Raw genomic sequence first — 72089 nt, forward strand, 5'->3', positions numbered from 1 at the left:
AGGATAAACTTAATTCGCATAGGATTATACAGTGATATCTTATTACTTTACTTTTTATAAGTGGCTTACTTTGAAAAACGGAATGAATTCTTATAAATTTGTGATCTTTGGTTCTAGAGTTGTGTAACGACTCGGTCGGTCGTTTTGAGCTCTAGCGCGTCGTTCAACAGTTGGAAGTCATGAATAGCTTCATTTCAGGTATATTGACTTGTACGTATGGTCAGAGTTGAATTTCGGGAAATTCGGAGTCAAATTGGAATGAAACTTTTCATTGCGGCAACCTTAAGTTGAAAAAAATGGCTAAGATTGGAATTTTGAGTAAACGACCTCGGAATTGGGATCTGAAAGTTCCAGCATGTTCGTATGATGATTTCGGACTTGGGCGTATGTCCGGATTTGGTTTTGGATAACCCGTGAGCATTTCGGCGTATATTGTGAAAGTTAGTATTTTAGAAGAATTGCATAAATTTGGGTTGGAAGGCATTTCAGTGTTATAGATGTCCGTTTGGGATTCCGAGTCTGGGAATAGCTCTGTATGGTGATTCTGGAGTTAAGAGCGCGATCGTAAGTGAATTCGGATGTCCGGAGGTCATTTTGAAGTCATTTGGCTAAATATAGAAATTTGAAGGCTTTTGAGAAAATTCGACCGGAAGTGGAAATTTTGATATCGGAGTCAGAATGCGGTTCCGAAAGATGGGGCAAGTCCGTAATGTCGAATGTGACTTGTGTGCAAAATTTGAAGTCATTCCGGAATGATTTTGGTAAGGTTTGAGACACTTAGTCTCTTTTAAGGAAGCTTAAGTTGGAAAAGTCAATCGGTTATTGACTTATGTGTTAGAGCACTAGAAATGCGAATTGTATGATTCAGATAGCTTCGTTAGGTGATTTGGGACTTAGGAGTGTGTCCGGAATATTTTTGTGATGACCGGTGTAGAATTAAGCTTGAATTGGCGAAGTTAGTATTTTGGCGATTTCCGGTTGATAGGTGAGATTTTGATCCGAGGGTCGGAATGGAATTCCGAGAGTTGCTGTAGCTTCGTTATGTCATTTTGGACTTGTCTGCAAAATTTGAGGTCATTCGGACTAGTTTTGACGTGTTTCGACATCGGATGTGAAAGTTAGAAGTTTCAAAGTTCATAAGCTTGAATCCGAGGTGAATTTAGTATTTTTGCGTTGTTTTTGGTGATTCGAAGGAACAACTAAATTTGTGTCATATTATGGGACTTGTTAGTATACTTTGTTGGGATCCCATGAGGCTCGGATAAGTTTTGGAAGTATTTTTGGAAGATTTTTACCGTTTTGAGCATAAGCATGTAATGATCTAAAGGTTCATTTTTAGTTCTAGATATCCAAATTTAATTTCGAGACTTCCAGAATTTAAATCATGAATTATAGGACTGATCTGAAAATTTTGGTTTAATTTCATCAAGTCACGATTGGGTTTTTGACGTGTAATGTGAGTTAATTGTTTAACGAGCGAAATGGGTATTGAACTAGGCAAACGAGCTCTGAATTGAGTTTAGATTGAAGGGTTGTGTTCGTATTATTATTTGTGACTCATAGGAACAAGAATCGTCTAATTCCGAGTTCGTATGATGGAGTTAGAGCCATTTTAGTAAAAAATGGCTGTGCTGCAAATTTCTTAAAAGCTGCTGTATTTTCTGCAGCAGTGAACAGTACCCCGCGCGTGAACAGTAACCGCGCGGGTGAACAGTGACCTCACGCGCATGAACAGTGCCCCCTGCGTGAACAGTACCGAAAATTTCTGGACAGATTTAATGTCCGACAGTCCGAGTTTGGTCATTTTTTTTGACTTCCAAGCTCGGATTTTGGGCGATTTTTAGCAAGAAATCTTGGGAAATCTTGAGGTAAGTCACTTGTGATTATTTCTACTCCATAATATTGAATTATCATCGAATAATCCGACTAGATTACATGTTTTTGAGGAGTAAATTGAAGATTTAGGCCTAGGGATTTGAAAATAAGATTTGAAGATTTGAGGGGTCATTTGAACTTCGATTTTGGTAAATTTTATATGTACGGACTCGTGGTGAAACGAGGAATCCGGTGATGTGAATTTCGTAATTTTTCGAGAATTAGGCCCGGGGCTCGGGTTTTGCGAATTTCGTGAATTTCGATATTTTTCGAGTCTTTTCGATTGGGTTATATTCCCTTAGCCTATTGTAATGTATTCGTTGTGGTTTTGACCAGATTCGACGCGCGAAGAGGTAAATTCGAGAGGCAAGGGCATAGCGGAGTAGACATTGGACCGTCTTGAAGTGAGTAATGATTTTAAATGATGCATTGAGGGTTTGAAACCCCGGATTGCACAACATACTGCTATGTTGAGATGAGACACGCGTTGTATGACGAGCGCGGGGTCATTTACTATTGGGGATTGTGACTTGGTCCATCCCAGTTGATATTTTTACCGCGTAATTGATAAAGATTTATTGTTTTTCACTATGATTGGGCTTATTGCCATATTTGGGCTTCGTGCCAATTATCTGAAATCTTTTGTGAATTTACATCACTATTTTCCTCACGAATTGAAATATTATTTGAACTCAGTCCAATTGAATTATATTATTTTGTGAACTCAGCTACATTTATACTCAACTCGAGATTTAATGATATTTATAATGCTGTTGAGCTGAGCACTATTGTTTTACTGATGCCCAAGAGGCTTATGATTATTTTCTGGACTGATTGAGGCCGAGGGCCATACGTGAGGATATGTTGAGTGATGTGAGGAGGCTTTCAGGCCTCGAGTGTTATATGAGGAGGCTTTCAGGCCTCGTGTGTGATGTGTGAAGGCTTTCAGGCCTATTGATATTGCGCTTGGGCTGTAGGAGCCCCTCCGGAGTCTGTACACACCCCCAGTGAGCGCAGGGTACCCAGGTGAGTTGGGAGTGGGCCCGAGAGGCCGTTGCTTGTGTGTGGTGAGTTGGGAGTGAGCCCGAGGGGCTGATGTTGTGTGCTGGTGAGTTGGGAGTGAGCCCGAGGGGCTGATACTATACTGAGATTTACATATTGAGCCCGAGGGGCAAGCTTTTGATTTATCCTTACTGTGGAAATTATTTGTCTTTACTGTTTTAAAAGAAGAATTATCTGATACTCACTATTTTACTGTATAACTGATTTTACTGCTTGGGATAGCGCTATATTGTGCCGTTATGAGATTTCATGTTTTCAGTCGTTATTTATTTTTATTACTCACTGGGTCGGAGTACTCACATTACTCCCTGCACCATGTGTGCAGATACAGGCAGAGCTGAGTTCGCTCCTGAGCGCTGATTCTTTCCAGACCAGGCGGTGACTAGGAGTAACGAGGTAGCTGTTGACGTCCGCAGCCCCGTTTTCTCCCTTATCTTTGTTATTTATGATAATTCAAGACTTTGTAAAATATTAGTAAACTCTGTAGTAGCTCATGACTTGTGACACCCCGATTTCGGGCTGAGTTGGGAGAGTTTTCCTTGTTGTATCACATTTATTTCGCATTTAAGATTATATTGCCTATGATTTAGACTTATTCCTGCTAAGTAATTATAAAGAGATGTACTGTTTTGTTGATTGACTGGCCTTGTCCTCATGAGAGGCGCCATCACGACCAGTTTGGGATTTTGGGTCATGACAAGTTGGTATTAGAGCCTAGGTTACTAGGTCTTGCGAGTCATGAGATGGTTTAGTAAAGTCTCGCGGATCGGTACGGAGACGTCTGTATTTATCCTCGAGAGGCTGCAGAACCTTTAGGAAAACTTCACATTCTTGAATTCTTATCGTGCGTCCTTGATTCATCTTGAAAGGAAACTTTTGAAATTCCTTCCACGCATTCGTACGCGCGCATGAGCGCTCAGTATCAGATGTACCTTGATGGCTTGTGATTCCCTGATTGAGGGGCGAGACGTGATCTCTATGAGTTGATGTTGGGCCAGTCTGAAGGACTTGAGGCCAGATCTTTTCCTACGGCTTGAGCACCGAGGTGCTGATTGTGTGAGCAAGTATTTTGAACTTATATGTCCGGTATTGCCCCTATTAGTGGGAATGACGGCTGGGTAGCAATGTGATGGGTATGTTAGTACTGCGAGATGTTTCTATATGACTTGGAAGTGTCGAGGAACATCTACTGGATGATAAGTGAACTATTAAGTGTATGATTTCCATTGTGATTAGAGGTGTAGCTCCGAGTTATGGGCGTGAAGAATCTTTTCAAGTCTCCTGTTTAGAGTGAAGTAAATTTCATGTTACAATATGAGTTTAGACCCAGGAAGACTAAGTGATTGTGTAATGTGTATGACAGTGGAAGGTATACAAAAATGTTAATTGGAAGCAAAGTAGGTGTGTTCCTTATACTGTTGAGTAGAGAGTTTCTTTTCTACTAACAGGGTGTATGTGTTGAGATTTAAATTTGACTCTAATTAAGAAATTTGAGTTGATTGTCACGAGAATGAAGGTGATCTTAGTAGTGGAATTGAGGTATTTTACGGTCTGTGTTACCTAAGCTTGTGAAGAATTTTTGTTGAACTAGCTGTAGTAATATGGCAATATTTCTGAGTTTGATGACCTGCGTGGCCTGGTTGAATTAGAGGAATTTAGTTCTGATAGCTTGATTAGGAGAAAATGGATTTCCAAGTGTTCTTGATGGTTTCTACCATGGTTTAAAATAGATACTTTCTACAGGTACGGGGAACGTGTTGTATATTGTGAGTTCCTGTATATTTCTTCATTATTGATGGGGTACTAAGGTTTTGGAGCGAGGTTCTGTTTAATGTGGGGTTTCCTACTGGTACTTGGTTGGTTTAAGTGGTTATGGTGATCGAGAATGGTGTTGCGAGTATACGCGTTGTGTAGTATGTTATGCGATTATATCTAGGGTTATTGTTATGGCTTGACACAGTTTGTTCGGACTTATACAGTGTGTGTATGTGAGATTCGGGTCTTGAAAAGAATTCTGGATGTTAGAAATTGGGCTCCAAGGATTTGGGGTAAGGTTAAAGTAATGTTTATTATTCACTACAATGGGTTTAATGTGTTTCAGAATAATTGGTTCCAACTTTTTTATGAATTATATGCCCTATCGGTATGAGGGTTCGTTATGTGCTATGAAAAAAAAATGTTTACGAAATTTATTGAGAAGAAGAAAGAAAGGAAATTGAAAACTGCAGTTGGCACAATGTGAAATATTTAAACCGGGCTGCAAGCCGCGGTGGAGGTTATGTAAGGACGAGGTCCTTGTGGTAAATAATTATGAGTTTAAAGTTTTCCTTTGTAAAGTTTAATTCGTACGATAATATTAAAAGGGAGTCATGCCAGTTAGGTTGAATTGATAATTCTTGTATATTTTATGTTCATATTCAGCCATTTTCGTACTGTAAACATTGAGTTTTAGCTTATGAGATGAGTTCCCAGGTGGCGTTAAATGTGACTCATTAATCCGAGTAAGTAATAATGAGGTCTTCATGCCTCACATTCTGTTGTCAGTATTGTGAAAATTTGAAATGAGGTGGTGGTTAATATGAGATTTATTGATAATGATGGAATTATTTATGAACAACTATTAAGACCAGAAATGTGGTTATGATCATACAAATGATGCGTTTCATGTCAAAATATCATTGTGATAATGTCGGGCTTGTAATGCAGAGATTAGTATTATTGATATACTTGTGGTACTTGTTGGGTTGTGGACATGCTGTTAGGAGTTGTTTTGGTGTTACTTTGACAGGTGGATAGGCCCAATTACAAGGGAGACTCTGCCGAAATATTTGAAAAATCTGGGAGTTAGTCAAATTTTGGGGACTTAATAAAGTTGAAATGTTGGAAGAATATCTAAGATCTATATGAAGTCGTTCGGTTCATTTGGTTTTGGATTGTGGGGTGTTGCCCCGGCTATGGTGGTAGTTCTTTCATGTTATGAGAAGAAATGACTTATTACGGGTCTAGGAAAGGCTATCAGCCTAGTTCAGTGCGAGCAGAATCGACCTGAAGTGGGTGAATGGATTTAAATAGGATTATGGGCTTCATGTGAGTCAGATGTGTTCATTTTAGTATAGCGCTCCTCAAGGAGGGGTGTTGGAATATCATATGTTGTTCCGTGTTTGTCAACTCATGTAATATTGTGATTGTGCCATGTGTGCTGTAAAATGGCTTGATAAATTCCTATTATTTGGGGAAAAGTCCATATTAGTTGTGTGAGTTGAGCAGTCCATTCCTGAATCATTTCCTTATGTATCTTGTTCGCATTATGGCCTATTGGCGCATTTTTGGATCATGTGAGACCGTTGGTCATTGTCTGTGGTGATTGGTTGTCTGAGCAGCTCGTACTAGGTGAGGCGAGACTATTGGTATCGGGGACCATTGCAGTGGGATTATGTGAGGTATATTACAAGGCAGTTACCAGTATTTGGGTAGTAAGGTGATGATTTTAGTCAAAAATGAGAGAATTAATATTTGGTTAACTCTGCAATTGGTTAGAAATTTCTGCACATCTCCTCCGTTGTGGTTGTATCGTCAGCATTATAACAGAATGTATAGGTATATCATCATCTGCATTGGGAGCATCAGTGTCGTGGAATTTTGGCTATTAAGGTTCATGAAGTGTCATTGTGGTTAGATGGTGAATTATGCAATGCATGGTGCTAATTCAACAAAGGTACGCAGTCGTGTTCTGGTATCTCGTGTGGTAGTTGATACAGTGTTTATATACAGGGAATAGGTCTGGCAGAGAATTTCAGGTGTTGGAATTGGGTTCTGAGCTTATTGTATGGATAAAAGAGGATATCTGCAGATTTGATCAAACTAATGTGTTTATATGAGTTGTGGTAGCACGGGAAGGTGCACGAGGTGTTAAATAGTGATTTCAGATAACTTAAGAGCAGTTCTTGGAACGTTCGAGGACGAACGTCTATTTAAGTGGGGGAGAATGTAACGACCCGGCCGGTCGTTTTGAGCTCTAGCGCGTCGTTCAGCAGTTGGAAGTCATGAATAGCTTCATTTCAGGTATATTGACTTGTACGTATGGTCAGAGTTGAATTTCAGGAAATTCGGAGTCAAATTGGAAAGAAACTTTTCATTGCGGCAACCTTAAGTTGAAGGAGATGGCTAAGATTGGAATTTTGAGTAAATGACCTCGGAATTGGGATCTGAAAGTTCCAGCATGTTCGTATGATGATTTCGGACTTGGACGTATATACGGATTTGGTTTTGGATAACCTGTGAGCATTTTAGCGTATATTGTGAAAGTTAGTATTTTAGAAGAATTGCATAAATTTGGGTTGGAAGGCATTTCAGTGTTATAGATGTCCGTTTGGGATTCCGAGTCTGGGAATAGCTCTGTATGGTGATTCTGGAGTTAAGAGCGCGATCGTAAGTGAATTCGGATGTCCGGAGGTCATTTTGAAGTCATTTGGCTAAATATAGAAATTTGAAGGCTTTTGAGAAAATTCGACCGGAAGTGGAAATTTTGATATCGGAGTTAGAATGCGGTTCCGAAAGATGGGTCAAGTCCGTAATGTCGAATGTGACTTGTGTGCAAAATTTGAAGTCATTCCGGAATGATTTTGGTAAGGTTTGAGACACTTAGTCTCTTTTAAGGAAGCTTAAGTTGGAAAAGTCAATCGGTTATTGACTTATGTGTTAGAGCACTAGAAATGCGAATTGTATGATTCAGATAGCTTCGTTAGGTGATTTGGGACTTAGGAGTGTGTCCGGAATATTTTTGTGATGACCGGTGTAGAATTAAGCTTGAATTGGCGAAGTTAGTATTTTGGCGATTTCCAGTTGATAGGTGAGATTTTGATCCGACGGTCGGAATGGAATTCCGAGAGTTGCTGTAGATTTATTATGTCATTTTGGACTTGTCTGCAAAATTTGAGGTCATTCGGACTAGTTTTGACGTGTTTCGGCATCGTATGTGAAAGTTAGAAGTTTCAAAGTTCATAGGCTTGAATCCGAGGTGAATTTAGTATTTTTGCGTTGTTTTTGGTGATTCGAAGGAACAACTAAATTTGTGTCATATTATGGGACTTGTTAGTATACTTTGTTGGGATCCCATGAGGCTCGGAAGAGTTTTTGGAAGATTTTTACCGTTTTGAGCATAAGCATGTAATGATCTAAAGGTTCATTTTTAGTTCTAGAGATCTAAATTTAATTTCGAGACTTCCAGAATTTAAATCATGAATTATATGACTGATCTGGAAATTTTGGTTTAATTTCATCAAGTCGCGATTGGGTTTTTGACGTGAAATGTGAGTTAATTGTTTAACGAGCGAAATAAGTATTGAACTAGGCAAACGAGCTTTGAATTGAGTTTCGATTGAAGGGTTGTGTTCGTATTATTATTTGTGACTCATAGGAATAAGAATCGTCTAATTCCGAGTTCGTATGATGGAGTTAGAGCCATTTTAGTGAAAAATGGCTGTGCTGCAAATTTCTTAAAAGCTGCTGTATTTTCTGCAGCAGTGAACAGTACCCCGTGCGTGAACAGTAACCGCGCGGGTGAACAGTGACCTCACGCGCATGAACAGTGCCCCCGCGTGAACAGTACCGAAAATTTCTGGACAGATTTAATGTCCGGCAGTCCGAGTTTGGTCATTTTTTTTGACTTCCAAGCTCGGATTTTGGGCGATTTTTAGCAAGAAATCTTGGGAAATCTTGAGGTAAGTCACTTTTGATTATTTCTACTCCATAATATTGAATTATCATCGAATAATCCGACTATATTACATGTTTTTGAGGAGTAAATTGAAGATTTAGGCCTATGGATTTGAAAATAAGATTTGAAGATTTGAGGGGTCATTTGAACTTTGATTTTGGTAAATTTTATATGTACGGACTCATGGTGAGACGAGAAATTCGATGATGTGAATTTAGTAATTTTTTGAGAAATGGGCCCGGGGCTCGGGTTTTGCGAATTTCGTGAATTTCGATATTTTTCGAGTCTTTTCGATTGGGTTATATTCCCTTAGCCTATTGTAATGTATTCGTTGTGGTTTTGACCAGATTCGACGTGCGAAGAGGTAAATTCGATAGGCAAGGGCATGGCGGAGTAGACATTGGACCGTCTTGAATTGAGTAATGATTTTAAATGATGCATTGAGGGTTTGAAACCCCGGATTGCACAACATACTGCTATGTTGAGATGAGACACGCGTTGTATGACGAGCGCGGAGTCATTCACTATTGGGGATTGTGACTTGGTCCATTCCAGTTGATATTTTTACCGCGTAATTGATAAAGATTTATTGTTTTTCACTATGATTGGGCTTATTGCCATATTTGGGCTTCGTGCCAATTATCTGAAATCTTTTGTGAATTTACATCACTATTTTCCTCACGAATTGAAATATTATTTGAACTCAGTCCAATTGAATTATATTATTTTGTGAACTCAGCTACATTTATACTCAACTCGAGATTTAATGATATTTATAATGCTGTTGAGCTGAGCACTATTGTTTTACTGATGCCCAAGAGGCTTATGATTATTTTCTGGACTGATTGAGGCCGAGGGCCATACGTGAGGATATGTTGAGTGATGTGAGGAGGCTTTCAGGCCTCGAGTGTTATATGAGGAGGCTTTCAGGCCTCGTGTGTGATGTGTGAAGGCTTTCAGGCCTATTGATATTGCGCTTGGGCTGTAGGAGCCCCTCCGGAGTCTGTACACACCCCCAGTGAGCGCAGGGTACCCAGGTGAGTTGGGAGTGGGCCCGAGAGGCCGTTGCTTGTGTGTGGTGAGTTGGGAGTGAGCCCGAGGGGCTGATGTTGTGTGCTGGTGAGTTGGGAGTGAGCCCGAGGGGCTGATACTATACTGAGATTTACATATTGAGCCCGAGGGGCAAGCTTTTGATTTATCCTTACTGTGGAAATTATTTGTCTTTACTGTTTTAAAAGAAGAATTATCTGATACTCACTATTTTACTGTATAACTGATTTTACTGCTTGGGATAGCGCTATATTGTGCCGTTATGAGATTTCATGTTTTCAGTCGTTATTTATTTTTATTACTCACTGGGTCGGAGTACTCACATTACTCCCTGCACCATGTGTGCAGATACAGGCAGAGCTGAGTTCGCTCCTGAGCGCTGATTCTTTCCAGACCAGGCGGTGACTAGGAGTAACGAGGTAGCTGTTGACGTCCGCAGCCCCGTTTTCTCCCTTATCTTTGTTATTTATGATAATTCCAGACTTTGTAAAATATTAGTAAACTCTGTAGTAGCTCATGACTTATGACACCCCGATTTCGGGCTGAGTTGTTTCCTTGTTCTATCACGTTTATTTCGCATTTAAGATTATATTGCCCATGATTTAGACTTATTCCTGCTAAGTAATTATAAAGAGATGTACTGTTTTGCTGATTGGCTGGCCTTGTCCTCACGAGAGGCGCCATCACGACCGGGTTGGGATTTTGGGTCGTGACAAGTTGCCGTATAAATACACATGTAGTCTCCTACTCTCATACACAACAACAAAGAAGGGTTTTGGCGTTAAATTAGTAAAGTATTCCCTTTTTCCTCGCAATTTTATTGACTTCATAGTTAATTACAATTTTATCCTAAATAAAGTTATTAAATTGCTCAGTATTTTAAGGTTATTTTGGTAAAGTGACATTGTAATTATGCTTTTATAATAATATAAATATAGATTAAACCAAGGCTGTATATGTATATTTCGGAACTCGGAAGTGTGGTGGTAAAAATGCAAATGACAGACTAAAACTATTGTGATATGCCCATGTGTCAGGCTGTGTACAGCTGGCTGCCAGCTAGATGGCAACTAAGGTGTCTTAAGTTAGTTGTAATTAGTTGTTATTAGGCGGTTAGGACATTTTGTATATAAATGTCTATTAGTGGCAATGAAACAGTAGACCTCCGCTTTCTTCTTCTTCCTCTACAGTTCATTTCCTTTCTCTTCTCCTTAGAACATTCTAGATCATTGATGCTCAAAATTCATGAAGTAATTGCAGTATTTTGGCACGATAGAGCATTGATCCACAAGTAGATGTTCGAGGTTCACGATTGAAGATTAGCAGTGAAGGAATTGAATCAAAATCTGTTCATATTGCTCAGCTATGGCGGAAAAACTTTCTGTTGATAAACTCACCTACACTCATCCTATGTTCATGAATCCAGGAGATACACCTGGTATGATATTGATTCCTGTGAAGCTCACTGGATCGCAGAATTATGGAATGTGGATCAGATCGATGCGGATTGCTCTCATGGCGAAGAGGAAATTAGGGTTAGCAACTGGTACCTGTAAGCGAGAATCCTTTGAGGCAGAGTTGCATGAGCATTGGGACACTTGCAACGTGATCATCCTCTCATGGATCATGAACACGATATCAGTTGTCCTCCTCAGTGGAATTGTGTTATGTTTCTGACTCACACGCTGTTTGGCAGGATTTACAAGAGCGATTTGACAAAGTAAATCGCATGAGGATTTTTCAAGTTCATCGGTAAATTGCGATACTATCACAAGGTACTAATTCAGTTTTTGTGTATTTTTCAAAATTGAAGGTTGTGGGATGAATATGATGTAATGGTACCTCCACCTGGTTGTGATTGTGCTAAGTCTAAGGATTATATTGAACACTTCTATCAACAGAGGTTATTGCAATTTTTAGTGGTCTAAATGACTCGTATGACCAAGCTAGAAGGCAAATCCTGTTAAAAACAAATAAACCCACACTTAATTAGGCTTATGCTATGATAGTTGAAGATGAAAATCAACACTCTGTTGGTTTGAGTGTATCTGCTGAGAAAGGAGATCCAATGGCTATGCAGATGAATCGTGGATAGACTTATAAAGGGAAGCAACAAGCCTTTTGTAGTGTGTGACTATTGCAATATGAAGGGGCATTCAAAAGAGAATTGCTATAAGCTAGTTAGATATCCTACTAATTTCAAGCAAAGGAAGAAAGGACCCTATAGAAATGCTGCTTATGGGAGTAGAAATGTGCAGGTTCAGTTGGTTATAGAGGTCCAACTGGTTTTGGAGGACAACCTGGGAATGGTAGACAACCATTTACTGCTGTGAACAACACCTCCAACAATATGGAAGGTAAGACACAAACACAATACATCCTTGAAAGAATATTAGAAGGGAAAATTCCTCACTTTACTAAGGAGCAGTACAACCAGATTCTCGACTTGTTGAACAAGAACACAGGGTACAACACTCAGTTTAACATGATAGGTAATGGTATATATTGTTTTTTTATCGAAATTGACAAATGATGAATTGATTGTTGATTCAGGAGCATCACATCATGTAGTATCAAACAAAGACCTATTAGAACCAGATCATTTTTCAAGGTCACACACATGTGACAAGGTACATTTACCTACAGGAGCTAAGGCAAACATAACACATACTGGTGAAGCCTCTCTATTTGATAACAAGAGAATTACAAATGTGTTTGTGCTGGATTTTAAGTACAATTTACTATCTGTGTCAAAATTGACAAAGGAATTTATGTGTTCAGTAGCCTTTTCCCCTCACTTCTGCATCTTTTAGGAGTTTTATAGTGGCAGGGTGAAGGGTATTGGCAGAGAAAGAGGTGGTCTTTGCATCTTCAAGAGGGGACATGGTAGTGATGAATACACAGGACACAGAATAATGGCAATAGCTTGTAAAGAGGACTGCATCTTATGGCACAAGAGGCTGGGTCACCCTTCCTTGTCAACAATGAAATATATGAAAATTATACATAGTAATGTGGATAGTACTTATATAAATAAGTGTCCAGTTTGTCCTTTAGCAAAACAGACTAGATTGGTATTTCCTACTAGCAGCTCAAGAGCAGATTCTATATTTTGTCTTGTACATATGGACCTTTGGGGACCTTATAAAACACCAAAATTTGACAAAAAGTACTATTTCTTGATTGTAGTTGATGACTATAGTAGATATACATGGATTTACTTACTGCAACTTAAGACAGAAGTTATAATTAGTATCAAGTCATTCCTTGCTATGGTTAAGACTCGGTTTGGAGTCATAGTAAAGGTGATTAAGACTGATAATGGAACAGAGTTCTTCAACTCACAATGCAGCTCATTGTTTCAAGATCTGGGGATAGTTCATCAGAGTAGCCGTGTGCATACACCCCAACAGAATGGAGTTGTAGAAAGGAAGCACAGACACATCCTAAACATAGCCAGAACATTGGAATTTCAATCTAGAATGCCAATCAGATACCAGGGTATTTGTATTCAGTCTGCAGTATATTTAATGAACAGACTGAATTTTGTTGTGATCCAAGGAAGAAGTCCCTATGAACTTCTGTACAAGAAAAAGCCTTCCTTAACACATCTGAGAGTCATTGGGTGTTTGTGCTATGCAACCAATGTACTCAAATGAGACAAGTTTGGAGAAAGAGCTAGAGCTGCAATGTTAATGGGATATTCAGAGACTCAGAAGGGTTATATACTTCTGAACCTCCACACACATCAATTCTTTGTGAATAGAGATGTCATATTCAAGGAAAATGAATTTCCTTTTGCTAATGCATCCATCACAGTTCAGGCTAAAGTCCATGACACTCCTGCTCCTATGGAACATCACAACTTGTTTGATGATTGTTTTGCAGGTGAGGAACATTCAAATAGCAATGTTGATCAAGGATATGATGTTGTGGCACATGATTATGCCATTGAAGATGATATTGATGGGTAGAGTGGTTCTAGTGCAGAATAGGTACCCTTACCTACTGATGAAGAGCAATTGCTGACAGATACATCTGCAGCCTCATCTCTTGAGGAGTTGCTGGTTGAGGAGGGTGTAATGACACATGATTAACCTACAACTCTCAAGAGGTCTGCCAAAACAAGTAAACAACCCATCTGGATGAAGGATTATGCGATTCAAGGTGACAAGACTAGGACCAAACATCCCAACTCCAATCATCTGTCTTATGACAAGGTTACACCAACTTATCAAAGCTATCTTGCCAAATTCTCCACCTTAATTGAACCTCAGACCTTTACGGAAGTAGTTAAGGATGAAAGATGGGTAGAAGCTATGAAGCAGGAGATTAAAGCCTTGGAAGAAAACAAGATCTGGGAGGTAGTGACACTTCCTAAGGGCAAAAATACAGTTGGTTCAAAGTGGGTATATAAAAAGAAATACCAGGCCAATGGTGAGGTTAAAAGATTTAAGGCAAGGATAGTTGCAAAGGGCTATAGCCAAATAGAGGGATTGGATTATCATGACACCTTCTCTCCTGTGGTCAAGATGGTCACAGTAAGGACAATGATTGCATTAGCTGTCTCCAAGGGCTGGAATATGCATCAAATGGATGTGTATAATACATTTTTACAAGGTGATCTATATGAAAAGATTTACATGGAGATGCCAGAAGGATTCAAGAGACAGGGGGAGCAGAAAGTTTGTAGGTTGCTTAAGTCCTTATATGAACTAAAACAAGCATCCAGGTAGTGGAACATCAAACTAAGGGTAGCAAACGGATCGAGCCCGATAATCGTGGGATGGTCCTATGTGGGCTCGGGCTTCGTGGGCCGGGCTTAAATGGTTCCGGGCTTCGTGGGCTTTTGGAGGTAATCGGATCAGGACCGGGATCACGAACTAATGGTCCCGGGCTAAGCGGGCCGATCTATGATGACCCAAAAGGTCATCACTTGTGTTGCAAGTGCATTCAGTGTTCCGAGGCCTAAAAACCTCCCTTTTTACCCCCACCTTGAATTACGTGCATGGTCCGAACCTATATTCGGAAAGCCTTCTATGTGAAAATATGAGAAATAGAAATTTTAGAGTTAAAACTTTGATTATGGTTGACCTTGGTCAAAATTTTTTAGCAAACGAACCTGTATCCATGTTCCGACAATCCCGTATGTCTACAGTAAAATATGGGACTTGGGGGTATACCCGGAAATAAATTCTGAGGTCCCAAGCCTTAGAAATCAATTTTTAAAAGAAATTATTTTACTGAATTATCTAAGGAATAAAGAAAAGAATTAATGTTTGAAACCATTGTTATCGGGCCCGAATTTTGGTTCCGGAGCCCGGTACAAACTATTTATAGTATTCGAAAGATAACTGTGAAATTTGGTGAAAAACGGAGTTTATTTGACGTGAGTTGGACTTCCGGTTGAAGAGTTATGAACTTTGAGAGTTCTTGAGGAAAATGTTGAGTTTTGAAGTTTAATTCATGATTTTACATGTTATTTTGATGATGTGATCACATGAGTAGGTGCATATAATGTTTTTGAGTTAGTATGCACACTTGGTTTGGAGTTCCAAGGGCTCAGGTGAGTTTCAGGTAGGTTCCGAGATGTCTTAGGCTTAAAAACATAGGTGTTGCAGGTTCAGAGAGGTGGAAGGCCTCTGAACCGACCAGTGCGGTCCGCACAAAAAGGAATGCTGCTGTGGAGGGGCTTGTGCGGCCGTACTAGATTTTGTGTGGACCGTGGTGAGGGCTTGTACGATCGCACTAGATTCTGTGCGGTCCGCAGTGAAGAACAAACTAGTGGTTGGTTAATGAGACTCCTAGCTTAATTTAGATTGAAAACAAAACGGATTTCTGTATTATAGTTATAATAATAGTAATGGTTTCAAAGTAGATAAATGATATCCAAAATCGATAGGTTTAAACTACTCGTTCGACGAATAAAGAATTGATAGTGGTCCAATAAAATAAAAGCATCTACGTCAATTCATACCCATTACAATTTCATTCAATTAACAATTAAGAAGTATCATAAAAAATTGAAAAACTTCTTTTTTCCTGGTCAGGTCAATAAAGTCATGAAATTCTTCGTTTTAACGTTTCCCTGGTCCGATTTCGGAAGCCCATGTCTTTGGATCTACAATGAATTTTGAGATGATTCAAAAATGAAAGTTGTATCCCTTCGTGTCTAGTTTTCAGAAAGGTAAAGAAAGCACAAGTTGGACATCTGTAGATAAAGTTAAGGCTAAAATACTAGAACATGTCCCTGCAGTCAACCTGGTGAGCTGTGCGACCGCACTCCATTTTGTGCGGTCTGCACAGAGGGTCTGAGAGGGGTATATTTAAATGGTATTTTCAGTTATTTTTTATTTTTCAAAACCCCAAAAACATAAGAGGCGATTTTTCAAACAACCTTTCTTCTCCAAAATGTTGGTAAGTGATTTCTAACTCATTTTCTTCACTCCTTAACATCTTTTAACATGATTTCAACTCAAAATCAATGATTTTTATGGGGGAAATTGGGTGTTTTGGGTAGAACCTACATTTTTTAAAAATTGGGGATTTGGACCTCGATTTGAAGTCCGATTTCAAAATAAATTATATATTTGAGTTCATGGGGGAATGGGTAATAGGGTTTTTTTCGAACCTTGGGTTTTGACCATGTAGGCCCGGGGGCGATTTTTGACTTTTTGGGTAAAACTTTAGAAAACTCATTTTCATGCATTCAAATTGATTTATTTAGCGTTTATTGATGTAATTAAGTAACTTGTGACTAGGTATGAGCGAATTAGTGGTGGAATCAAGGGGAAAAGCTATAATTGAATCGTGAATTGTGTTCGTGGTATCGAGGTAAGTGTTTGGTCTAACCTTAGCTTGAGGGATTAGGAGTCGAGTCCTATTTGCTATGTGGTAATTATTGAGTACGACATATAGGCATGGTGACGAGTATCTATACGTTGGTGTCTAACATGTCCGTGAGTCTTATACTGTGATTATCATGACTTCGTTGTATCTATCATGACTTGGTAATGGTTTCTACTTGTTGTGTAAAGTTTGTGGAAGGAATTATGACCTATGAACATTGAGGAGCATTGGCTCAAGTTGCATAACGAATTGTGAAAGTATAAGTGATAATTGAACCTCTAGAGCTATGGCTCGAGTCGTGAAGTGAATTGTAAAGTAAAAGTGAGAAAGAGAATAGATCATTATGTTGTTGCCCTTGCCGGGCTATTGTTGATTTATTCATTATCTCCCTTGCCGGGATGTTGAGGTTATTGATGATGTTCCCTTGTCGGGATTTATTTATTAAATTGTTGTTCCCTTACAACGATCTTTATTGCAATTTCATTTATTCCCTTGCCCCATTGTTGTGATTGTTGTTTGGGTGAGGAAGAGTGTTAAAACACGAAGGGTGATGTCGTGCATTATTTGTTATTGTGAGGAAAGAGTGTAAAACACGAAGGGTGATGTCGTGCCGCATGATGTACCATTCTGTGCCGATTTTATTGACTATATGGTAAGGAAAGAGAATAAAAGCATGAAGGGTGATGCCGTGCACATTTTTATTATATAACTGCTTTGGTGAGGATGAGAGTAAAAGCACGAAGGGTGATGCCGTGCACACTTTTATTATATAACTGCTTTGGTGAGGACGAGAGTAAAAACACGAAGGGTGATGCCGTGCATTTGTTTATTTCTGATTCTTTGTTGATATCCGAGTTATGTTGATTCTTTCCTTACTTGATGCCTTTCTATTCAGAATTGTTATGTCCCCCACAGCATGCTCCCCCTCCCATATTGACTGGTTATTTCTGCATTTCTTTTCCGTTGTATATAATATATATATATATATATATATATATATATATATATATATATATATATATATATATATATATATATATATATATATTTGAACTGCATAGGTTTGTTTGGTAGTCTGGTCCTAGCCTCATCACTACTTCGCTGAGGTTAGGCTAGACACTTACCAGCACATGAGGTCGGATGTGCTGATACTACACTCTGTACTGTGTGCAGATCCTAGAGCAGCTTTCAGACCGTAGTGTGAAGGCTACTTTGAGTTCACATGGAGATCCAAGGTAGACCTATAGGCATCCGCAGGCCTTGGCATCTCCCTCTATCCCTATTTCTTGTTTCATTTTCCTTCTATTCAGAAATAGTATATTATTATTTCATCAGACTTTGTATGTAGTAAATCTTAGACCGTCTGTGAAACTGTGACACCAAATTTTGGGTGGTTGAGACTTAAGTAATCATAATAGACGTATATTTCAGATATTTAATTATTATCTTCCACTTAATTATTTAAAGTTCCGCTGTTTTCCTATTATTGCCTTACATTTGTTAAAAATGAGTAGTTGATTAATGAAGTAAGACGTTAAGGGTTTGGCTTGCCTAGCTCACACTAGTAGGAGCCATCACGATTCCCGTGGGTGGGAAATCCGGGTCGTGACAAGTTGGTATCAGAGCTTTAGGTTACATGGGTCTCACAGTTCACAGACAAGCTTAGTAGAGTATGAGGGATCGGTACAGAGACGTCTGTATTTATCCCCCAGAGGCTATAGAGTTAGGAAAACTTCACATTTATTCTTTCCTATCGTGTGGTTTGGTTTCTCAATGCTAATTGAATTTCTACTCTGATCTTTCGTAGATGCGAGAACACGCACTTTCTCATTCACTGACCAGCAGTCCGAGCCCCCAGCAGCAATTCCCATGAGGGGCAGAGGGGGAGGCCGAGGCCGTGCTAGAGGCCGAGGTAGGGGCAGAGCTCATCCTCGAGCAGCAACACCAGTGACGGAGCCTCAAGTTGACTTTGATGACGAGGTTCCAGCCCCAGCAGTTCCGGTGGGCCCAGCTCAGGTCCCAAAGGGGTTTATTGCTACCCCAGTTCTTCAGGATGCTCTGGTCTGTCTAGTGGGCCTCATGGAGAGTGTCACCCGAGCAGGCTTGCTTCCTGTAGCACCATCCGTCTCTCAGGCTGGAGAGAGAGACCAGACTCCTGCTACTCGCACTCCGGAGCAGGTAGCTCCCTAGATTCAGACTCCAGCGGTTCAGCCAGCCGGAGCAATTCAGCCGGGTGTGGTAGCTCAGACCAGTGATGGAGCAACTATGTCTGCCGATGCTTTGTGGAGGTTGGATAGGTTCACCAAGCTCTTCATTACTACTTTCAGCGGTGCATCTACTGAGGATCCCCAGGATTATATAGACAGCTGCCACGAGGTTCTCAGGAACATGGGGATAGTTGATACCAATGGGGTCGATTTTGCTACTTTTCGCTTATCTGGATCCACCAAGACTTGGTGGAGAGATTATTGCTTAGTTAAACCAGCCGGATCGCCAGCCTTGATTTGGGAGCAGTTTACACAGCTCTTTCTGGAGAAGTTTCTCCCCATCACTTAGAAAGAGGCCTATTGGAGGCAGTTTGAGCGCCTCCAACAGGGTTCTATGTCTGTTACCCAGTATAAGACCAGATTTATCGACTTTGCTCGTCATGCTCTTATCATACTTGCCACCGAGAGAGAGAGGGTGAGGAGGTTCATTGATGGACTTTTTCAGCCGATTTGTCTTCAGATGGCTAGGGAGTCTGGGAGTGAGATATCTTTCCAAGAGGCGGCCAATATGGCCCATAGAGTTGAGATGGTTCTGTCACAGGGAGGTGGTCATGGGTTGGACATGAGGCCCCGTCATTCAGGTAGATTCAGTGGTACCTCATCTGAAAGTAGGGATCATATGGTAGAGGACATCCTTCTAGGCCTTTTGAGTTAGCATTTCAGGTTTTTTACGGTGCTTTAGGTAGTCGTGTCCCTCAGATGCAGTATTTTGATTAGCAGTCCTATAGTGCACCACCAGCTCCTATCAGTGCACCGCCACTCCAGAGTTTTTGGGGTGGTCATTCAGGTCATCAGGGCCAGCAGTCCCAGCAACCGAGGGCTTGCTACACTTGTGGTGATATGGGTCACATTGCTAGATTTTGCCCTCGAGCACCGAGTAGCTCTCAGCATCAGGGTTCTCGTGCCATGGTAAAGGTACCAAGTGTTCCACAGCCCGCCCAGCTAGCTAGAGGTGGAGTAGAGGTTCTAGAGGTGGAGGTAGAGACACTAGAGGTGGAGCTCAGGCTACTAGAGGTGGAGGCCAGCCAGCAGCAGGCCATCCTAAAGATGCAGTTCAGGGTGGTGGGGCCCAGCCCTGATGTTATGTCCTTCCAGCCAGGCCCGAGGCTGAGGCTTTAGATGCAGTTATTATAGGTACGGTTCTGGTTTATGATAGAGATGCTTCAGTGTTATTTGATCCAGGGTCTACATACTCGTATGTGTCATCTTATTTTGCATCGTATCTGGTCATGCCTAATAATTCTTTGAGTGCTCCTGTCTATGTGTCTACACCGGTGGGTGATTCCATTATGGTATATCGAGTCCATCGTGCATGTATAGTTGTGATTGGGGGTCTTAAGACTCGTGTAGATTTGCTTCTTCTAGACATGGTTGATTTCGATGTCATATTGGGGATGGACTGGTTATCACCTTACCACGCTATCTTGGACTGTCATGCCAAGACTGTGACCTTAGCCTTGCCAGGTTTACCTCGTTTAGAGTGGAGAGGGATTCCTGATCATTCCACCCGCAGTGTTATCTCGTATGTGAAGGCTAAACATATGGTCGAGAAGGGGTGTTTGGCCTATTTGGCATATGTTCGTGATTCTACTGCTGAGGTTCCTTCTATTGATTCTGTGCCCGTTGTTTGTAAGTTTCCTGAGGTTTTCCCTTCAGACCTGCCGGGTATGCCACTCGATAGGGACATTGACTTTTGCATTGATTTGGCTCCGGGCACTCAGCCCATTTCTATTCTGTCGTATCGTATGGCCCCGCCAAAGTTTAAAGAGTTGAACGAATAGTTGCAAGTCTTTCTTGAGAAGGGTTTCATTAGACCAATGTTTCGCCTTGGGGTGCGCCGGTGTTGTTTGTTAAGAAGAAGGATGGGTTGATGAGAGTGTGTATTGATTACCAGCAGTTGAACAAGGTTACAATCAAGAATAAGTATCCATTGCCGATGATTGATGATTTGTTTGATCAGCTTCAAGGTGCCAAGGTATTTTCGAAGATTGACTTGAGATCTAGCTATCATCAGTTGAGGATTAGGGCATTCGATGTCCCTAAGATGGCTTTCCGCACTCGGTATGGGCATTATGAGTTCTTGGTGATGTTATTCAGGTTGACAAACGCCCCGACAGCTTTTATGGATTTGATGAACAGAGTGTTCAGGCCTTACTTGGACTCGTTCATGATAGTCATCATTGATGATATTTTAATATATTCCCGTAGCCGGGAGGAGCACGAGCATCATCTTAGAGTGGTTCTTTAAACCTTGAGGGATAGTCAGTTATATGCTAAGTTCTCGAAGTGTGAGTTCTGGTTGAGTTTAGTTGCATTCCTGAGTCATGTTGTATCAGCGGAGGGTATTCAGGTTGACCCGAAGAAGATTGAGGCAGTCAAGAACTGGCCTAGACCAGCATCAACTACAAAGATTTGGAGTTTCTTGGGATTGGCAGGCAACTATCGTCGGTTCATGGAGGGGTTCTCATCTATCGCAGCCCCGATGACCAGGTTGACCTAGAAGAGTGCCCAATTTAGATGGTCGGACGAATGTGAGGCGAGCTTTCAGAAGCTCAAGATAGCTCTGACTACGACACCGGTGTTAGTTTTGCCCACAGGTTCAGGGCCTTATACAGTCTATTGTGATGCATCTCGTATTGGACTCGGTGCAGTGTTGATGCAGGATGGCAATGTCATTGCCTATGCTTCGCGGCAGTTAAAGATTCATGAGAAGAACTATCCGGTTCATGATTTGGAGTTGGCACCCATTGTTCACAAATTGAAGATTTGAAGGCATTATCTGTATGGCATGGCATGTGAGGTGTTCACGAATCACAAGAGTCTTCAGTATTTGTTCAAGCAAAAGGAGTTGAATTTAAGGCAGAGGAGGTGGTTAGAGTTGTTGAAAGATTATGATATCACTATCTTATATCATCCGGGGAAGGCCAATGTAGTGGCCGATGCTTTGAGTAGGAAATCAGCCAGCATGGGCAGTCTCGCTTATATTCCGGTCGGTGAGAGACCGTTCGCATTGGATGTTTAGGCTTTGGCCACTCAGTTCGTGAGTTTGGATGTTTCTGAACCCAATCGGGTGTTAGCTTGCACGGTTGCTCGTTCTTCTTTATTGGAGCATATCCGTGATCGACAGTATGATGATCCCTATTTGTGTGTCCTTAGAGACACGGTGCAACACGAAGGTGCCAAGTAGGTTACCTTAGGTGATGATGGAGTTTTGAGATTGCAGGGTCGAGTTTGTGTACCTAATGTGGATGGGCTCCAAGAGTTGATTTTAGAGGAGGCCCATAGTTCCAGGTACTCTATTCATCCGGGCGCCGCGAAGATGTATCAGGATTTGCGGCAGCATTATTGGTGGAGGAGAATAAAGAAGGATATCGTTGCATATGTGGCTCATTGTTTGAATTGTCAGCAGGTTAAGTATGAGCATCAGAGGTCTGGTGGCTTGTTTCAGAGGATTGAGCTTCCCGAGTGGAAGTGGGAGCGGATCACTATGGATTTTGTTGTTGGACTCCCGCAGACTCGGAGGAAGTTCGACGCAATATGGGTCATTGTTGATAGGCTGACCAAGTCAGCACAATTCATTCCTGTGGTAGCCTCCTATTCTTCCGAGAAGTTAGCTGAGATCTATATCCGGGAGATTGTCCGCCTTCATGGTGTGCCCGCGTCTATCATTTTGGATCGAGGTACGCAGTTTACCTCGCGTTTCTGGAGAGCAATTCAGCGAGAGTTGGGCACTCAGGTTGAGTTGAGCACAACATTTCATCCTCAGACGGACGGGCAGTCTGAGCGGACTATTCAGATTCTTGAGGATATGCTCCGAGCTTGTGTAATTGACTTTGGAGGCTCGTGAGATCAGTTTTTGCCTTTAGCAGAGTTTGCCTACAATAACAGCTACCAGTCGAGTATCCAGATGGCTCCTTATGAGGATTTATATGGTAGGTAGTATCGGTCTCGGTTGGATGGTTTGAGCTGAGAGAGGCTCGGTTGTTGGGTACGGATCTGGTTTAGAATGCCTTGGACAAGGTTAGGATTATTCAGGATAGGCTTCGTACAGCTCAGTCCAAGCAAAAGAGTTATGCCGACCGCAAGGTTCGAGATTTGACATTCATGGTCGGTGAGCGGGTATTGCTTCGAGTGTCGCCTATGAAGGACGTGATGAAATTTGGGAAGAAGGGCAAACTTAGCCCTAGGTTCATTGGCCCGTTTGAGATTCTGGATAGAGTGGGAGAGGTGGCTTATAGACTTGCGTTGAGCTTATCAGCCGTGCATCCAGTGTTTCATGTGTCCATGCTTCGGAAATATCACGGCGATCCATCCCACATGTTAGATTTCATAACAATGGTCAACATTTTTAGCAAACGGACCCGGATCCATGTTCCGACGATCCCGGGAGGTCCGCAGTAAAATAGTGGACTTGGGCGTATGCCCGGAAATGATTCCGAGGTCCCAAGCCTTAGAAATCAATTTTTGAAAGAAATTGTTTAACTAAATTATTTAAGGAATAAAGAAAAGAATTAATGTTTGAAACCATTGTTATCGGACCCGTATTTTGGTTCCGGAACCCGATACAAACTTGTTATATTATTTGAAAGATAACTATGAAATTTGGTGAAAAACGGAGTTTATTTGATGTGAGTTGGACTTCTGGTTGAAAAGTTATGAACTTTGAGAGTTCTTGAGGAAAATATTGAGTTTTGAGGTTTAATTCATGATTTTATATGTTATTTTGATGATGTGATCGCACGAGTAGGTGCATATGATGTTTTTGAGTTAGTATGCTCACTTGGTTTGGAGTTCCGAGGGCCCATGTGAGTTTCGGGTCGGTTCCGTGATGTCTTAGGCTTAAAAACATAGGTGTTGTAGGTTCAGAGAGGTGGAAGGCCTCTGAACCGACCAATGCGGTCTGCACAAAAAGGAATGCTGCCGCGGAGGGGCTTGTGCGGCCGCACTGGATTTTGTGCGGACCGCGGTGAGGGCCTGTACGGCCGCACTAGATTCTGTGCGGTCCGCGGTGAAGAACGTTTCCCTGCAGTCAACCTGGTGAGTTGTGCGGCCGCACTCCATTTTGTGTGGTCCGCACAAGGGGGCTGAGAGGGGTATATTTAGACGGAATTTTCAGTTATTTTTCATTTTTCAAAACCCCAAAAACATAAGAGACGATATTTCAAACAACCTTTCTTCTCCAAAACGTTGGTAAGTGATTTCTAACTCATTTTCTTCACTCCTTAACATCTTTTAACATGATTTCAACTCAAAATCAATGATTTTCATGGGGAAAATTGGGTGTTTTGGGTAGAACCTACGTTTTTCAAAAATTGGGAATTTGGACCTCAATTTAAGGTCCGATTTCAAAACAAATTATATATTTGAGTTCGTGGGGGAATGGGTAATCGGGTTTTGGTTCGAACCTCGGGTTTTGATCATGTGGGCCGGGGGGCGATTTTTGACATTTTGGGAAAAACTTTAGAAAACTCATTTTCATGCATTCAAATTGGTTCATTTAGCGTTTATTGATGTAATTAAGTAACTTATGACTAGATACGAGCGAATTGGTGGTGGAATCAAGGGAAAAAACTATAATTGAATCGTGAATTGTGTTCGTGGTATCGAGGTAAGTGTTTGGTCTAACCTTAGCTTGAGGGATTAGGAGTCGAGTCCTATTTGCTATGTGGTAATTGTTGAGTACGATGTATAGGCATGGTGACGAGTATCTATACATTTGTGTCTAGCATGCCCGTGAGTCTTATACTATGATTATCATGACTTTGTTGTATCTATCATGCCTTGGTAATGGTTTTTACTTGTTGTGTAAAGTTTGTGGAAGGAATTGTGACCTATGAACATTGAGGAGCGTTGGCTCAAGTTGTATAACGAATTATGAAAGGTATAAGTGATAATTTAACCTCCAGAGCATTGGCTTGAGTCGTGAAGTGAATTGTAAAGTAAAAGTGAGAAGGAGAAGAGATCATTATGTTGTCGCCCTTGCCGGGCTATTGTTGATTTATTCATTAACTCCTTTGCCGGGATGTTGAGGTTATTGATGATGTTCCATTACCGGAATTTATTATTAAATTATTGTTCCCTTACCGGGATCTTTATTGCAATTTCATTTATTCCCTTGCCCCATTGTTGTGATTGTTGTTTGGGTGAGGAAGAGTGTTAAAGCACGAAGGGTGATGCCATGCATTGTTTGTTATTGTGAGGAAAGAGTGTAAAGCACGAAGGGTGATGCCGTGCCACAAGATGTACCATTCCGTGCCGATTTTATTGACTATATGGTGAGGAAAGAAAGTAAAAGCACGAAGCGTGATGCCGTGCACATTTTTATTATATAACTGCTTTGGTGAGGACGAGAGTAAAAGCATGAAGGGTGATGTCGAGCATTTGTTGATTTCTGATTCTTTGTTGATATCCGAGTTATGTTGATTCTTCCTTACTTGATGCCTTTTTATTCAGAATTGTTATGTCCCCCACAGCATGCTCCCCCTCCCATATTGACTGGTTATTTCTATATTTCTTTTCCGTTGTATATATACTGCACAGGTTTGTTTTGTAGTCTAGTCCTATCCTCGTCACTACTTCGCCGAGGTTAGGCTAGATCACATGGGATCGGTTATGCTGCTACTACACTCTGTACTGTGTGCAGATCCCGGAGCAGGTTTTGGACCGTAGTGTGGAGGCTACCTCCAGTTCACGTGGATATACAAGGTAGACCTGTAGGTGTCCGCAGGCCCTGACGTCTCCCTCTATTCCTATTTTCTGTTTCATTTTCCTTTTATTCAAAAATAGTGTATTATTATTTCTTCAGACTTTGTATGTCGTAAATCTTAGACCGTCTGTGACATCAAATTTTGGGTGGTTGAGACTTAAGTAATCGTAATAGACGTAGATTTTAGATATTTAATTGTTATCTTCCGTTTAATTATTTAAAGTTCCGCTGTTTTCCTGTTATCGCCTTACATTTGTTAAAAGAGAGTAGTTTATTAATGAAGTAAGAAGTTAAGGGTTTGGCTTGCCTAGCTCATACTAGTAGGCGCCATCACGACTCCCGAGGATGGGAAATCCGGGTCGTGACATGATCCCGGGCCTATATGGGCCTAAGTGGGTCTGGCCTAATTTTTTTATATTTTTTATCTAAAGCAATTTCTTGTAAATTATATAGCTTATATATATTATATATACTATATCTATATCTATAATATACATATATACTATATAAATTGCTTATATATATGTCCGATTTAATAATGTAAGATTCCTTTTTATCTTGTCGGCCATACTTGTAATTATTTTGTCGGCCATCTTACTGATAATATTTTTTTATCTAAGAAATATATATAATTTTTTTATATATAAGCTTTTTTAAAATTTTTTTTTTATCTAAGACAATTTTTTGTAAATTATATAGCTTATATATATATATATATATATATATATGTGTGTGTGTGTGTGTGTGTGTGTGTGTGTGTGTGCGCGCGCGCGCGCGCGTGTGTGTGGGGGGGGGGGCTAAGTGGGCTTGACCATTTTTTTTAAAAAACTTTTACCTAAGGAAATTTTTTTGTAAATTATATAGCTTATATATATATACTATATAATTTAGATAATTTACAAGAAATTGCCGTATATAGTATATTGCCTTATATAAGATTGTATATATAGTAGTATAGTATTATAGATATACTAAGTGTATATATATATAGTATAGTATTATAGATATACTAAGGGTATAATATATAAGCTATATTCGAATTTCGATATAACATTAGCTATATTAAGACACGTGTGTGTGTGTATATATATATAAAATGTTATATCGAAATGCGAGAGAAGGCCTGGACCGGGCTGATCGCAAATGCGAAGAGGCCCAGAAATCCCCCTTTGTCACAAATGCGACTCCCCCATCGCAAATGCGAGTTCGCAATTGCGAACAGTGGTCGCAAATGCGAGAGTAGCAGGTCCTGAAGGGTTCGCAATTGTGACATCTGCGACCTGCAAATTCATGACTTAGCCGAAAATCTTTCATTTTTCAAACCCTTTCAAAACATAAACTCTGTTGGGCGATTTTTCCAAGACAAGTACTCTTCCAAATCGATTGTAAGTCATTTCTAACTTGTTTTTATTAATCTTTAACATCTTTTCTCATGATTTCAACTCAAAATCAAAGGTTTTCATGGGGGGAAATTTGGTGTTTTGGGTAGAACCTAGGTTTTTTAAATGAGCAAACTTCATTTGTAGCCACTAGGGCCAAACTTATATCACCTGATAGCCACAAAATAACCCCTTACAAGTAATAGCCTCAAAACAATAACAAAGGCTAGCAACTGAAAAAACTGAAACTATACACTCAACGCAAACGAAAAGGAAAGCAGTCCTAATCGATTTTGTATCCTAAATTCACGCATTCAGTATGTGATCTTCAACCTCCAAACACTATAAAAGTCGCCCAATTATTCACATTGTGAATGAAATTCTAGGGTTTCTGAAGATTAAACCTAGAGAAGAGCTCCCAAAAATTCATGCTGAAATTCAAATTTTTTGCACAATTGCTGCCTACAATCAGCTTAATAGAGTTGAGATTTCGTTCTTAAATTATGAAATTGATACAAAATCGACAAAATAAACAAATGTCTATGGAGATTGTGAATGTTGGAACTACAGTTCCAACTTTGATTCTGATTTTACTTCAACACAATGGTGAATGGGTAAGTGAGAGTAAATTTGTTAATTTCCTTGTTAATGGCGTGTTGATCAATTCAGACTGTAGCTATAATTATTTTGTTGATGAGATATACAAGTAATTGGGTAGAGATTCAATTACGAGTGCAATTGAGATAAAATATATAATGAAGGATGGCTATGTAGCAATTCCAATATACAATGATATGAGTGTGCGCTTGTATATGGAGATGAAAAAGAAAAACCTGGGTATCACTGAATATCCATTATGCATAACATTGAAAACTGTATATTCAAGTGCTGAATGCTCATATTCAAGTTCATACTTGGGTGGCAACTTACTTGCAACAACTTCAGCTGGAAACTTACTCGCAACAACTTCAGTTGGTTTACAATGTCAGAATGTAGAGAAGTACATGGAACTAATATTGTTGAGATGATGGATAATCATGTAAAGGAAGACAAAATTGAGATATTGAAGGGAAATTGTACAATAGACAATCCACAACATGAAGAAATTGCATAAGGTCAGTTGTATTGGGACAAAGATACACTCATTAGTGTAATGAAGCACTACGCAATACGGAAAAAATGTCAATTTATAGTGGATAGATCATCTACAACAAGGTATGATTTCTACTTATGAGATTCCACTTCTCTGTAATTTTTTGTATACAGATCTGTATAAAAATGTATAATTATTGTATAATAAGATTGCACTTCTCTGTAATTTTTTGTATACAGATCTGTATAAAAAATGTATAATTATTGTATAGTGAGATTGCACTTCTCTGTAATTTTTTGTATACAGATATGTATAAAAATTGTATAATTATTGTATAGTGAGATTGCACTTCTCTGTAATTTTTTGTATACAGATCTGTATAAAAAATGTATAATTATTGTATAATAAGATTGCACTTCTCTGTAATATTTTGTATACATATCTGTATAAAACATGTATAATTATTGTATAATAAGATTGCACTTCTCTGTAATTTTTTATATACAGATCTATATAAAAAATGTATAATTATTGTATAGTGAGATTGCATATGTATACTGCTTGTTTATTTGAGACCCAAGTGTAAAAATCTGAAGAAATGCATTATCATAACACTCTATTTTAAATAGGTATTGTCTTACATGCGTGGATGAAAGTTGCAAATGGAGTCTTAGATCTTTAAGTCTACACAAATCAAATGTCTTCAAGGTTAGACGGTTCAATGATGTTCACACTTTCCCAGAGATGAGTAGACTGTTTTCACAACGTCATGCTACTTCGTGAGCCATTGCAAAAATGATTTGCAACAAATATACCAATCCAAAAACAATATACACTCCGACAGACATCATGAGCGACATGAAACAACAGTATGGGATTAATATGAGTTACATAAAAGCTTATAGAACAAAAGAAAAGGCGCTTGAACTACTAAGAGGGATACCACGTGAATCTTATAGAAAACTGCCAGGTCACTTGTATATGATAAATATGACAAATCGTTGTTCTGTCACAAGGTTACTTAAATCAGAGGACGGGTGCTTCATGTATGTTTTTATCTCACTAAATGCATCAATCATAGGATGGAAATACTGTTACCCTATCGTAGTGGTTGATGGGACATTCCTCAAATCATCACACAGAGGAACAATGTTAACAGCTAGTGCACAAGATGCAACAAGTGAATATGTTGCAGACTCGTATAATAATTGTATATGGTATAGATAGTTCTTATTTGTGTATAACAAAAATAACATGTGGATACTTTCTTATTTGCTTAAGCAGGTAAAAATTTTCCACTAGCATACGATGTTGTAGATTCTGAAAATGATGCTTCCTGGGAATGGCTTTTTGAAATGTTTAGACAGGCCTTTGGGGAAAGGGAAAGGATGTGCATCATATCGGATCGTCATGCAAGCATATTGAGAGGTGCTTCGATTGTGTATCCAGAGGTATCTCACTGTGTATGCATCTTTCATCTTTGGAATAACATAAAGAAGCATTTCAAGAAGAACCATGACCGGCTGGGGGAAGTATTTTTTGCATTGGCCAGAGCATACAAAATTGAAGATTTTAATCGCCTCATGGAAGATATGGACAACATTGATAAGAGGGTAAGGGGTTACCTATTCCAAGTTGGTTATGAAAAGTGGTCTATAGTGCATTCCACTGTTAATAGATCCATGGTGATGACTTCAAATATTGCCGAATCACTCAATGCAAGGAACTGAGAGGCAAAAGAGCTACCAATCATGAGTTTGCTAGATTACATGATGAATTTGGTTATGGAATGAAATAATACAAATAGAATGACTGCAATGAGTACATTTATTGGCATAGGACAAAAATATCATGAAGTACTGAAGGAAAATAGCTATTTTGGCGCAGAAGATGACGGTAAATATTCTTTTATCATGTCTTACTTCATATGCCGGAGTAACATACTTTGACAAAAATGCATTAATACTTGTCATATCCCTGTTTTAGTTTTACTAATAATATCTATTTAAATTTAGGTGAAGCCTTCAACCGATTATGTATCTGTAGTAATGGATGCTGAACAAAAGCGGAACATAGTCTGCATGCAAAAAAGAGAATGCTCATGCAAACGATTTCAAGTGGATGAGATTCCTTGTCCACATGCTATGGCAGTATTGGACTACACACACATGGAAGCACCCAAATATTGTTCTGCCTATTACACCAAGGAATACTTCAAGAAAACATATAAAGTGCTAGTTAATCCACTTCCTGATGAAACTACATGGGACCTTCCAACAGAGGTGTTAGATAATGTGGTCCTACCACCGATAGTGAAGGGCAAACCAGGAAGACCGATGAAGTCGCGACGCAAGAGACTTTATGAATATCTGTATACTTAAACTGTTACATGTGGACTGTGTGGAAAACAAGGACATAACAGAAGAACATGCAGGAATGCTCAAGACAACTAGTAGATGCTGCTACAGTGATTTAGTATTTTGTAAAAAAAATTCTTCTGAATATTGCAATTAGAATATTGGAAAAATAATGAGATTTGCAATCAGATTCTCTCTGATGTATGAATTAAGATTCTACTTTTTGTCATAATGAAAGTATTGGTAGAAGTTTTATTTCAAATACTATTATGGATGTCACTATACAAAATAATATACAAAATAGATGACAATATATAAAAAGACCGTTACTATACAAAAATATACAAAAAAGACTGTCACTATACAATTTATATGTAATATTTTGTTCCTATACAAAAAAAATAGAAAATAAACTATAGTTATACAAAAAATATACAAAATAGATGTCACTATATAAAAACTATACAAAAAAGAGGGATTACCAATTAAATATACAAAATAGAAATTGTATATATATACAATTACATACAATATAGTCTGACGATCCAAAAAATATACAGATAGATATACAAAACTGCAGTTAACAATATCTAATACTTATGCTATAGTTAATGATGCCACGGTGCTTAAGATTGTAAAGTTAACTGGCCCAATGCAACAGGACAGGTTTTAAACACTTTCTTATTACCTATTCACTGACATAATATGAAAACAACAAAACCGTAATATCTCAAAGAAAATGAAACTTGACCATAACACATCCAGGAGGTCTAGTATTACATTTTGATTTATTCAAACCTTCAACTCTGTCATAATGGTAACTGACATCATTACATTCACTGGTCAAGAAGAAACTATATAAAGATTTGAGCATCTGCCATCACTAAACCTGTACATTCCAGTACCCCACCCACTACAATTACTTCTTCGAAGTGGGTAGAACTCTTTCTAAGGCAAAAGGTCATGTGTGTGCCACGAGTGCTCTTAACAGGGAAAAACAAATAGAGATCCTGGAAATACACAAAGCTTTAACATTACAAGCAACATATATTTCTTGCATGCCTTTCCAATTTGCAAAAGCTGTTGAAAATGCAAAAGTTGTTTCAACATTAGCATTTCAAACATATTGTTCAAAGACATCCCAAACAAAAAGCATAAAATGTGATATAGGTATGCAACTGTATCCTATCATAGACAATATAAGAACCAAACTACTTCCATCTTAAAACTACATGTGAAATTTCTGTTAAACTATTCCAAACTACTTCATCTTGCCCTTCAACTTGCCCTTTTTCTTGATATCCTTCAAAGTCTCGTCATCACCAATATGCATCTTGCCCTTTTTCTTGTTATCCTTCAAAGACTTGTCATCAACAACGGAATGCGACTTGCTCTTTTTCTTGTTATCCTTTTTTATCTGATCCTTCAATCTACCAGTAGACTTATCATCACTAGCTGCATGTCCTCTTTGTTTCTTCACTCCATAATCCCATAGCAATATATCATATCGATTCCGTATCCCGTCAATATCAATAGATTTAGGAATACTGCTGCCTTGAATGATGTACTCAGCAAATGCAACAACATAAACACCACAATCACTACATACAAGGTAGCACATAAACATTGAATAAAAGTTAGGATAATATCCAAATAGGAATTCATATACCAAAAATGAATAAGAATAAAAAATATTCAATAATAATTTACGTGTTATCTTGCGTTGGCAACCCATCAACGACATGAATCTCAAAAGGATCATTGGCGGGGATTCCCATAGGATTCTCCTTTGTGTCCCAAAAACCAATACGATGAAGGAAATATGGGAGCAACACTGAGTATGGCTCAACTGATCTCCGAACTGCACTATTCTGTCGTGTGCCACTCATGGAATCATATACATAAATGCGCTGATCTTTGAATGACAATCTCGCCAATATCCAGTGCCACTTATCGGACAGATTTATAGGGAAAAGGATTTCATCAACAGTAGACCAAGGAACATTACATCTTAAAAAATACCCAAGTATGTACTCAACAATTAGATCTGTTTCAGTAATCAAATTCATGTCTCTATTTTTCTTCAAAAACTCCTTGTACAAATTCGAAATCAAGCAGTTAAACCAACAGTCAGTCGTTGTGAACATCAACACCATACTTCTCGTTCTTTCTCAAATAGTAAAAAATTACATCAATATGCTAAAATGTGAAGAATATACACAGTCAGAAAATTACAGTATGAGAAAACTAAAAATGTATATCACCAGTTTATATTTTACAGTTAAAGTGTTGACGTACTGAATCACACAAGGGTAGGCCGGGATATGCAAATGTGAAGAACCATTTTTTTCTCCAATATCATCAACTCCAAATTCAAAGATTTTATTTAGCTTATTGCCAGCCTCTGTATAAACACCGTCCCTAATGAATCATGATAAAAAGATATGGTTCATAACACGAAATAAACAAGAAAAAAAAGAAATAAGAAAAACCCGAAACATAAAACTTACGGCGCATTAGTCCTTAAGCCTCTATTGATGAAAGTGTTCCACTTACACAATACTTTGAAATCAACAAGATTGTCAACATTTCCCTCAAAAGGATACTTTATAGTCAATATGGGCTTCTTTGACTCAGTTGGCTTGTTTTCAACAACTTGGATGGTGCCACCAGAGTCAAATGTATTTATGAATGGTGACTTCATGACCCTTGCTGGTTTCCTTTCTCTAGGGTTCATTTCAGGTGTGTCATGATCAACAACAACTATATGATCTTCCTGCATAGTAGCAATATTTTTCTCCACTCCTAAACAATCACCATGTACAATATTTTGATTTAAATACTTTTGGGTGATTGCAGTTATTTGAGCCTCAGCATCAATACTCCAGCTATTGTCCTCACCACCTTCCTCACAACTAATTTTACCAAGTTGTACAGAATCATCCACCAAACTCCCCATATTAGAAGTATTTTTGTCACAAAACTTTGGGTGATTGCAGTGATTTCAGGCTCGACATCCTCAATCCAGGCTTCGTCATCACCAACACCTTCACTACTTTTACCATCTTGTATAGAATCCTTCACCACACCCTCCATAACATCAACAGTTTGCTCTAGACTTACCTCATTGTCAACATTTTTCTTTACAACTTCTTCAATACCAATATTTTTCTCCATAACTTCCTCACTACAAAAATTATTCTCTGAAAATTCCTTATCATGATGGTTGTCATCTTTTTGATTACCCTGTTCTGAAAAAATATACAACAAGTTGTAAAATTATAGTAAAAGGTAAAAATAACAAATAAGCATAGTCATGAGAATACCTTTGAAGCATTGTGTACACCTAGAGCTTTAAAAAACTTTTTAAATGAGGAAATCATTAAGTTCTCCAAAGATGAAACCTTGTCGTTTACCTATAAAAGGAAAAGTGAAACCGAATATCAATTAAGTTGTCAGAACTGCTCAAAGACAAAATAGAATTGTACCTTCTTGATTTCACTTCTGAGAAGTTTCAGCTCTTTCTTGCTTGAATTCAAGTTACTGGACTGTGGATCCGGATTCTCATTGTTGATAGATTGTGATTCTGGCTTATTTTTGGAGTGCTTCTTAGCATTTGTTTTAACTTCAGCCACGACTCCAGATTCAATATGAATCTCATTTTTATCTTCACAAACCGGGATAAAATCATCTAATTGAAGCCTTGTTTGTTCATCATTTGTTGGGGAAATGTTACCAAACACCAACTACAAATAAATAAATAAAAGTTAGCAATCACCAAATGTATCAGAAATGCATAATTCATGTATCAGAAATGTATCAGAAATGTATAATGCATGTATCAGAAATGTATAATTTATGTATCAGAAATATATATCTTTTACCTGCTCCTGACTTAAAAGAAAAAACTCTTTCCTCAACCTCTTAAACGTCACCTTCTTCTTTACTTTCCAGTTAAGTATGCGTGACACAAGATTTCCAATCCGGCAAGCGAGGTTTTTGCGAGTATAGGGGCAGCATTCATAAAACCAACACTGGAATGTCAAAGGCAAACCACCATATCGGTACATCTCTCTCCTACTACGAACCTTATCCTTCATTGAACCCAACGTAGCATGAAAAACCACTTTTCCGCAAGGGAAAGTCTCAAAATCACCAGATTCAACCAACAGAAAATTATTCTTTGTTATCAAATCATCATTCGTAGTAGAAAACAGGAAACTATGAATGAAATACAAATACTGCAATCTTTAATGCATCCTCATCAGATTTCTACATCTTGTTTAAAAAACAGTCAGTTAACGATTTCTTAGACACTTTTGACATACTTGGAAAGTACAATTCCATCAACCGACTCGACTGGACAGATTCATAATCCTTATTGGGATCACCATTACACTTTAAACCTGTAATAATACAAAACTCTGCAAGTCCAAAGTGAAACTTGGTGCTATTCACTTTAATCCATAACTCATTATCTTTAGGTGACACTACTTCCCTAAGCAATAGTGAATGGATAAGTTGGTTCTGTATAAAAAATTCGGGCAAGTCCACAAAATAACCAAAACATGTTCTTCTAAACATCTCAATCTGCTAATCATCCAAATTATTTTTCAAATGTTCCACTATACTGCAGTTTGTATGCACACTGATACGGGTATTATAATGATCAGCCAAAGGAACATAGTAATCCCAAAGCTGCAAACAACACAAAAATATAAATATATATAAGCTTCATAACAATCACAAATACACACTTTAAACATTTCTTATACAATATGTGGATAGATGATACACTTTATATACAAAAGTTGCACATTACTTATTGACGTGATACACATTATATACAATATGAAAAAGAATGATATATTTTATATACAAATCTGGAACATAACTGTCATATTGGTTAAATTTCTACATATTAAAATAAACTAGGCGCATACAAGTCAAAGTTATATCATTAAAAAATACCTTCAAATCAGATGAGCTAGAACATTTTTGATCAACATGAACTTTTCTCTTTTTTGATGGAACATCATCCCCATCACTTTTAGCCTTCCTTTTAGAACCTTTATCCTTATCCTTCACAACATCCTTTTTCGCTATTTTAATTTTTCTTTTGGAACTTGTGCCTTTTTCAACAACTACATGCTGAGCAGTGTGTGACCTCATTACTCTATCGCTGGGAGTCCCGCTATGAGAACGAGTCCTTCTATCAACAGGAGTATTTTGCTTTCCTTCACTAGGGGTATTTTGCATTGCTTCAACAGATTTATGGGTTGCATGCCCCCAAATCGCACCCAAATTCTGGTAAATCTTCAAAATCGTCATCGTCATTGCTAATGAAATTAGGGTTATACTTCACTAATTTACCGTTAATTTCAGAGAATTTGGAGATGCCTTCATCTTCCTTTTTTTCTTCAAAGACTTCTTTTCTCCCATTATAGAGATGACTATGAACAAAAATCGGAAAACCTAGAGTCGACTATGAAGAAAAATCGGAAAACCTACTGAAATTTTGACTTACATTGAAACCAAGAGTAAAAATGCAGAAGCTGTGTTTAAGGAAAAAAAGGTGGTTTGAGAGAGCCGAGTTAAACGAGTGAATTCAAAAGCGTGGGTGGTTTATGGATTATGGGCTAGTAGATGTAATAAGATTGGGCCGGAGGGACATTTCGGGTCCAAGGGTAAAACTTTGGGCTATTAAACTTTTGAAGGGCTATACAAGGTAGTTTTCCCTTTTTAAATTTTGTGGATTTGGACCTTGATTTGAGGTCCGATTTCAAAACAAATCATATATTTGGGTTCATAGGGGAATGGGTAATCGGGTTTGGTTTGAGCCTCGAGTTTTGACCATATGGGCCCGGGGCGATTTTTGACTTTTTGGGAAAAACTTTAGAAAATCTGTTTTCATGCATTAGAATTGATTCATTTAGCATTTATTGATATAGTTAAGTAACTTGTGGCTAGATACTAGCAAATTGGTGGTGGAATCAAGAGGTAAAGCGATAGTTGAGACTTGAATTATGTTCGTAGCATCGAGGTAAGTGTTTGGTCTAACCTTAGCTTGAGGGATTAGGAGTTGTATCCTATTTGCTATGGGTTACTTGTTGAGTACGACGTATAAGTATGGTGACGAGTATCTATACGTTGGTGTCAAGCATGCCCGTGAGTCTTATATTATGAGTTCTATGACTCCGTTTGTATTGTTCATGCCTTATGTGATAATTTCAATTGTTGAGCAAAGCTTGTGGAAGTAATATTGGTATTTGAATATTGAAGAGTGTTGGCTCGAGTTGTAAAATGAATCGTGAAAGTATAATTGACAATTGAACCTTATAGAGCATTGGCTCAAGTTGTGAAGTGAGTTGTGAAGTAAATGAGAAAAAGAGAAGAGGATTATTATATTGTCTCCCTTGCCGGGATGTTGTTGCTTTTAATGCTATCTCCCTTGCCGGGATGTTAATGTTTTCGATATTGTTCCCTTGCCAGGATTTGATTGTTGTACTATTGTTCCCTTACCGGGATTTTATTGTGATTTCTTTTATTTCCTTGTCCTTATTTCTTGTGATTGTTGTTTGGGGTAAGGAACAATGTTAAAGTACGAAGGGTGATGCCATGCATTGTTTAGTAAGAGAGTGTTAAAGTACGAAGGGTGATGCCATGCATGATTTTGTGAGGAAGAGTGTAAAAGCACAAAGGGTGATGCCGTGCCACATGATGTACAATTTCGTGCCAATTACAATGATTTTAATGGCGAGGATGAGAGTAAAAGCATGAAGGGTGATGCCGTGCAGATTATATTGATTCTTATGGCGAGGACGAGAGTAAAAACACGAAGGGTGATGTCGTGCACTTGTTTGATTTCTAATTTTTGTTGATAATTGAGTTATGGTGTTCCTTATATTTACCTGCTATCCTCCTATTATCATTTGATGTTTCCCTGCAACATGTTTCTCCCTCCCATCCTTAACTGTACATTCTTGCTTTTATTTTTCGATGTATATGATTTAATTGCACATGTTTATTTGGTAGTCTGGTCCTAGCCTTGTCACTACTTCGCCGAGGTTAGGCTACGTACTTACTAGCACATGAGGTTGGTTGTGCTGATACTACATTTTGCACTATGTGAAGATCTTAGTGCAACAGCTTTCAGATCGTAGCTTTGGGTGGCTGCCTTAGTCCATTCAAAGATCCAAGGTAGTCCTGCAGGCGTCCGCAGGCCCTAGCGTCTCCCTCTAACCTTTCATCCTAATTCATTTATGTAATTCAGAAACAGTGTTGTATTTATTTTTCGGACCTTGTTTGTAGTATTCCTAGACCGTCTGTGAAGTTGTGAACAAGTTCTGGGTAGTCTTTGTTTAAGAAATTTGTATTGGAAATATTTAAATGGTTCTATTTGTTTCTTCCGCTTGTTTAAATTACGTTGTTTATAAACTATTGATTCATAATTGTTAAAGGTTTAAAAATGGGAAAAAGGTAAATTGTTCAAACGGTTGGCTTGCCTAGCTTTCACTAGTAGGTACCATCATGACTCCCGAGGGTGGAAAATCCGGGTCGTGACAAGTTGGTATTAGAGGCCTGGTGGTTTGTTCTAGAAGATTGAGATTCCTGAGTGGAAGTGGGAGCATATCACTATGGACTTCGTTGTTGGACTCCCACGGGCTCAGAGTAAGTTCGATACAGTGTGGATTATTGTTGATAGGCTGACCAAGTCAGCACATTTCATTCTGGTGGCAGTCTCATATTCTTCCGAGAGGTTAGCTGAGATCTATATTCGGGAGATTGTTCGTCTTCATGGTGTGCCAGTGTCTATCATTTCAGACCGAGGTACACAGTTTACCTCGCATTTCTGGAGAGCAGTTTAGAGGGAGTAGGGCATACGGGTTAAGTTGAGCACAACGTTTCATCCTCAGACAGACGGGTAGTCCGAGCAGACTATTTAGATTTTGGAGGATATGCTCCGAGCTTGTGTCATTGACTTTGGAGGCTCGTGGTATCAGTTTTTGCCTTTAGAAAAGTTTGCCTACAACAACAGCTACCAGTCGAGTATCCAGATGGCTCCTTATGAGGCTTTATATGGTAGGCAGTGTTGGTCGCCGGTTGGATGGTTTGAGCCGGGAGAGGCTCAGTTGTTGGGAACGGATCTAGTACATGGTGCCTTGGACAAGGTCAGGATTATTCAGGATAGGATTCGTACAGCTTAGTCCAGGCAAAATAGTTATGTCGACCGTAAAGTTCGTGACTTGGCATTCATTGTTGGTGAGCGCATATTGCTTCGAGTGTCGCCTATGAAGGGCGTGATGAGATTTGCGAAGAGGGGCAAGCTTTACCCTAGATTCATTGGCCCGTTTGAGATTCTTGATCGAGTGGGAGAGGTGGCTTACAGACTTGCATTGCCGTTGAGTTTATCAGCTATGCATCCAGTGTTTCATGTGTCCATGCATCGGAAGTATCACGACGATCCATCCCACGTGTTAGATTTCAGCACTATCAAGTTGGACAAGGACTTGTCCTATGAGGAGGAGCCGGTAGCTATTCTAGAACGGTAGGTTCGTTAGTTGAGATCGAAGAGTTTCCCTTCTGTTCGTGTTCAGTGAAGAGGTCAACTTGCTGAGGCATCGACCTGGGAGTCCGAATCTGATATACGGTTCCGTTATCCCCATCTTTTCCCAGACTTAGGTACTTCCTTCTTATATCCGTTCGAGGACGAACGGTTGTTTTAGAGGTGGAGAATGTGATGACCTTTTAGGTTATCACTTGTTTTAGAAATAAATTCTATGTTCTGAGGCCTTAAAAACCTCTTTTCTGTCTCACATCGATTTGCGTGCATAGTCCGGACGCGTAGCCGGAAAGCCATTATGTGAAAATCTGTGAAAATAATAAAATTGCTTTTAAAATGAATTTAAGTTGACTTCGGTCATTTCTTCGTAAATGCGATGGGTTATATATATATATATATATATATATATATATATATATATATATATATTAAGATGAGCTCGGTATCAAAGTTGCAAATTAAAGTTTACATTTAATACTTCAAATTAAAGTTCAATGCCTTCAACATAATACTTCAAATTAATCTAACAAACTAAAACATTAAGCATAATACGTCTAATAATTTTAAAATAACACAAATTGTCTCAAATCAACTTAAAATCTTAAATACGAATGTCTGGAGAACGCGCAAGACAATCTTTATATGCCTCCTTAAACAGCATGTGTCCTCCAACTTTGGACGATGATTGTAGACTCGACCACATTTCTTGCACTTTATTATGTAAACTTCTTCATTTTCTTATACCACATTAAAGTGTTCCAAAACAAATGGGCGCAATCTAGAATCGCCGGGCATGATTTAACTTGAAATAAGAATTTGAGTTTGAGAAATGAGAGATGAGTTAAGACTTGAAGACTTGAATACTTCAATTTGAGTTTGAGAAATGAGAGAGATGGATGATTTTGTGAGAAAAATGAAAGAATGAGGGGGTATTATAGTTAAAAATAGGAAAAAAGTGTAATTATAAAAAATTTGGGGCTAAAACAAAGTTGGGGGGGGGGGAAGGGGGGTAAAATGGCTATTTTAGAAAGCCCATACGACTATTTTTGCAGGCCAACGACCATTTTTTAAATGTTGCAACGACTAAAAAATATTTTGGATTTTTTTTAAAAAAGTAGCCATTGGGATCGTTTGACCCCGTTTAGGACCGGTCGAACTGACCCACTTAGGAATCGGTCTCGGGCCTAACGGGCTTCTTCAATGAACCGACCCACTTGGGCATGCACCTCCCCTTGGTCCTGGGCTTAAACGGTTAGGCCCGTTTAGGCCCTGTCACGACCCGGATTTCCCACCCTCGGGAATTATGATGGCGCCTACTCGTGAAAGCTAGGTAAGCCAAGTATTATAATATCATTACCCTTTTTATTAAGCATGTTCAACAATTCAAAGTAATAAGTGATTAATCAGCAGAATAAATTAAATAACCAGAAATGCGGCTGACAAAAACTTAATCGTTTAACCAAACATTGCTACATAATCCGAAGTACAATACTACCTAGAATTTGGTGTCACAAGTCACGGACCATCTAAGAATACTACAAATAAGGTCTGAATAAAAATACACAAATTTGTCTCTGAATAAGTAAAAATAGAAAGAGAAATGATAGGAGGAGACGCCAAGGCCCGCGAACGTCTGCAGGACTACCTCGGGTCGCCTGAGTGGACTGAAGACAGCACCCTCACTGGGTCCAAATGCTCCGGTATCAGTATCTGCACACAGTGTAGAGTGTAGTATCAACACGACCGACCCCATAAGTTGGTAAATGCCTAGCCTAACCTCGGCGAAGTAGTGACAAGGCTAGGACCATACTATCAAATAAACCTGTGCAATTATATCATATACAGCGGAAAATAAAAGCAAATATTTACAATTAAAGATAGGAAGGGGGGAATATGCTGCGGGGTATATCAGGCAACAACAGAAACAAATAGAGAAATGCAAAGAATGCCATAATTTAATTTCCAACAAGAGATAAGGAAATAAGAAACATGTACACATGTAATACCGTTGTAGGCATGCAACCCGTTCCCATTTCATATAGTACCGTTGTAGGCGTGCAACCCGCTCCCATTTCATATAGTATCGTTGCAGGCGTGCAACCCGCTCCCATTTCATATAGTACCGTTGCAGGCATGCAAACCGCTCCCATTTCATATAGTACCGTTGCAGGCGTACAACCCACTCCCATTTCATTTATCAACACCTATCATAAAAGAATCCTAGCAAGGGAACAATAATATAACAACAATATCCCAGCAAAGGAACAATAATATAACCACAACATTCCGGCAAGGGAACAATAATAATAATCCTCATATGAAGCACGAATAACCACAATGGAGTCACAACAATTACAATACAAGACTCACGGGCATGCTTGACACCGACGTATAGATACTCGTCACGATGCCTATACGTCGTACTCCACAATTAAAACATAGAAAATAAGACACGACTCCTAATCCCTCAAGCTAATGTTAGACCAAACACTTACCTCGATGCCACGAACACAATTTAAGCCTCAACTACCGCTTTACCTCTTGATTCCACCACTAATTCGCTCGTATCTAGCCACAAGTTACTTAACTATATCAATAAATGCTTAATGAATTAATTCTAATGCATGAAAATATGTTTTCTAAATTTTTTCCTAAATGTCAAAAATTGCCCCTGGCCCACATGGTCAAAACCCGAGGCTCGAACCAAAACCCGATTACCCATTTCCCCACGAACCCAAATATATAATTTGTTTTGAAATCGGACCTCAAATCGAGGTCCAAATCCCCAAGATTTGAAAAACCTAGGTTCCACCCAAACCACCCAATTTTCCCCATGAAAACACTTGATTTTTGAGTTGAAATCATGTGAAAAGATGATAAAGATTGATGAAAACGAGTTAGAAATGACTTATAATCGATTTGGAAGAGTAATTGTCTTTGAAAAATCGCCCAACGGTGTTTAGGTTTTGAAAGGGTTGTAAAAATGGTTGAAATCCCGTCTGAAATTCATTTTAGCAGGTCTCTGATGTCGCAATTGCGAACCCTTAAGAAACCTGCTTTCTTCACATTTGCTAAGATATTGTCGCAATTACGATATCTCAATTGAGATAAAGGTGTCGCATTTGCGACTCCTGACACATACTGAAGACTTCGCATTTGCGAAGTGTACTTTGCATTTGCGAGGTAATGCTGGCCCTGGGTTCTTCGGATTTATGATATAATCCTCACATTTGCAAACCCTAACCTTGCATACATCGCAATTGCGATGTCTGATCTCGCAAATGCGAGATCAGAGGCCTGCTACACACCTGCAACACACCAGCAATTCTCCTAAGTCCAATTTCACTCTGTGGCCTATCCAAAACTCACCTGAGCCCTCGGGGCTGCAAACCAAACATGCACACCAACCTAAAAACATCATACGGACTTGCTGGTGCAATCAAATCCTCAAAATAACATCAATAACTATGAATGTACCATCAAAATCAAAGGAAATCTCATGAACTTTTCAAAGTTTCAAATTTTACAACTAAGGTTCCGAATCACGTCATTTCAAGTCAGTTTCTTACCAAATTTTACAGGCTTAACTTAAATCATATATAAGACCTATACCGGGCTCCGGAACCAAAATACGGGCCCGATACCATCAACTTCAAATATATTTCATTTCCAAAAACTCATATATATTCCAAAAAATAATTTTCTTTAAAAATTCATTTCTCGGGCTTGGGACCTCGGAACTCGATTCCGAGCATACGCCCAAGTCCCATATTTTCTTACGGACCCTCCAGGACTGTCAAATCACGGATCTGGGTCCATTTATCCAAAATGTTGACCGAAGTCAACCTAAATTCATTTTAAATGCAAAATTCATCATTTTCACAGATTTTCATATAATGGCTTTTTGGATACACGCCCAGACTAAGCATGCAAATCAAGGTGAGACAAAAAGGAGGTTTTAAGGCCTCAAAATACGGAATTCATTTCTAAAACAAGTGATGACCTTTTGAGTCATCACATTCTCCACCTCTAAAATAACTGTTCGTCCTCGAACGGACATAAGAAGGAAGTACCTGAGTCGAAGAAAAGATGGGGATAATGGCTCTACATATCGGACTCGAACTCCCAGGTCGATGCCTTAACAGGCTGACCTCTCCACTGAACACGAATAGAAGGGAAACATCTCGTTCTCAACTGATGAACCTGCCGGTCTAGAACAGCTACCGGCTCCTCATCATACTACAAGTCCTTGTCCAACTGGACAGTGCTGAAATCTAACACGTGGGATGGATCGTCGTGATACTTCCGAAGCATGGACACATGAAACACTGGAAGCATGGCTGATAAGCTCGGCGGCAACGCAAGTCTGTAAGCTACCTCTCCCACTCAATCAAGAATCTCAAACGGGCAAATGAACCTAGGGCTAAGCTTGCCCCTCTTTCCAACTCTCATCACGCCCTTAATAGGCGACACCCGAAGCAACACCTGCTCGCCGACCATGAATGCCACATCTTGAACCTTACGGTCGGCATAACTCTTTTGCCTGGACTGAGCTGTACGAAGCCTATCCTGAATAATCCTGACTTTATCCAAGGCATCCTATACTAGATCCGTACCCAACAACTGAGCCTCTCCCGCTCAAACCACCCAACCGACGACCGACACCCCTACCATATAAAGCCTTATAAAGATCCATTTGGATACTCGACTGGTAGCTGTTGTTGTAGGCAAACTCCACTAAAGGCAAGAACTGATCCCACGAGCCTCCAAAGTCAACGACATAAGCTCAGAGAATATCCTCTATAATCTAAATAGTATGCTCGGACTGCCCGTCGGTCTGAGGATGAAATGTTGTGCTCAACTCGACTTGTGTGCCCAACTCACGCTGAACTGCTCTCTAGAAATATGAGGTAAACTGCGTGCCTTGGTACGAAATGATAGACACGTGCATACCATGAAGACGAACAATCTCCCGGATATAGATCTCAGCTTACCTCTCGAAAGAATAAGAGACTGCCACATGAATGAAATGTGCTGACTTGGTCAGCTTATCAACAATAACCCACACTGCATCGAACTTCTTCTGAGTCCATGGGAGTCCAACCATGAAGTCTATAGTGATACACTCCCACTTCCACTCAGGAATATCAATCTTCTAGAACAAACCATCAGGTCTCTGATGCTCGTACTTAACCTGCTAACAATTCAAACACCGAGCCACATATGCAACAATGTCCTTTTTCATTCTCCCCCTACCAATAATACTGCCGGAAATCCTGATACATCTTAGCGGCACCCAGATGAATAGAATACCGGAAACTATGGGCCTCCTCTAAAATCAACTCCCGGATCCCATCCACATTAGGCACACAAAATCAACCCTGCAGCCTCAAAACTCTATCGTCTCCTAATGTAACCTGCTTAGCACCTCCATGCTGCACCGTGTCTCTAAGTACACACAAATGAGGATCATCATACTGCCGATCTTGGATACGCTCCAATAAAGAAGAACGAGCAATTGTGCAAGCTAATACACGACTGGGCTCAGAAACATCCAACCTCACGAACTAATTGGCCAAAGCCTAAACATCCAAAGCAAGTGGTCTCTTACCGACCGAAATATATGCAAGATTGCCCATACTGGCTGACTTCCTACTCAAAGCATCGGCCACCACATTGGCCTTTCCCGGATGATATAAGATGGTGATATCATAGTCTTTCAATAACTCCAACCACCTTCTCTGCCTCAAATTTTAGTTCCTTCTGCTTAAACAAGTATTGCTAACTCTTATGATCCGTGAACACCTCACATGACACGCCATATAAATAATGCCTCCAAATCTTCAATGCGTGAACAATAGCTGCTAACTCCAAATCATGAACCAGATAGTTCTTCTCATGAATTTTCAACTGCCGCAAAGCATATACCATGACCTTTCCATCCTGCATCAACACCATGCCAAGTTCAATATGAGATGCATCACAATAAACTGTATATGGCCCTGAACCTGTGGGCAAAACCAACACTGGCGCCGTAGTCAAAGCTGTATTGAGCTTCTGAAAGCTCACCTCACACTCGTCCGACACCTGAACTGGACACCCTTCTGGGTCAACCTGGTCATAGGGGATGCTATAGATGAAAACCCCTCCACAAACCGACGGTAATAGCCTACCAAACCCAAGAAACTCTGGATCTCTGTAGCTGATGTGGGTTTAGGCCAGTTCTTGACTTCCTCTATCTTCTTCGGATCCATCTGAATACCCTCTGCTGATACGACATGACCCAAGAATGCAACTAAACTCAACCAGAACTCACACTTCAAAAACTTAGCATACAACTGACTATCTCTCAAAGTCTGAAGAACCACTCTCACATGCTGCTCATGCTCCTCCCGGCTGCAGGAATAGATCAAAATATCATCACTAAGACTATCATGAACGAATCCAAGTAAGGCTTGAACACTCGGTTCATCAAATTCATAAAAGCTGCTAGGTTATTTGTCAACCTAAATGACATCACCAAGAACTCATAATGCCCGTACCGGGTGCAGAAAGCTATCTTAGGGACATCGTATTCCCTAATCCTCAACTGATGGCAGCCAGATCTCAAGTCAATCTTTGAAAATACCTTGGCACCTTGAAGCTGATCAAACAAATCACCAATCATCGGCAATTGATACTTATTCTTGATTGTAACCTCGTTCAACTACCGGTAATCTATACATATCCTCATCGATCCATCCTTCTTCTTAACAAACAACACAGGCGCACCCCAAGGTGAGACACTAGGCCTAATGAAGCCCTTATCAAGCAAGTCTTGCAACGGTTCCTTCAACTATTTCAACTCAGGCGGGGCCATACGATACGGCGGGATAGAAATGGGCTGAGCGCCCGGAGCCAAATCAATGCAAAAGTCAATATCCTTGTTGGGTGGCATACTCGGCAGGTTTGAAGAAAATACCTCAGGAAACTCACAAACAACAGGCACAGAATCCATAAAAGGAACCTTAGCACTAGAATCACGAACATATGGCAAATAGGTCAAACATCCCTTCTCGACCATACGCCGAGCCTTCATATATGAGATAACACTATGGGTAGAATGACCAGGAGTCCCTCTCCACTCTAAATAAGGCAAACCCAGCAAGGCTAAGGTCATGATCTTGGCATAATAGTCCAAGATCACGTGGTAAGGTGATAACCAGTCCATCCCCAATATGGCATCAAAATCAACCATATCTAGAAGTAATAACTCTACTCAGGTCTCAAGACCCCCACAATAGAATCACCCACCGGTGTAGACACATATACAGGAGCACTCAAAGAATCACTAGGCATGATCAAATACGGTGCAAAATAAGATGACACATAGGAGTATGTAGACCCTGGATCAAATAGCACTGAAGAATCCCTACTACAAACCAGAACAGTACCTGTGATAACTGCATCGGAAGCCTCAGCCTTAGGTCTGGCTGGAAGAGCATAAAATCGGGCTAGGCCCCAGCACTATGAACTACATCTCTGGGACGGCCTACTGCTGGCTGGCCTCCATCTCTAGCGGCCTGAGATCCACCTCTAATACCTCTACCTCCACCTTTAGCACCTTTACCTCTGCCTCTAGCTGGCTGGGCAGGCAGTGGAACACTCGGTGCCTGAACCATGGTACGAAAACCCTGGTGCTGAGAACTTCTCGGTGCTCGAGGATAAAATCTAGCAATATGCCTCGTGTCGCCACAAGTAAATCGAGCCTTCTGCTGATGGAACTGACGACCCTAAAAGCTCTGGAGCGAAGGTGCACTGATAGGAGCTGGTGATGTACTGTAGGACTACTGATCAAAATACTGAATATGAGAACCACGGCCACGTGCTGCACCGTAAGAAGTCTGAAGTGCTGACTGAAAAGGCCTAGGAGGATGGCCTCTACCAAAAGAATCCCTGCCTCCAGACGAGGCACCACTGAATCTGCCTGAATGATAAGGCCTCTTGTCAGACCCCTGTCCACCTCCCTGTGATAGAACCATCTTAACTCTCCTGGTCGCATTGGCCACCTCCTGAAAAGAAATCTCATTCCTCGTCTCCTTATCCATCTGAAGTCGAATAGGCTGAATGAGTCCCTCAATGAACCTCCTCACTCGCTCTCTCTCTCCGTGGGAAGTATAAGAAGAGCATGACGGCCAAAATTAATAAATCTGGTCTTGTATTGAGTAACAGTCATAGAACCATGTTGGAGATGCTCAAACTGCCTCCGATTGTTCTCCCTCTAAGTGACAGGAAGAAGCTTTTCTAAAAATAGATGAGAAAACTAATCCCAAGTCAAAGCTGGTGACCTAATTGGTCTAGCCAAACAATAATCTCTCCACCAAGTCTTGGCGGATCCAAACAAGCAAAAAGTAGCAGAGTCGACCCCATTGCTCTCCACTATCCCCATGTTCCTGAGAACCCCATGACAGCTATCCAAATAATCCTGGGGATCCTCAGAAGATGCACCACTGAAAGTGGTAGTGAAGAGCTTGGTGAACCTGTCCAACCTCCACAAGGCATCAACAGACATAACTGCTCCATCACCGGCCTGAGCTACCGTTCGGTTGAAGAAGCGGTATGTGGTTTCGCCATCCGCAAAAGAACATAGTAGAAATTCAATTAGCATTAAGAAACCAAACCGCACGACAGGAAATAATAGATGTGAAGTATTTCCTAACTCTATAGCCTCTGGGGGATAAATACAAACGTCTCTGTACCGATCCCTCAAACTCTACTAAGACTGTCCGTGAATTGTGAGACCCATGTAACCTAGAGCTCTGATATCAACTTGTCACGACCTGGATTTCCCACCCTCGGGAATCATGATGTCACCTACTCGTGAAAGCTAGGCAAGCCGAGTATTATAAAATCATTAACCTTTTTATTAAACATGTTCAACAATTCAAAGTAATAAGTGATTAATCAGCAGAATAAATTAAATAACCAGAAATGCGGCTGACGAAAACTTAATCGTTTAACTAAACATTACTGCATAATCTGAAGTACAATACTACCCAGAATTTGGTGTCACAAGTCACGGACCATCTAAGAATTCTAAAAATAAGGTCTGAATAAAAGTACACAAATCTGTCTCTGAATAAGTAAAAACAGAAAGAGAAATAATAGGAGGAGACGCCAAGGCCCACGAATGTCTGCAGGACTACCTCGGGTTTCCTGAGTGGACTGAAGATAACACCCTCACTACGGTCCAAACGCTCCGGTATCAGTATCTGCACACAGTGCAGAGTGTAGTATCAGCACAACCGATCCTATGTACTAGTAAGTGCCTAGCCTAACCTCGACGAAGTAGTGACGAGGCTAGGACCAGACTACCAAATAAACCTGTGTAGTTATATCATATACAACGGAAAATAAAAGCAAATATTTACTTTCACACCTCCTTTTTACGTGCCTACCCCGAAGGAGAAATGCGTGAAGAAGTTTTTCCAATTTAAGTGACAATATTCAAAATGGGATTATTTATTTAATTCAGAGTCGCCACTTGGGAAAGGTTTGGCTTTTGGTGTCCCAAGTCACCGGTTTATCTTGAATCCCAATTCGAGGAAAATATTCGACTTTCCAAATGAAGTCTGCGAACCAGAAATTCTAAGTAAGGAATTTTGTTGACCCGAGGGAAGGTGTTAGGCACCCCCGAATCCCGTGGTTCTAGCACGGTCGCTTAAATTGTTGTAATGGCTAAATATCTGATTTTTATACATGTTATAATTTGTGTGCTTTTATTAAGTTGAAACCGCTTTTATTATTATTTTTTAATAGAATTGCAACGTCGTGAAAATGTATCTCGAACCACGTCACAATCAATGCACCCGTGGTTGTTAATGCGTTCCGACTCCGTTGAGATTTGGATTTGGGTCAAATAAATGGACACCCGAATTTAAGAATGTAATTTAATTAAAATCGCGTATAAAGAGTCTAACGCGTTATTATCTTTGAGGAAGGCAGTGAAATTCGCTACACGGCCCATCCCAAATTCTAAGTATTTATTATGACCAATTATTAAGGGCCCCGCAATTTGCATTTCTTATTTGGCGAGGTTAGTCTCATTATCATTTTTTATATATTTTTTTTGAAAGCCAAACTAAAGCAACTACAATGCTATTCAACTCATTTAACCGTGCACATGTATGGTGAACATGGACATTAATTTCATTTATAAGGGGGTGGGGGCGGAATGCCCTTTCAACATGCAAATGCAGCGCGTATTCTTTTAGATAGGATATGTATCTAGTGCTTTTAGAATTCAAAACGTATATAGTTATATAAACCCGGCACTCCAAATTAAGACTCAAACTTCATGCTATTAAACTAAACTAAGTGAGTCATTGATGGATTCCCTTAAGTACGGATTAAGTTATGACTCACTGCTTGTGAATGAAGTGTCTAATGATTAATGAACTTGAATCATATTAAACTATACTAAGCAACTGTATTAACACAAATTTCCATTTACGCCAGCCCAAGTCAATCCAAAACTGAATACAAATGATTTGAAGTTAGTCCACTACTTGACTGTTTGATGATTAACTGTAATATGCAGCTCCGGTATAAGTTAATTCTGTTGCTGACTTTCAGTTAAACTAATGACATTATTAAGATTATTAACTAAACAAATTTCCAGCAACTAGATAGTCGGTTAAAAGTCCAAAAACAAATCAAATTAATACAGTAGCTGTCCCAACCAATACCAACCCAAACTAAACTGTATTAAATAATTACATATCAACTAATATCTCTTTTTGAAAACATAAGTGCAGGGTAAACTACATGAGCAACAGGGGGCAAAGCATGAATATTTCCATTTTTTTTCAACCTTTCAAGTCAGAGTTACATCAAAGCTTAATTCGAACATGTACCTGGATGTTGAAACACAACGAATAAGAAGAAGAAGAAAATCAGCAACAACAACAGCAGCAGTAACAACTGAGCAGAATAAATCCCAGTGAACAAGACAGAAATATCCCAATGAAACAGTACCAAATATCCAACCAAAACAGACTCGAAAGACTTAGTTGAGACCCGAAAATAACAATGTTAATCACAGGCAGAAATAGGTGAATCCGAAACAATAGTGGAACAATAGTTTCTGAATTTTGAACACTCAAAGAAAGAAGCTTGAAGTTTCAATAGAACAATAGCAGTTAGTGCTGATTTAAAAAAAAAACAGTGAAGAAAAGCAGAATTTTTCAGCTTCAATGGAGCAACAAAGGTTTTTCTTTTGCCCTTTTTTGTTTTTTTTTCTATCTAGGATTGAAGTCCAAAGAATGAGCTCTCTTTCCTAGTTCAAAAATATAAAAACAAATAGACTCCCTTAGGTTCTAAAAATCACCTCTTTCTTGTCCAAAATCTAGTCCATTTAAAGACTAGAATTGACCATTCTTTTATTCAAACATTTCACTTCCAGCCCGTTTTATTCCCTCCTCATGTGCATTTCTACCTTTTTATCATTAAACCCATGCTGTTACTGATTTCCCACCAGTAAAGTCACTAAGCCAACTCAAGTAGTACCCTTTTTCACTAGTTAATTTAAAAAATTTGTCAGTCTTTTAACTGACCATTTCTATTTTAAATTAAACCTCATGCTCTTTCTGATTTCCAGCCACTAAAGGCACTTAACAACATTATCACTCCCGCTATTGATCCCTATTTTATTCATTAGCTTAGTGGTATATTAGCATTAAACCTACAGACCATTAAAACTTGAACAATTTGCAGGTTTCTAACATCTCAACTAATTGACGACATTTATCCAATCGACTATATGAATTACAACATACAAGTCAATAGCTAATGATCAGAATCGAACAGTACACATAGGTGATTCAAGTTGTACTAACAAAATAGGGAATTACCCTGGAAACTAATTAATCGACCAAACTCATTCCAATCGATTATATAGTTTAACACATACACTTAACAACAAGCAGACGAAAATTTCGACCAAATAAGAGGTCTGATTTGGAGAAGAAGAAGAACAAAGCACGGAAATTGGAAATAAAATTATTTTAACCACACAAACGAATAACAAAACAAACAAAAAATAGAACAAACAGAAAGGGAAAAGGAAATACCTCAAGTAAAACTAGATGACCCAGGTCTGAACTCAGACTCGACCTTTTTGAGGTCGAATGGACCTTAATCAAATGTTCTCAATGGAGAACACTTTGACTAAGGTCTATTAGACCCCAAACCTCTGCTAATTTGTACAAATTCCTGGTTATTGGATTTCTAGGGTTCTTGGGGCTCAGATTAGGGGTTCGAGCTTTTCTGGTTCGATTCGAACCAAACCAGGCTTGGTTTGGTCACGAGGGAGGTCAGGGGAGTAACTAGTATGCATTTGGGATCGGTTAGTGCAAGTTGAGGTTTGGCTCGAATCTTCAGATGAAGATTCGAGACGATGTAGGTTGATTCGAACCAAACGGTTTGCAGATTCGTGTCCAGGGGTTCGAGGTGCACTAGGGGTGTTAATTTGGTGGTCAACGGCATTGTCGCTGCTGGGTTTCAGGCTTAGGGATTCAACGGCGGCTAGGGTTTGCTGAGGGTTTCGTCTCCGAGTTGATAGAGACGAAGGGGTACAGGGGGGTATTTGGTTACAGGGGCGTGAGGTAAGAGAGGAGGGTTTATATACGGGACAGGGGAGTTGAATTTTAGCCATTGGATCATTGATGATCAACGACCTTGATTTTTTCACTTAAGGGGATGACGTTGTTTGGTTTAGTGTTGGGAATGGGTCAATCCGGGTACCAGTGGGTCGGGTATCTAGGAAAGCCAGGAGCCAATAGATGAAGTGAGATGAACGGCTCAGATCAAATACACCTAAACGATGTCGTTTGGAAGCCCAGGTCGTGGACTGGGTCAGTGTAATGGATTGGGCCTGATTTTCAATTGAATTTTTGGCCCAAATCCGGTATTTTCCTCCCTTTTCATTCTTTTAATTTAAACAAAAATTCCTAATTAAATTAAAACCAAAACTACACAAATATTAATTAACATTCAACAAAATTAACACATAAATTAAAACGTTTAGTTAAAATAAAATCACACAATGACGTCAGATAGAATAAAAATGCATATTTTTGTGGTTTTCCCTTTGAAAACTAAATTACGGTTTAATTAATTCCAAAATGCACAATTAAATTCTAAATATGCGTGCGACCCGTATTTTTGTATTTTTAAAATTAACTACGACAAGGTAACCATTTACGGACAAAATAATTACCAAAATGTCACGTAAATTCTCAAAATTGTATCCAAAGGTGACTTTTTTTTTTCTATTTCTTTTGGAGTAATTTCCGTAAAGCAAAAATCACGTGCTCACAACTGCCCCTCTTTGTCCGAAAACGCGAAGAGTTTTCGCGCAAAGATAAAGTGAGTGGATACGAGCGATTTTTGCCCGTTGGAATACTCCGTGTGAAGCATTTTTTTTGAAATATTTGACCGAACCTTTGCTTCAGAGGTTTCCCACATATCCTGGGATAAACAGGAATCAGGTCAATGTAGTTCGGGAACTTTCGGTAGCTGAGACTACCATGGGACTGCAATGCTGCTGTTACTGTTGTTGCATGCTGTTACTACTGCTTTACCGACCTCCTTATTACACCAAAGGAGAATTAAAACTAAGCTATCTATGCCTATCAACTACTAGTTACAAGATTCCTATCTATAATTCTTTCGCAAATTGATCTTTAGTCTTAGCTGATTCTGCTTGTAGACTTCGATCTGAATCTTGATGCTCGCAAGTTGTAGGCGCTTGTTTATTTCTGCAACATTGAGTGAAGTGGGATTGGCGGAGCTCGTGACTTCAATCAGATCTTGAGCGATCTGCACTTTGTTTGCTCCAGTATTTGGGCTCATCTTCTTTTTGTTCTTTTCTTACTTCCTTTATTCTGGATTGAAACTCCCTCCGTAGGTCATCTCGATCCCTGTGCCTCGAGGTCAAACCTGCTCAGACAACAAAACAAGCAAACGAACGAAATTTTTCTGCCCCAGTTTCACTAGGAAAATTTCGTGAGTTAATTGCCATAAAAAATCTACAAAATTGATGAGGGGATTGGAAACCTCAAGTCTAAAAGGCGCAACTCAGGGATTGGAGCCCTAATGTTTGCAAAAGGAAAAACGCCCAACTCAGGGATTGGAGCCCTAATGTCGGCTAAAGGAAACTTGCTCAAACTCAGGGATTAGAGCCCTAATGTCGGCTAAAAGAAACTTGCTTAAACCAGGGATTGGAGCCCTAATGTCGGCTAAAGGAAAATTGCTCAACTCAGGGATTGGAGCCCTAATGTCGGCTAAAAGAAACTTGCTCAACTCAAGGATTAGAGCCCTAATGTCGGCTAAAGGAAAATCGCTCAACTCAGGGATTGGAGCCCTAATGTCGGCTAAAAGAAAATCGCTCAACTCAGGGATTGGAGCCCTAATGCCGGCTAAAGGAAAATTGCTCAACTCAGGGATTGGAGCCCTAATGTTGGCTAAAAGAAAATTGCTCAACTCAGGGATTGGAGCCCTAATGTTGGCAAAGGTGACTAGGGAATGGAGGCCCTATGTCTAAAATCTCAACTCAGGGATTGGAGCCCTAATGTTGGCAAATGTGACTAGGGAATGGAGGCCCTATGTCTAAAATCTCAACTTAGGGATTGGAGCCCTAATATTGGTAAAGGCGACTAGGGAATGGAGGCCCTATGTCTAAAATCTCAACTTAGGGATTGGAGCCCTAATATTGGTAAAGGCGACTAGGGAATGGAGGCCCTATGTCTAAAATCTCAACTTAGGGATTGGAGCCCTAATATTGGTAAAGGCGACTAGGGAATGGAGGCCCTATGTCTAAAATCTCAACTTAGGGATTGGAGCCCTAATATTGGTAAAGGCGACTAGGGAATGGAGGCCCTATGTCTAAAATCTCAACTTAGGGATTGGAGCCCTAATATTGGTAAAGGCGACTAGGGAATGGAGGCCCTATGTCTAAAATCTCAACTTAGGGATTGGAGCCCTAATATTGGTAAAGGCGACTAGGGAATGGAGGCCCTATGTCTAAAATCTCAACTTAGGGATTGGAGCCCTAATATTGGTAAAGGCGACTAGGGAATGGAGGCCCTATGTCTAAAATCTCAACTTAGGGATTGGAGCCCTAATATTGGTAAAGGCGACTAGGGAATGGAGGCCCTATGTCTAAAATCTCAACTTAGGGATTGGAGCCCTAATATTGGTAAAGGCGACTAGGGAATGGAGGCCCTATGTCTAAAATCTCAACTTAGGGATTGGAGCCTCGCTCGTGTAAGGCTTTGGTTTTCATTCCGCTTTCCAGACCTTTGCCTTTGACTTTCTTCTTTTTTTTTCAATGCCTTTACTTTGGAGGTAATCAAACATCATGATCAGTCGGGATTGGACTGACGCACCACTGAGGCTGGGTATTTTCTTCACCTCTTTCCAGACGAAGCTCTGCGAAACCGGTTCTGCCACCTTTTCTTTCTAATACATTTTGGAATTTAGGGTTAAGCCGAAAGGGATTCAAGGAAAAGTAAACAAAGAGCGGAAAAATGAATTTAAAAGAGAAGCGTCCCTTTCGGGGAAAAAGAAGAACTTATCTGAGGTGCATGCTGGCTTTAAACTGACATGACATGATTTTTGGACTGGACGCCCGAACCTCACGAACTTGCATTTCCTCATGGACCAAAACGGATCTATGTTTCCCAACCAGGGAATCTTGCCAGAACTTTCTGTGGTGAAATCATCTTTTCGGCCGACAACGCCCTTTGCGGGTTTTTGCTAGTCGACCTCTCTCATTTCTCTTCTCACCGTCGCCCGATAGTACTTTTGCGGGTTTTCACTAAACAGACTCTCTCGTTCTTGGTTTCTCTACTCTCGTCGCCTCATGGTGCCCGAAGGTTTTCACTGACAAGACTCTCTCATTTTATTTCTCTCAATTTTAGAATGCATCGGCTTCCAACCATGATATTTCTTGGTTTCCCCCGCCTTTGGCAATTGATCCGAAGGACTTGTACTTGGTTTTTGGTAAAAAGAATTGTGGATGAAATTACAACTTTGGAACCATTTGGTGTGCCTGTGGTTTAACCATTATAACATCTGCCCCAGTTTCAACTTCAGGGAAAATTGGATTTTTGTTTTGGTGTGACTGAACCCCAGATAGAGGCTGCCTACGTATCCTTTCGGAATCAAGTCAGACGTAGTTCAGGCTAATCAAATTTTTTTTTTGGTTTCAACGGTGCTTTTGGATTCCAAAGAGGGTAGCCAAGGAAATGTAACCGGCTCAAAGGGTTTGTAGAAAGAGTTGATAGTGTTTGGGTAGCAGGAATAAAAACCTTCATCATCTCAAATGTACTAACATATCACCGAAGTAAACTCAGACATAGTACCTTTTGACTGCATTCGCGTTCACATCTGTTTTAGGATCATTTCCTTCAATATCACCCAGATACAACGCTCCTTTTGGCAATATCTTCCTAATGATGTACGGACCTTTCCAATTAGGAGAAAATTTTCCTTTCGCTTCCTGGTGATGTTGAAGAATGCGCCTTAACACTAATTGACCTACCTCAAAATTCCTGGGTCGCACTTTCTTGTTGTAAGCACGGGCCATTGTTTGTTGGTACAACTGCCCGTGACAGACCGTAATCATTCGCTTTTCATCAATTAAGGTCAACTGCTCCAATCGAGTCTTAACCCATTCGTTATCTTCAATTTATGCTTCAATAATGGTTCGGAGCGAAGGAATTTCTACCTCTGCCGGTATCACAGCCTCGGTCCCATAAACCAACAAGTATGGGGTTATCCCTACTGATGTGCATACTGTAGTGCGATATCCCAACTGTTCATGCCATTGTCTGGAACTCTGGATTGTCTTCCTCAAAATCTTCTTGATGTTTTTGTTTGTTGCTTCAATAGCGCCATTGGCCTTGGGCCGATGAGGAGTGGAGTTCCTATGCGTTATTTTGAACTGTTCGCATATATCCTCCATCAAATGACTATTCAGGTTTGCCGCATTATCTGTGATGATAGTTGCAGGAATACCAAAACAATAGATAAGATTTGAATGTACAAAATCCACCACAACTTTCTTAGTGACCGATTTGAGAGTGACAGCTTCGACCCATTTTGTGAAGTAATCAATAGCGACCAATATGAATCTGTGTCCATTTGAAGCTTTTGGCTCGATTGGCCCTATGACGTCCATGCCCCAAGCAACAAATGGACAAGGTGCAGACATGGGATGCAGTTCTGTGGGAGGTGCATGAATCAAATAACCGTGCACCTGACACTGATGACACTTTCGAACGAAACTAAAACAGTCCTTTTCCATGGTCATCCAGTAATAACCCGCTCGAAGGATTTTCTTTGCTAAAACATAACCATTCATGTGGGGCCCGCATACTCTCGCGTGTACCTCATGCATGATTCTTCCAGCCTCTTCTGCGTCTACACATCTCAACAAATTGAGATCCGGGGTTCTTTTATACAATACCTCGCCGCTCAAAAAGAATCTACTCGCATGCCACCTAATAGTTCTCTTTTGATCTCCAGTAGCACGTTCGGGGTATTCTTGTGTTTTCAAGAACCTCTTAACATCATGGTACCATGGCTAGGTACTTGGTCCCACCTCGATTACATTACAGTAACCGTGTCTTTCCCTGATTTGGATTTCCAAGGGATCGATGTGGGCATTGCCTGGATAAGGTAACATTGAAGCTAAGGTGGCAAGTGCATCAGCTAGTTCATTGTGACACCGCGGGATATACCTGAACTCTATTGATTTGAATCGCTTGTTGAGATCCTCCACGTGCTGCCGGTAAGGAATAAGCTTGACATCTCGAGTTTCCCATTCACCCTGGGCTTATCGGACAATCAGATCAGAATCCCCCATAATCAACAAATCTTTAACATCTTGATCGATCGCCATCTTCATGCCCATGATGCAGGCTTCATATTCAGCTGTATTGTTCGTGCAAAAGAAACGAAGCCTAGCTGTAGCTGGATAGTGTTGACCAGTGGGTGAGATCAAGATTGCCCCGATTCCTACCCCTTTGGCGTTTACAGCCCCATCAAAGAACATCTTCCAAGCATGAGCGTCTTCCGAGACTAACCCTATGGTGTTTATCTCTTCATCTGGAAAATAAGTACTCAATGGTTGGTACTCATCATCAATCAGGTTCTCAGCCAAATAATCTGCTAACGCCTGGGCTTTCATTGCCGTGCGAGTGACATAGACTATGTCGAATTCAGTAAGCAAGATTTTCCACTTTGCTAATCTCCCAGTAGGCATCGGTTTCTGGAATATGTACTTCAAAGGATCCAACCTAGTTATGAGGTAAGTAGTATGAGCTTGGATATAATGTCTCAATTTTTGAGCGACCCACGTCAAAGCACAACACGTTCTTTCCAACAAAGTGTACTTGGCCTCATAACCGGTGAACTTCTTGCTTAAGTAATAGATCACCTGCTCTTTCTTTCTAGTTATGTCATGTTGTCCGAGGACACAACCAAAAGAATTTTCCAAGACCGTCAGATACAAGAACAGGGGTCTCTCTGGCTCTGGCGGGACCAAAACTGGAGGATTTGAAAGATATTCTTTGATCTTGTCAAAAGCCTCTTGACACTCAGCCGTCCATTTGATTGCTGCATCCTTCCTCAATAGCTTGAATATGGGCTCACATATGCTAGTCAGTTGGGCAATGAATCGACTGATATAGTTTAACCTACCCAATAGACTCATCACATCTTTCTTCGTTCTTGGAGGAGGTAGATCTCGGATAGATTTTATCTTTGTTGGATTTAACTCGATACCTCTCCTGCTCACTATAAAACCCAGAAGCTTGCCCGATGGGACTCCGAAGGCGCACTTAGCCGGATTCAGCTTCAGGTCGTACTTTCTCAGCCTCTCAAAAAATTTCCTCAAGTCTCGAACATGGTCGTCCTGAGTCCTGGACTTGACTATCACGTCGTCTACATACACCTCTATTTTTTGATGCATCATATCATGAAAAATGGAAGTCATGGCTCTCATGTAAGTTGCCCCGGTATTCTCGGCATCTTCTTCATCCATCAACACCTGATGATATCCAGCGTAACAATCTATGAAAGACTGTATCTCATGTTTGGCACAGTTATCAACAAGGATGTGGATGTTGGGCAACGGGAAATTGTCTTTGGGACTTGCCTTATTCAAATCTCGATAATCCACACACACCCGAGTTTTCCCATCTTTCTTTGGTACAGGAACTATATTAGCCAACCACGTAGTATACTAGACTACCCGAATTACTCCTGTTTTCAACTGCCTTGTGATTTCTTCTTTGATCTTATCACTGATGTCAGTCTTGAACTTCCTCTGCTTCTGTTGAACTGGAGGACAATCAGGGTAAATTTGGCAATTTATGCACCACTAGATCAACACCTAATCCTGGCATGTCATCGTATGACCAAGCAAACACATCTTTAAATTCAAAGAGGAGTTGAATTATTACATCTCGCATTTTCTCATCTGTGTGAATGCTTATTTTGGTTTCTCGGATTTTTTCAGGAGTTCCCAAATTAACCGGTTCAGTGTCATTCAAATTCGGCTTAGGTTTATTCTCAAAGTGTTCCAATTCTCGATTTATTTCCCTAAAAGCCTCTTCTTTGTCATATTCCAGTTCTTGGTTCGTTATTTCACAATTAGACGGCTCGTTTGGATCTGGGCGTGAAATCCGCAAGCATGTCATATTATTTTAAGCCGCATTATTATAACTGAAAGGAAAAGATAAAAGAAAAATAGCAAAATCAGAAAGAATAAAGAAAAAAAATGATGAAATACTGATTTTATTCCTTGGAATTGGGAAGATAACAGGGTTTATATTTCATGAAGTTAAAACAGGAAACTAAAGAAAAACATCCGAGTTACACCCTGGGATAACTCGTGATGCAGGAAAGGTGGCAGGACAAGTCTACCCGGACTCCTGCCTAACTGGGAACGGTGTAGCCTCCCAATTTTGAAGCTTAGCATTTGGCCCCATGTATAGCACCTCAGCGGTGCTTGTGCCTTCTCCCAGCTGAACCATGTGGCTTTCATATTGAATCTTTCTCATGGCCCCATAGATCTCCTCAATCTCTTCGGTAGTAAAGGCCTCATCTTCTTCTTTATTCTGGTATTTTGGCTTGACAAACGTTCTGTAAAGATGCGGAACCGGCTGAGGAAAGACCCAACCATTCTTCTTTCTATCATTTGCCCATCTTATATCAGCTGGAGTGGGTCTGAAGCCTACCCCGAAGAATTTCTTAGTGGAAGGCAAGGTGATAGGTTCAGTTATTCCTTGCAACGATTTTCCAAGTCCTTCTCCCGGTTTGAATCCCCATCAGATCATTTCTTTAGCAACCATGATTGAAGCGTTGGACAAGAAAGGTTGGGGGCAAGGGCTCCCTTCTTCATACTGCTCCGCCAGCACAATTTCAAAAGCTTGATAAACTGCGTGCTCACTCCCTTCTCTTACTTCAAGATATGGGATGGATGGGTCCCGATAAATAGACTGTTCGTTTTCTCCGTGGACCACAATTTCCCGATCTTCATATTCAAACTTCACCATTTGGTGGAGAGTGGAGGGTACAACCCCTGCAGCATGAATCCAAGGTCTTCCGAGGAGGAAGTTGTAAGATGTGTCCATATCCAGTACCTGGAAAGTTACTTCGAACTCCACCGGCACGATAGTCAATATCAGGTCTATTTCTCCGAGGGTGTCCCTCTTGATGCTATCAAAAGATCTTATACAGACATTATTGGGGCGAATCCTTCCGGTCCCAATTTCCATTCTTTGCAGCGTAGAGAGCGGACAAATGTCAACACCCGAACCCCCATCCAACATTACTCGCTTGACGTAGTAGTCTTCACACTTGACTGTCAGATGTAAAGCCTTGTTGTGAGCTGCTCCCTCCAGAGACAAATCGTTCTTGCTAAAATAAACTTGATTAACCACAAAGAACCTTTCCATCATTCCTTCAAGTTGTTCAACTGAAGTCTCAGCCGACACATACGGTTCATTTAGGGTTTTGAGCAGGATCTTCTGATGTTCGGCGGACCTCATTAGCAAAAATAGCATAGACACATGTTCAGGGTATTTGCGCAACTGATCCACCACTTCATAGTCAGGCATATTCATCTTCTAGAAGATAGCCTCTGCTTCTTCAGCGCTTACAGGCTTCTTGGGTGGGAAGCGCTTCCGTGTGGCATTGTTCACTTCTTGAATGTCTGAATATTTTCCAGCAGAAGTATTTTCTGGAAGTTCCCCCATGATTTCTTTGCCTTTGTATGTAACCAATGTTTGTTGATAATTCCACGGTACCGTAGACGGGTCTGTCATTGGCTTCTGTGGCACGCGTCCGATAATCGCTGGCTCATTCAGCCGAGGCGGTCTAATCGTCCCCCGGACCACATAGGCCCCCTTCGACACGTACATCGGTATTCCCCTTTTCATTTCGAATCTCTGTGGCTTCTCTGATCGACCTCGTGGAACATAGAGAACCTCATTCTTCGAAGGCACCATCGTCTCTGTCTTTGTCTCAGCCTTCTTTTCGAGCTCAACCTTGACAGTATTAGTCTTCTTTTCCCCTTTCTCTTGCTTCGGGGCTGCTTTAAGCTTTTTCTCTGCATCGACAATGGCGATTATAGCTTTTAGGGCAGGATCAAACTCCTTGTCCTCACAGATCATCCCAATCAACGGCCCATTATTGTGAGCGAACAACGGATTGTTGGTCACATTTGGGACCTCCTCGTCCCTTAATAATATCTTTCCCTGTTCTATTAAGTTCTCTACCGCCCTTTTTAAAGTCCAAAAATCATTGGTATCATGCTCTTCTGCTCTCGAATGATAAGCACACCTGACACCGGCTCTGTAAGCAGGTGATGCTGGATTTTGCCTTGTCTGAGGGACTGGTTGCAGGAAACCCATCTGGACCAGTTTTGGGAATAGGGTAGAATATGGTTCACCAATAGGTGTGAAAGTTTATCTTCTGGGTAGTTCTTGAGGACGGAAGTTATTCTGGGGTAGTTGTGAATTATAGTGGTTTCGGTAAAGAGGCTGATTTCTGGGAGGTGGAGCTTGACTCCGATTGGCTTGTTGCGGTGGCCGGACATAAGGCTGAGTATTCATGACCGAGTATGGCTGAGGAGTATAGGCCAAATCTTGGTGAGGGTAATAGTGATGTGGGGTCCTCTCTGAAAAAAGGGATTTGAGAGTATAGTTTCTCCTTGTACCCGACACTGCCATGAATGTTTCTTCCCTTTTCTTTCCCTTTGCTATTCCTCCAGACCCACCCTGAATGGCTTGGGAGGTAGCTCTGATAGCAGATTGGCTTAGAATTCGACCCGTTTTTAGCCCATTTTCTACCATTTCCCCGATCTTGATCACTTCTGCGAAAGGTTTTCCCATGGCCGACATCATGTTTTGGAAGTAATCTGATTCTTGAGCCTAGAGGAAAGTAGTGACCATTTCTATTTCATCCATGGGAGGTTTTACCCTTGATGCTTGCTCGCACCATTTAATAGCGTATTCTCTGAAGCTTTCTGAGGGCTTCTTTTTCAAGTTTGACAAAGAATTCCTGTCTAGCATGATGTCAATATTATACTGAAACTGCCTTACAAAATATCTGGCAAGATCGTCCCAAATGTGCCATCGAGATATGTCCTGATCCATATACCACTCTGAGGCTATGCCCACCAAGCTTTCTCCGAAGTATGCCATCAACAATTCTTCTTTGCCGCCAGCCCCACGCAATTGGTTGCAATACTTTTTGAGGTGAGCAATGGGATCGCCATGCCCATCATATTTCTCAAACTTCGGTGTTTTGAACCCTACGGGCAGGTGCACGTGAGGGAACATGCACAGATCAGTATAGGAGACACTCTTCTGCCCGCTTAAGCCTTGCATATTTTTTAAGCTCTGCTCGAGGCTCCTCATTCTTCTCGCCATTTCATCTTGTTCAAGAACTTTGGGATTTCGGTCTTTCCCAGGTGTAAACTCGCATTGAGGCTGCTGAGGGTGAGCGCTGGTGGTAAACCGAGTTGGTTCCAGCGAGAAGGATGGTGCTTGAAATGTGAATGAGGAAGAGTCAAAATTAGGCCTGTGTATAGCGGGTTGTACCGCAATTGGACAGGGCAGTGCAGTGAATATGTTTGTAGCCACATCTGTCGTTGACATCCGGGGATAAGAATCGGAGGGTGATCTAGCGGAGTGGGCTGAAATGGTAGGATACCCGAATGGGGTATTTGTATAACTTATGGGGACGTTGGAAGTCCCACTTGTCCTAGAGAGCAGCTCAGGGGATCCAGGGATTACACTCGGCGGCTCTTTTCCATTGTTCCAGTCATCCAACATTTCTAACATGCGAAGCTGCAAAATTCTGTTTTCTTCAGCAGTTGCTGATTCGAAAGTTGGGATGCCCGAGATTGAACTCTCTTCGGAAATAGGAATCGTTGGCAAAGGAGTTTTTGAAGACATCTCTACACTTCCCTTTGATCTCGTGAAGTAAGTGTGAATACTTCCTCTTGACTTAGTGACGGGCAGCTGATCACTTCCTTTCGACCTAGTAAAGTATGAATGTGAGGCCAGACCTCCACAAAACCAAACCACCTTTCTAAAAACCTGGATTTAGCAGCAAGCAAACGGTTAGTTTGAAACAAATAACAGACAGGTAATCTCACGTTGGGGTGTGATGCACCTATACAGTTAAGTGAGTTTCTACATGTTTGCATTGATGGCATGCGTCATTCCGGCTTTTCTTTATGCTTCCCTTTATTTATATTTTCTTATTATATTTTTTTTTATTTTTTTTATTTGAAGTTAGAAACGTGACCGGATCCGATGAGGATTGCCTACGTATCACGACACCGCGTGAATCAGATCATTACGTAGTTCAAGACAAACAAGTGCAAAAATAAAGAAATATTTTTTTTATTACTAAAACATTCTATTACAAACTAAACATTTTTTGAAAAAGGGAAAATAACGGACTTGAAATAAATACAAACTCAAAAACTACTGATACACCCTGATGCGAAAAGACAAACAAAAGACGCCAAGACGGAAAATACAGACTCGACCTATAAATACATTAAAGCTTTAAAAATTGGCGCCCGCGGGGCATCGTTCGGCCTCGCCGTGGGCTTAGGTGCGAGGTACCTTTCAAGTTGTTCCAGCTCATACATGGTTCGCTTGACATAAATCATCACTGCCGAGAAGAAGGTAGTGCGGGTCATATCTTCGCACTGTAGACACCTCCTAATGATGGCATGGGCAATGGTCTTAATCTTATCCCTGGTTTGCCCCTTTTCTATGAGTAGGCGCTCTATTTGATTATTACGGGCCTTCAAAACCCGAGAATCCTGGAGATGTTGATTCTACCACTACTGAATTTCTACTTTCATCTGGGCCAGTAAATCATAGCAATGTTTATTTTCATCTTCAAAGGTTCGGGCTTGCTCAGCCGCTCTGTCCTCAAGAGTGGCCACCTTTCTCTTCAAATTGGCAATGGTTTGCTCGTGACCCCTTTTCAACTGCTGCAGGTACCAGTTGCGCTCCTCTGTTCTTTTTGCCCAGTGTGCCTCGAGTCCTGCTATGGTATTCTCAAAATTCTCCGACTCACTCCGGCACTCACTAATTTCCATTTTTAAACCTTTTATCAGTCGCTCATCTGACCGACTCCTTTGTTGGTTATCAGAGGCTATCCTTATTTGCTGGATTTAGGCCCTAAGCGTCTCGTTTTCCTGGGCCAACCTGTTCTTTTCTCCTAGATCAGTAGCAGCTTGCACGTTGTTCTCAAATTTTAGACCTTCAATTTGCTGTTTCAGCTTGCTGATTTCAGCCCGGTAGCCTTTTTCTTTTGCTAACCAATCCCATTGCTCTTGTAATGACTCGGCAAAATTCAGGATATGGGGTCTTTTAGCCGGTCTTTTGTGCTCAAGTTCCCTTCTGTACCACACGAGGTACCCTGGTGCTACTTCACCTTTGGCCCGATCCTGCACGCAAGTATCTGCTTTTAAACATTGGCATTCATTCCAGATCTGGCGGACTTTTGCTTCAGGAAATTGTTTGTCAGGGCTAATCTCAATTGCTTGAGCACTAAGATCTTCCTCATGTGGCACTATCTGGCATCTCCCGAGTTGTCTCAAAACTCGATAGGGCGCGTAAGGCTGAATGCTCTTAAGTCTCATCAATAGAAAATGGGTCCTAGCTGCCGGCATATATATGACCTCATCAACAGGCAACCATCTCAGTGTCCACTATATTTGGCTGGTGGTGAGGGTTCGAAAGAATGACGTCCATGCCGTAACTCCCTCGGGTAGACTGACCTCCTTGATTCTCGTGTAAAACTCTTATATGCAAGTCTTCTTCGAGGAACCATAACTCAAAAGCTCGGAGCGGTGGCAGAGATGTTCAGTCATCCATATTTGTAGCAGCAAATTTCACCCCTCGAAAAAATTCCCTCTGGCTTTGCAGGCTGTGAGAGCTCGAAAGATATTAGATACTACCATAGGCGCGAGAGTGCTTTCATTTTGAGTGAGCAAAGTACTGACGACCTCAGATATTTTTAGATCAATGTTTCCGTCTTTCCTTGGAAACACCAAAAGGCCTAAAAATGTTATCATGAAAGTCACTCGTCTATGCTCATCCCACTTCTGACAGTTGCCTTTGCTGCATAACTTGCTACCCGAATTGTTGAATCCTCCTACATGACCATATCTGTCGTATATGAAGCCCGGATTACAGAAACCTGCGGCCAAATCTGGGTTATGGACCGTCCTGGGTATCTTTAATGAATCTAGAAACAGATGCACAGTGACAGCTCTTGGGGCAACCAAGTATTTTTGCTTTAATGGAACTTCAGCATTTCCGATGTACCCGGCTATTTCCTCCAGAGTCGGAGTGAGTTCAAAATCGGAGAAATGGAAGACATTGTGTGTCGGGTCCCAGTAGGTGACCAAAGCTCTTATGATATCTCCCCGAGGCTGGATTTCCAATAAACCCGTGATACCTTTCAGATATTTCTTGACCTCATCTTGCCCTTCACCACCTAGATCATCCCACCATAGCCGCAACTTGACAGAGACTTTAGTCATTATCGAAAAGTGTTCATTTTGCATTGTGCTCATCCTGCACATTTATTAAGGTGATTTAAGCAAAAAATTATTGACTCAAAAATGATTTGACTATATTTTTAGAAAGAAAGATCCGGTTTTCAAACACGGCCTTTCAGCACTCCGGGATGAAGATTTTAAGGCTATGAGGGTCAACCGATCAAAACTCTAAATGATGATCGAAAGTGGCCGTTTATGCAAAGTCAGCCTTCCGCCGTCCCTTTCGGGAACATTTGGATGTTTTTGACAAAAACAGCATCACTTGATTAATTTATGACTCTTTTTTTTCAAAATAGTGGCCCGACATTGGGAACACGGCCTCACAGAACCTCGGGGACGAGGATTCTAAGGCTGTTGGGCAAATTGGTAAAAATTCAAAAAATGACCAAAAGCGGCTGTTTATGCAAAATCAGCCTTCCGGCGCGTCCCTTTCGGGAACATTCGGCTACATTTGACAAAAGCGGCATCACCCGACTCATATATGATGAAATTAAAATTCTGACATTTTGGCTATTTCTGAAAAAGGGAGGTTGGACCCGATGAGGGTTGCCTACGTATCTCACACCCTGTGAGAATCAAACCGGCGTAGTTCGGGCTAATAAAACAAACTTCTTTTGAAAACAAGCCTCTTTTTCCTTTTTTATTCTTTTTTTTTATTTTCTCAAAATTCGGCAGAGTTCCAACACTACTAATTTTCAAAGTGTGTGATTTAACTCTTTTTTAACACTCGTACTTCTGTCTCTCTTTCCTCAAAATATTAAAAAGCCGGTCATCATGCAAGTCCGAAGCAAATAAGTGCACAAATAGAAGCAAGTAAGATGCATCAGGATGGTCTTTTGTCATTTTGGTACACCTGTCCTAGACAGACCCAACCCCTGTGTTGAGCCTCCAAAGTCAAATGCACATGATCCAAACAAACGTTCCTACTAGGGATCCGACATGAAGCTGAGTTATTCTAGGTTTGTAACCTGGGTATTTGTTCTATACTATGTACCCGAGCGGACAACTCGAGTCGAGGAGGGGGCTACGTACCGGGGACCCGCGAGATCGTCCGACTTTGTAACTTGTCCGGCCTCTTTCTTATTTCAGGGTATGACACTAACAGAATAGGGAGTCTCGACCAGCAAGCACATCCCCGAAGATGAGAAAAGGAGGGTTTCGACACAGTTTATATACAATTCAGATAATATCAAAGCGGTAAAACAACATTTAACACGTTATGCCCAAACATGTAATAAATATCAGATAATAAAGCCAAATATAACAATTATTCTAAGCTCGAATTCTTGAACCCTGAATCAGAGATTCTGGGTTCGTTTCCCCAGTGGAGTCGCCAGAGCTGTCATACCTACTTTTTGCGCGCCTACCCCGAAGGATAAATGCGTGAGGGAGTTTTTCCAATTTAAGTGACAATATTCGAAATGGGATTATTTATTTAATTCAGAGTCGCCACTTGGGAAAGGTTTGGCTTTTGGTGTCCCAAGTCACCGGTTTATCTTGAATCCCAATTCGAGGAAAATATTCGACTTTCCAAATGAAGTCTGCGAACCAGAAATTCTAAGTAAGGAATTCTGTTGACCCGAGGGAAGGTGTTAAGCACCCCCGAATCCCGTGGTTCTAGCACGGTCGCTTAAATTGTTGTAATGGCTAAATATCTGATTTTTATACATGTTATAACTTGTGTGCTTTTATTAAGTTTAAACCGCTTTTATTATTATTTTTTAATAGAATTGCAACGTCGTGAAAATGCATCTCGAACCACGTCACAATCAATGCACCCGTGGTTGTTAATGCGTTCCGACTCCGTTGAGATTTGGATTTGGGTCACATAAATGCGCACCCGAATTTAAGAATGTAATTTAATTAAAATCGCATCTAAAGAGTCTAACACGTTATTATCTTTGAGGAAGGCAGTGAAATTCGCTACACGACCCATTCTAAATTCTAAGTATTTATTATGACCAATTATTAAGGTCCCCGCAATTTGCATTTCTTATTTGGCGAGGTTCGTCTCATTATGATTTTTTTATATATTTTTTAAAGCCAAACTAAAGCCACTACAATACCATTCAACTCATTTAACCGTGCACATGTATGGTGAACATGGACATTAATTTTATTTATAAGGGGGTGGGGGCGGAATGCCCTTTCAACATGCAAATGCAGCGTGTATTCTTTTAGATAGGAGATGTATCTAGTGCTTTTAGAATTCAAAACGTATATAGTTGTATAAACCCGACACTCCAAATTAAGACTCAAACTTCATGCTATTAAACTAAACTAAGTGAGTCATTGATGGATTCCCTTAAGTACGGATTAAGTTATGACTCACTGCCTGTGAATGAAGTGTCTAATAATGAATGAACTTGAATCATATTAAACTATACTAAGCAACTGTATTAACACAAATTTCCATTTACGCCAGCACAAGTCAATCCAAAACTGAATACAAATGATTTGAAGTTAGTCCACTACTTGACGGTTTGATGATTAACTATAATATGCAGCTCCAGTATCAGTTAATTCTATTGCTGACTTTCAGTTAAACTAATGACGTTATTAAGATTATTAACTAAACAAATTTCCAGCAACTAGATAGTCCGTTAAAAGTCCAAAAACAAATCAAATTAATACAGTAGTTGTTCCAACCAATACCAACCCAAACTAAACTGTATTAAATAATTACATATCAACTAATATCTCTTTTTGAAAACATAAGTGCAGGGTAAACTACATGAGCAACAGGGGGCAAAGCATGAATATTTCCATTTTTTTTCAACCTTTCAAGTCAGAGTTACATCAAAGCTTAATTCGAACGTGTACCTGGATGTTGAAACACAACGAACAAGAAGAAGAAGAAAATCAGCAACAACAACAGCAGCAGTAACAACCGAGCAGAATAAATCCCAGTGAACAAGACATAAATATCCCAATGAAACAGTACCAAATATCCAACCAAAACAGACTCGAAAGACTCAGTTGAGACCCGGAAATAACAATGTTAATCACAGGCAAAAATAGGTGAATCCAAAACAACAGTGGAATAATAGTTTTTGATTTTCGAATGCTCAAAGAAAGAAGCTTGAAGTTTCAATAGAACAATAGCAGTTAGTGCTGATTTAAAACAAACAGTGAAGAAAATCAGAATTTTTCAGCTTCAATGGAGCAATAGAGGTTTTTCTTTTGCCCTTTTTTGTTTTTGTCTATCTAGGATTGAAGTCCAAAGAATGAGCTCTCTTTCCTAGTTCAAAAATATATAAAAAAATAGACTCCCTTAGGTTCTAAAAACCACCTCTTTCTTATCCAAAATCCAGTCCATTTAAAGACTAGAATTGGCCATTCTTTTATTCAAACATTTCACTTCTAGCCTATTTTATTCCCTCCTCATGTGCATTTCTACCTTTTTATCATTAAACCCATGCTGTTACTGATTTCCCACCAGTAAAGTCACTAAGCCAACTCAAGTAGTACCCTTTTTCACTAGTTAATTCAAAAAATCTGTCAGTCTTTTAACTGGCCATTTCTATTTTAAAATTAAACCTCATGCTCTTTCTTATTTCCAGCCACTAAAGGCACTTAACAACATTATCACTCCTATTATTGATCCCTATTTTATTCATTAGCTTAGTGGTATATTAGCATTAAACTGACAGATCATTAAAACTTGAACAATTTACAGGTTTCTAACATCCCAACTAATTGACGACATTTATCCAATCGACTATATGAATTACAACATACAAGTCAATAGCTAATGATCAGAATCGAACAGTACACATAGGTGATTCAAGTTGTACTGACAAAACAGGGAATTACCCTGGAAACTAATTAATCGACCAAACTCATTCCAATCGATTATATAGTTTAACACATACACTTAACAACGAGCAGACGAAAATTTCGACCAAATAAGAGGTCTGATTTGGAGAAGAAGAAGAACAAAGCACGGAAATTGGAAATAAAATTATTCTAACTACACAAACGAATAACAAAACAAACAAAAAATAGAACAAACAGAAAGGGAAAAGGAAATACCTCAAGTAAAACTAGATGACCCAGGTCTGAACTCAGATGAAGTTGAGGTTTGGCTCGAATCTTCAGATGAAGGTTCGAGACGATGTAGGTTGATTCGAACCAAACGGTTTGCAGATTCGTGTCTAGGGGGTCGAGGTGCACTAGGGGTGTTAATTTGGTGGTCACCGACATCGTCGCCGCCGGGTTTCAGGCTTAGGGATTCAACGGCGTCTAGGGTTTGCTGAGGGTTTCGTCTCCGAGTTGATAGAGACGAAGGGGTGCAGGAGGGTGTTTGGTTACAGGGGCGTGAGGTAAGAGAGGAGGGTTAATATACGGGATGGGGGAGTTGAATTTCGGCCGTTGGATCATTGATGATCAACAGCCTTGATTTTTTCACTTAAGGGGACGACGTCATTTGGTTTAGTGTTGGGAATGGGTCAATCCGGGTACCAGTGGGTCAGGTATCTGGGAAAGCCTAGAGCCGTTAGATGAAGTGAGATGAACGGCTCTGATCAAATACACCTAAACAACGTCGTTTGGAAGCCCAGGTCGTGGACTGGGTCAGTGTAATGGATTGGGCCTGATTTTCACTTGAATTTTTGGCCCAAATCCTGTATTTTCCTCCCTTTTCATTCTTTTAATTTAAACAAAAATTCCTAATTAAATTAAAACCAAAACTACACAAATATTAATTAACATTCAATAAAATTAACACACAAATTAAAACGTTTAGTTAAAATAAAATCACACAATGACGACAGATTAGAATAAAAATGCATATTTTTGTGGTTTTCCTTTGAAAACTAAATTACGGTTTAATTAATTCCAAAATGCATAATTAAATTCTAAATATGCATGCAACCCGTATTTTTGTATTTTTAAAATTAACTACGACAAGGTAAACATTTACGGACAAAACAATTACCAAAATGTCACGTAAATTCTCAAAATTGTATCCAAAGGTGACTTTTTTTTTCCGATTTCTTTTGGAGTAATTTCCTTGAAGCAAAAATCACGTGCTCACATTTACAGTTAAAGATAGGAAGGGAGGATATGCTACAGGGTATATCAGGCAACAACAGAAACAAATAGAGAAATGCAAAGAACGCCATAATTCAATTTCTAACAAGAGATAAGGAAATAAGAAACAAGTACACATGTAATACCGTTGCATGCGTGCAACCCGCTCCCATTTCATATAGTACGGTTGCAGGCGTGCAACCCGCTCCCATTTCATATAGTACCGTTTTAGGCGTGAAACCCGCTCCCATTTCATATAGTACCATTGTAGTCGTGCAATCCGCTCCCATTTCATTTATCAACACCAATCATAAAAGAATCCCGGCAATGGAACAATAATATAACAACAACATCTCGGGAAGGGAACAATAATATAACCACAATATCCCGGCAAGGGAACAATAATATAACAACAAAGTCCCGACAAGGGAACAATAATATAACAAACAACATCCCGACAAAGAAACAATAATGATAATCCTCCTATGAGGCACGAATAACCACAACGGAGTCGCAACAATTATAATATAAGACTCACGGGCATGCTTGACACCGACGTATAGATACTCATCACCATGCCTATACGCCGTACTTCATAATTAACACATAGAAAATAAGACACAACTCCTAATCCCTCAAGCTAAGGTTAGACCAAACACTTACCTCGATGACACAAACACAATTCAAGCCTCAACTACCGCTTTACCTCTTGATTCCACCACCAATTTGCTCGTATCTAGCCATAAGTTATTTAACTATATCAATAAATGCTTAATGAATTAATTCTAATGCATGAAAATAGGTTTTCTAAAGTTTTTCCCAAAAAGTCAAAAATTGCACCCGGGCCCACTTGGTCAAAACCCAAGGTTCGAACCAAAACCCAATTACCCATTTCTCCACGAATCCAAATATATAATTTGTTTTGAAATCGGACCTCAAATCGAGGTCCAAATTCCTAAAATTAAAAAACACTTAGGTTCTACCCAAAACACCCAATTTCCCCCATGAAAACCGTTGATATTTGAGTTGAAATCATGTGAAAAGATGTTAAAGATTGATGAAAACAAGTTAGAAATGACTTACAATCGATTTGGAAGAGTACTTGTCTTTGAAAAATCGCCCAAAGGTGTTTAGGTTTTGAAAGGGATGTAAAAATGGTTGAAATCCCGTCTGAAATTCGTTTTAGCAGGTCTCTGATGTCGCAATTGCGACTAGGGATCCCAAATACGAACCCTTATGAAACCTGCTTTATTTGCATTTGTGAAGCTATTGTTGTATTTGTGATATCTCAATTGCGATAAAGGTGTCGCATTTGCGACTCCTGACACATACTGAAGACTTCGCATTTGCGAAGTGTACCTTGCATTTGTGAGGTAATGCTGGCCCTGGGTTCTTCGCATTTGCGACATAATCCTCGCATTTGCGAACCCTACTTACATCGCAATTGCGATGCCTGATCTCGCAAATGTGAGATCAGAGGCCTGCTACACACTAACAATTCTCCTAAGTCCTATTTCACTCCGTGCCCTATCCAAAACTCATCCGAGCCCTCAGGTATCCAAATCAAACATGCACACCAACCTAAAAATATCATACAGACTTGCTCGTGCAATCAAATCCTAAAAATAGCATCAATAACTATGAATTTACCGTCAAAATCAAAGGAAATCTCATGAACTTTTCAAAGTTTCAAATTTTACAACTAAGGTTCCGAATCACGTCATTTTAAGTCCATTTCTTACCAAATTGTACAGGCTCAACTTAAATCATATATAAGACCTGTACCGTGCTCCGGAACCAAAATACTGGCCTGATACCATCAACTTCAAACATATTTCATTTCCAAAAACTCATATATATTCCAGAAAATAATTGTTTTTTTTTTAAATTCATTTCTCGGGCTTGGGACCTCGGAATTCGATTCCGAGCATACGCCCAGGTCCCATATTTTACTACGGACCCTTCAGGACCGTAAAATCATAGATCCGG

The 72089-nt window shown here is 40.1% G+C and overlaps 4 protein-coding genes across 4 annotated transcripts; 3 read left to right on the forward strand and 1 right to left on the reverse strand.

Moving 5' to 3' along the window:
* Window positions 1-11068: 11068 nt before the first annotated feature.
* LOC138868319 (uncharacterized) lies at window positions 11069-11631 on the forward strand. Its single transcript, XM_070145864.1, has 3 exons — window positions 11069-11308; window positions 11400-11455; window positions 11517-11631. The coding sequence occupies exons 1-3, from the start codon at window positions 11069-11071 to the stop codon at window positions 11629-11631; spliced, it is 411 nt and encodes a 136-aa protein (XP_070001965.1).
* Window positions 11632-28855: 17224 nt separating this feature from the next.
* On the forward strand, window positions 28856-29727 carry LOC138868320 (uncharacterized). Its single transcript, XM_070145865.1, has 3 exons — window positions 28856-28967; window positions 29079-29177; window positions 29282-29727. Exons 1-3 carry the CDS (start codon window positions 28856-28858, stop codon window positions 29725-29727), a joined length of 657 nt encoding a protein of 218 aa, XP_070001966.1.
* A 160-nt stretch (window positions 29728-29887) lies between these two features.
* On the forward strand, window positions 29888-30378 carry LOC138868321 (uncharacterized). The gene is made up of 2 exons (XM_070145866.1): window positions 29888-29893; window positions 30013-30378. Exons 1-2 carry the CDS (start codon window positions 29888-29890, stop codon window positions 30376-30378), a joined length of 372 nt encoding a protein of 123 aa, XP_070001967.1.
* Window positions 30379-31615: 1237 nt separating this feature from the next.
* LOC138868323 (uncharacterized) lies at window positions 31616-35691 on the reverse strand. Its single transcript, XM_070145867.1, has 11 exons — window positions 35326-35691; window positions 34986-35052; window positions 34694-34760; window positions 34239-34575; window positions 33843-34100; window positions 33681-33770; window positions 33280-33600; window positions 32865-33130; window positions 32634-32775; window positions 32065-32447; window positions 31616-31955 (listed from the first exon to the last, which is right to left on the reverse strand). The coding sequence occupies exons 1-11, from the start codon at window positions 35689-35691 to the stop codon at window positions 31616-31618; spliced, it is 2637 nt and encodes an 878-aa protein (XP_070001968.1).
* Between the last annotated feature and the right edge of the window lie 36398 nt (window positions 35692-72089).

This window comes from Nicotiana sylvestris, chromosome 5, assembly GCF_000393655.2.
Source record: "Nicotiana sylvestris chromosome 5, ASM39365v2, whole genome shotgun sequence".
NCBI lineage: Eukaryota > Viridiplantae > Streptophyta > Magnoliopsida > Solanales > Solanaceae > Nicotiana > Nicotiana sylvestris.

Bases quoted from the DNA above. Each gene is read 5' to 3' on its own strand.
- LOC138868319 (XM_070145864.1), top strand. From the start codon at position 11,069: ATGGCGGAAAAACTTTCTGTTGATAAACTCACCTACACTCATCCTATG. The intron at 11,309-11,399 runs GTGATCATCCTC...GCTGTTTGGCAG, and splicing joins AGCATTGGGACACTTGCAAC to GATTTACAAGAGCGATTTGA. The intron at 11,456-11,516 runs GTAAATTGCGAT...TCAAAATTGAAG, and splicing joins AGGATTTTTCAAGTTCATCG to GTTGTGGGATGAATATGATG.
- LOC138868320 (XM_070145865.1), top strand. From the start codon at position 28,856: ATGAAACAACAGTATGGGATTAATATGAGTTACATAAAAGCTTATAGA. The intron at 28,968-29,078 runs GTCACTTGTATA...CATCAATCATAG, and splicing joins ATCTTATAGAAAACTGCCAG to GATGGAAATACTGTTACCCT. The intron at 29,178-29,281 runs GTGAATATGTTG...TTGCTTAAGCAG, and splicing joins TAGTGCACAAGATGCAACAA to GTAAAAATTTTCCACTAGCA.
- LOC138868323 (XM_070145867.1), bottom strand. From the start codon at position 35,691: ATGACGATGACGATTTTGAAGATTTACCAGAATTTGGGTGCGATTTGG. The intron at 34,576-34,693 runs GTACTTTCCAAG...TTTCATTCATAG, and splicing joins TCGAGTCGGTTGATGGAATT to TTTCCTGTTTTCTACTACGA. The intron at 31,956-32,064 runs GTAAATTATTAT...CCTTGTATGTAG, and splicing joins TTGCCAACGCAAGATAACAC to TGATTGTGGTGTTTATGTTG.